The 72,089-nt window shown below is 42.1% G+C and overlaps 1 protein-coding gene across 1 annotated transcript; it reads right to left on the bottom strand.

Annotated features, from left to right (window-relative positions):
- Positions 1-2,132: 2,132 nt before the first annotated feature.
- On the bottom strand, positions 2,133-30,941 carry ETF1 (eukaryotic translation termination factor 1). Its single transcript, XM_075209787.1, has 11 exons — positions 30,785-30,941; positions 30,557-30,673; positions 18,348-18,523; positions 15,802-15,941; positions 14,534-14,672; positions 12,264-12,454; positions 8,874-9,003; positions 7,788-7,943; positions 7,624-7,688; positions 5,421-5,568; positions 2,133-3,949 (listed from the first exon to the last, which is right to left on the bottom strand). Exons 2-11 carry the CDS (start codon positions 30,640-30,642, stop codon positions 3,867-3,869), a joined length of 1,314 nt encoding a protein of 437 aa, XP_075065888.1. The 5' UTR covers positions 30,643-30,673; positions 30,785-30,941; the 3' UTR covers positions 2,133-3,866.
- Between the last annotated feature and the right edge of the window lie 41,148 nt (positions 30,942-72,089).

Here is a 72,089-nt window from a genome sequence, read left to right on the forward strand (position 1 = left end):
CCATTATTTGATAATCCTCTTTTCCCCCCAGGCGTACAAACTGGCCCCTTTAAGACATGGGTGCGTGCTGGGATTACACGTGTCGGCCAGCTGATAAATTCCACCGGTGTGTCCTCCCTTCTTGAGATCCAGTCCAAGTGGGAGCTTCCGGGATTGGAGATTTGGAGATACCTCCAGATCAAGCACTTCCTGACCTCAGGATTACCTCGTAATGATATAACTAGAACCCTCACAGCGTTTGAAACATGGTGTCTAGCAGATGGCTGTCTTACCCACCTGCTCTCCAAAATCTACAAACTACTTATAGAAAACCTTTTTAGCTCCTTACCCAAATTCACCACTGCTTGGCAGCAAGATCTGGGACAGCAGGTCCGTGAAGCAGACTGGTTAGCCATTTTTGAGACCACACATGCTTGTTCTGCTAGTGTCTCTATAATAGAAACTAATTACAAGGTTCTAACAAGATGGTATAGGTGCCCAGCCCAACTAGCAAACTTTTGCCAGGGTGTTTATGACTCCTGTTGGAGATGCCAGAATGCCCGGGGCACTACTATGCATATCTGGTGGGATTGTGAGATACTCAGACCTTTCTGGTCCAAGGTCATGGAGGTCTCTGCTGAAATATTAGGAGATGATGTGCCTGATAGTCCCACCTTCTGGCTTCTCAACAAGATAGACGTTCCAATTTCCAGGTTTAAAAAAACCATTTTACGTTATGATTTCGGCTGCGAAAGCAGTGATTCCAACCCATTGGAGATCTCCTAACTCCCCAACCATCCGGGAGTGGTTCCAGAGATTGGAGTTTTATAGAGTTATGGATGAGCTTTTACATTCATCTGCTGATAAAGTTACTGAATATTACTCCATTTGGAGCCCATGGCTCGAATTCCAGGACTCCAATAAATTTAATCATTTAAACAAACCAGTTCTCTCACCTACTCTCCTTGCTAGGACTTGAATTGTTTATTTACATAATCTGTACTAGGAAACATTGCGCCCCCCCCCCCCCCCTTACCTATCCCCGTCTCTGTCTTTTCCTTTTTCTCTCTTCCTTCTTCTATTATAACATTTATTTGAATGTGTTATTATGACATTTTGTATTAATGAGGTGGTTTTGTTACCCACTTATCTGTTCTTGTGAATCTCTGTTGAAACTGCCTTAAAAACTTCAATAAAGATAATTATAAAAAATAAAAAGGTTCTTGTCATGCATTTGGGCCGTAGCCCAGGCCTCAACCACTCCCCACTGTCACCCCCGGCAACCACCAACCACTCCCAACTGTCACTTCTCCTTCAAGAAATATATATATTTTTTTTTAAATCTTTATAAACACTTTCAACAATTAACAAATTAAAAACATCTTAGTATACCAAATTTCAGCCCTTTCTGATTTTTTTTTTCCCCACACACACTAAGAATTTAGTAGGTCAGTGTATAACTCCGCCCAGCAGGTGGCGCTGCAGCTTGGTTTTATTTTTTCCACACACAGACAGACAGACAGACTAACACACGCCACTAGACATTTATATTATAGATATATATATCTATCTAATATATGTAAGCCTAGCGGCGTGTGTGTGGAAAAAACTATTTTCTCAGAAAGGGCTGATCCAATTGACCTGAAGTTTGGTATACTGACATTATTTGACAAAAAAAAATTATAACAGTGAAGTCAGTTAACTTCGCATCACCAAAATCTAGAAACTGTAGCTAGTGTGTTGATCTTCTCTATTGTTTTGTCTTCTTTGGTAAGGTTAATTACTTGTAGCCCACTCATGCTTTGTTCTTTGATTTTCAATCATTCAGTAATACCTGATGCAAATAGGTTATTCAATTAATTTGAGGTGACAAAACAAACAAAAAACAACAACTTTCAAATATACAGAGTGCAAACGAAATAAAATTTTCCAATATTTAACAGCACTCATAAAAACGTATGTTTTGTAACGTTAATGTAATCTCATTTTGCCTAAGATTTAAACACATCCTTACACAAGCACATGTCTGTGTTGCTTGGGGAATGGAGGGTTTTCCAAAAATCAGTGTTCAGTTTATTTCTATTCAATAACATCTCTAAAGACAATTTTGTAAAGTTAGGGGAAGGCAATAAAAACAAAAGCTCAGAAGTAACTATTCTTAAATATGGTTTAATACTTTTCTCCATTTCTGTACATCACAACACCAAGTTGTTACTGCTTGGGAACACTCATTTGAGGAAATATAAGGTTAAGAATTGTACTCCGTTTTATTTGTACATATATGTATATGATGTGCCACTGAAAAGAACACATTAAAGAAATACAAAAATTTGGCATCATTTCCAAATAAAGCAAACAAAAAAACCTACTATGCTGAATATTCTAAACAGTACTGTATGGAATAAGTAGAGCTTTCAAAGTCAATGCAAATTTACATCCAATAGATTTTCTATTAGAAGCTTCTATAATAGACCCATGTATTTAAATGATCAATTCCGAGGATTAGGACACTGCAAAACACTTATTTTGGAAGCCATTAGTACTACAAAATAAGTACAACAGGACTGTCTTTAAAAAGGGACAGTAAGATCCAATCTACATTTACCATAAGTCTATGCAGCATAAAAAACCAAATCAATGTTACAGTGTATTGAGTGAAATTAGAAATACAGTTAACAGTTAAACCAGTAAATAAATGGATTTGGATTTACTTACATTTAAATAGGGCTAAATAGGAAATTAGACAGTGTCTAAAAATAATTGCAAGAGAATTTGCACACTGTATATTCAAAGCTTCCGTGTCAGATGATTATAGAAGCACAAAATTAAGTTGAAATTGAACAAGTGAGATGGTTACTGACCTATGATATATGTAAATATTCATACTAGGTAAAGGAAAAATAAGTCACAAAAGTGACCATAATAAAATAGATGAATAAAATTAAACTGAGAAACCAGTTCAAAGACTTGAAGGTCAGAAATTTAAGTGAACCTTTTGGTAATTCTTCACTATTGGAAAATTGTGTGGCTGTGAATGAAGGCTACTACACACACGCATTTCATGCTTTGCATTAGACATTAGATGATTAAGACCACTCAGATTTTCAGGAAGGTAGATTAGGGAAAGCAGTGCAATCTGCATGCTGTTTTTTAAGATATTGGTCATTATTCACAGTATCATTAAAAGATATATATTTATAGTTGACCTTGTAATAAGGCGATAGTATATCCTTTCATGGTAATGCAAACTTTGTACTTAAAACTACACTTGTGTTTTCTTCCACAAAAGGTTCGTCAATGTGCAATATATTTTAGAACAGTGAATGCTCACTACTTTAAATAGCACAGATAAATTACAATATGCATTTTAAATGTCTGCTATACATCTTAAAGTTAAATTGTGTACTAGTCCATTGTTTATTTTGAAAATTCAAACATAATATAAATGGATTACTTAACAAAGTAGTTTTTCTTCCCATGACATAAAAAAGTAAGCATAATGGTGTATTAAGCTTGCATGGATATTTAAAGCAAGCCATCTGCCCGATAAAACAAAGAAAAGAAAAAAATCCACAACATTTCTTTTTCTTAAAATACAAGACCAACTGATCTCCTCGTACGTAAAAACTGAATAAGGTCAAACTTGTCAAAAAGTGGCATCAAGAGGGAATCTTGTGGTTGCAATTTGCTTCATGACAAAACAAAAAGAAAAAAAAAGAAAAAAAAAAAAAAAGACCAACATGTTTCATTTCTCATATCCAATATGTATAGAGAAAGTACTGGAAATGTTCAAATTCTAAGGCAAGGCCCTGTTTTCCATCATGAAATTTCTGCTTGGGTTGGATGCCAGAGGGTTAGACACATTCTGCCAAACCCATGTCGACTACCTAGTAGTCATCCAGGTCAAAAAATTCATCATCGCCTCCTTGGTATTCCATTCCTTGAAAATCGACTCTGTACCTCAAGATACCTGTAGCAAAAAGTAAACATTTTTGTAGCAAGTAAAACACCAAATACAAGAAGGAAAAGGTTGGTTTGTGAGAGAATGCACACACTCAACAAGGAAGATAGGGGCAGTGCACCTTGCCCAAAACTTATATATAAAATAAGCAAATGGGTGGACACTTTAGTCTGGGAGTTACATTATTGAAAGTGCCTAAAAAGTCCATATACACACACAAACCAAATTCTGGCCAAGGTACACTATCGGCATTTTCTTTCCACCCTGCGGAATGTAGGATTCAAGTAGTGATAACAGACTTTATGACGGATCAAAAATACACATACATTTTATGCCAACTGTTTAATAAGAGTACACAGAGCATAGGTGGTCATTTATCAAGTGCAAAACTACAATGCAGTGTGAAAATTCAGCTTTAAACCTCCATGCACATCGATCTGCACACATGCATCTAGATTTTTGCTAATCAGCATGGGTTTTACCAGCAAGATGGCATTTAAGCAGCAGCGGAAGCATGTAAAAGCCGAGCTTGGTGGAGAGAGAAAAGCAAAGTAGAGAATAGGTGTACCAATGCAGAAACTAGATTTTCTTTTCAGAGAAAGAAGCCACGACCATTAAATGTCTTTGGAACCATTATTTCCAATATTATTTATATATGATGCAAAAGTGTACCACTGCAATATTAAGTTTTTTTTTTTTTTTTAAAGAGGTTAGTCATATTAATATTGAATTATTTAAAAACATCTCATGCAGTTGCACAAAGTTATTTAGGTTGTGAGCATAACAAAAATCAAACCCATTTAAGCCTATGCATGAACTAAGCGAAATGACAAACAATCTCTGCAAATAAAATTTACAATAATTAACTCATGCTGAACTCTGGCAATATGTATTTAATTATAAATGTTAACTAATAAATTAAAAATGTACTTGAAAGTAACCTACAATTAGCATTGCTTGTTACACAAATGAAATTTGTAGGCATTTGACAGTCTGGGAAAAAAGGTAGCATGTATCTGACAGTTTTACATTAAGTTGGAATTTACACGGTTAAATGAGCAAATTAGAACCAACAGGGTCTATTGTGTAAAACTCTTATCCTGTGTACAAGTATTTGCTACATACATAGAGTGCACTTATCATTTACCTCTACCGTAGAGTGTCCATCTTTGGAGCACCGAGCGTATGCAGTCTTCTGTCCATGGCCGCTCCCACAAGCACATCACAAATCAGGTTTGAACAGAATAGCACAACTCCATAATGCAGCAGACTTAGGATGTTTGAATGAAGCGCTGGGAGCTGGCCATAGAAAGACATCTGCACAAGCAAGGCCCACCAAAATGTAGATGCTTGGTTTATTAGCTTAATGTAAAATAAATACATTTTTGTAAATTTATTATTCTGCAATTTGGGAATACAGTTGTAATTGTTCAAGAGTTAATATGAAAGTGCTTTCACACTGAATATATAGAGCATTTACCTCCAATTCCACCAAATCCTTTCACAAATTGAGAGCCCTCTTGCGACTTGTCTGTAACAATCTCCAGTGTTGCGCCAAATTTTTTGTAGTTATTAGCAAACCATTCTAATAGAGGCATACTGTCTATCAGCTCATGTTCTTGTCCAGTCTGAAAAGAAAAAAGGAAGTCAATTCTAGTCTCCCCAACACTCAAGTGTACCCACTGGCAAAACATTTTGCCAAACTGAACTATAGGGATTATGTTTACCATGTTACTGGTTTGCTGTTCCTATTCTAAAATCATTGCAACCATTGTAGGTTGTATTAGTTGTGACCGGGTAAAGCAGATTCCACCTCAAACAAGACATTAAGGGGCAGATTAAATTCTTAGCGATTCGAGGAGTTGTGCCTCCGGAGGTGGTCAAGGGGGCACTCCGCAACGATGTAACATCTCTGATTTTGCCTCGTACCCAATAGAGGTGTGCAGAAGGTTTGTTTACCTTAGTACACAAACTGTGGGCAGCCCAACATTGCAATGAATATTTGGGCTCACATCGCCGAGAATTCCATTGGCTGCAATGTCTCAACAGAAGAATCCACATAGGCACATCACAGTGGAGATTTTACCACGACCTCGCCTCATTTTCCCTTGCTTTTCATAGACATTTGAGGGAACACATATTTTCAAGGGCATTGTCCGGCGGCACCATGCGGCTAATTAAATCTGCCCCTAAATGAGCATTTGCTATGAACATTTTTTTGCTTAGTCTGAACAATTAAAGGGGTTGTAACATCAAAAATGTTCTTTGTTTAGTTTTGCCCAATATCTGGATATTTCTATGCTTTTATACAAATCTCTTTATGCAGGGTTAGGGCAAACTTATGGGTTTGTGTCAATTTTTTTTTTCCCTTTAATATTGAACAATATTTTTATGCATGTATCCTTTAGCCATATGTAGTTTTATTTCAATTTGTCACATGTAAATAGTAGAGATCAAATAAATTGTTAGTGAATCTGTTCATCACTGGTGTAGAAGAAATGGATTAATTTTCTAATAGAGTTAAGTTGTACCCTCCACTTACTGGGGGGAAAAAATAAATAAAATAAAAAAACGACAACTTCTGCCTACACTAACTCCAATCCTGCAGCAAAGGGCCAGCATACATACAGCAACAAGGCATGAAAACTAATGAACATGAGTAGAACAGTGTGAGTATTAACAAAAACATCTGAGGAAGGATATTAATGAATGAATGATATACAGGTAATGAATTACCCACCAATGTCCAAAATGAAATGACATCTACAACTGAAGTCAGAATTTATCAGGAAGAAAATACAGTGGCTAGTCTGTAACCATATAAAAAAAACATGTACTACCCTTAACAGGACAACTGCATATGGCTAAAGATTGTATCTAGTACAAAATCGAGAATATACAGAAAACCCATATACAATAGGACCCCTCACATAACCATGCTACCTGGAAAACTCCAGGTGGCAGTTTTAAGTGTAACCTCACACACATGCAAAAGTCAAGACCACCTTTTAACTGGTAGGGAGCTTTAAACTACACCACGCAATAAGTTTGGTAGGTAATCTAAAGAAGTAGCCTGATAAAATTGTAGACACTGTAAAACTCATTTTCTGGGTGCAGACTGTAGTAAGCAGAGCGCATCACTTCTCTAGTCGCAGCAGGTAAGTGGATCCCATAGTCTCAGAAAAGTAATAAGTCATAGAAATTGTAAACAATAGGAAACAGAAGGACAGATAACTGCTCTGCCTCCCGAGGGTGGGCCTTCACACCATTAGTGAATCAGTATATTGATGGAAAGTTCATTTCCTCCAGGGTTTTACTGCATAATAGTTCCTAAACAACTGTAAACCTCGACCCAGGTTTGCGTTTGCTGGCATCACTTGCCAGAAGGGGACATAGCAGGCACTGGGACAAAAATGGGTAGTGCTCTGCAAAAGAGTGCTGAGCCCTGCATGCAGAGCACCCAGGGCACACACCGGAACGACATACCAATACCACAGATCTCCAGCAGTCTTAATAGTATGAAGAGGCCTATGAAGAAGGACATCACTATCCACAAGCCACATACGAAGACTCAGGAAGAGGAATTGCGAGTGAGAGAAGGGAGAAGATGCATACAAACAGTACATATATCTTTGTGTCTAAGTAAGGAGGCGTTACACAAAAATAGCATATTAATGTCATACCTCTTTGTCAGTGAAGTGTGATTTGTCTTTTTCTTGCTCTGGTGTTAGATAAAGAACTTTCTCCTCTAAGGGGGAAATATATAACTAGTAAATTTGATGCATTTTGGAAAAAAATAAAAAATATATATATTTTATTTTTTTTAAAGAAAAAAAAAATGTTTTACCTTCAGAACCATTACATCGTAGGACATATCTCATGATATCAAGATTCTCATACACTATCAGAATTTCAACAGCTCCCATTTCCAATGCTTTTAGTGTATCCTCAACACCAAAACAATACTTTCCTGTGTCCTGACTAATTTCATCAAAATATCTTCCTGTAAAAAAACAAAGAAAAAAACACAAAGCGCAAAAATATTTAAATACAAATGTAAATACAAATGTTTAAAAATAGATGCATTACATAAGCAATAATTCAACTCAGAAAAGTTAAGCATAGTAAAAAAAAAATAAACAAAAATAAGAAACTTGTAGCTAGCATTGTCAGACAGTAATAAAATGTGGTCATTAGGGTAAAGATTGCAAATATGGGCTCCATGAAGAATAATGATTTCCTAGTACCCTAGTTGGTCAAAGTCAAGAGAACTCTTCCAATACTTTTTATTTAGTGTCTTCCTCAGCAACAAAAGTAATCAATTGAGAATGGTTTGGTTTAGCGCCAAATTGCAGATATGTTTTAAAAGCACTTTAGCAACCATTTAACAGGGCAACAGAACCCTGCACAAGGATTCTATCCTGTAAAAAAATTAATCTGAAAGCAGAGTATGGAAGTTCCATTTCAGATGGCACACCTCAAAAACCTGGCTGCTATTTAACCCTTTAAATGCCGTGACACTTCATGGTAATGCCTGTCCTGTACTTGCAACCGGACATTATTCCCAGTGAAACTGATGCAGCATGAAAAGGCAAATCATAGGGCCTCCTGAAACACAGTTCTAGCAAGTTTCTATCTGTTAAAAATACAGTATATAAAGGGATATAGAATTTGCAACATTTGTAGGTTTTTTCCTGCACTATTTATACCAGGAGACAAATCTACAGTTCGATATTAAGTAGGGTGTAGGTGAGAACCTAAACAAAATAAATAGGTTTCAACATAGTACTTATTTCGCCTGACTACAGGGAAAGTTTTATAAAGAAACTCCCAACTCCATGTTTTCCCCCCAAAACAAAGCAACAAATTTAAAGATTTAAAAAATAAATAAAAATAAATAAAGAAAGAATAAAGACCAGATCAGAATTCACACCTATTAGCTTCTTCTCTTGGATAAATTTCACATTTGAAAGGACCTCCGTTGATAATTCAATTGCCTGGTTGAAGCCGTTTTCTCCACCATAAGATATATCTACTAGCTTCAATACTTTTGATTGCAACCGCTAAAAATAAATAAAAAACAACATGTCAAAAACAATCAAAAGGAGCCCTTGTACTTTAAAAGAATACATTCAAAATATCATGTATGGAAGTTTAACAAGATTAATGAGCTAATCCACTAATATGTGTAAATTTACAAGAAATAATATCTTTAAAGGGGACAAAAATAAACCACCCATAAAAGATATTTTGGGTTCAGCTTGGAGTCTAAGCACTCTTCCTCTGGAGACTTATCCCGGTCTTAAAGCCAGAATCCGGTGATCTTGATTCAGATGGAACCTGGAAATGACTTTAGGTTGAAAGGCAGGTTTGGTCTTGAGCACAGCCTCATGGAAGATGTAAAATGGAGAACTGTAAGACAGAGCCCCAGCTCAGGAATTCTCAAACCTGTGGAGATAGTTACTTACCTGAAAGACTTTCTTGTTGGCTATCTCCACCAATTTGTTTGAAAGGAGGATGTAAAATCTTTGAAGCCTATTTTGTCCAGGAATTACCACCGTGTTTCGGAGCATGGTCTAGACCGCCCTGAAAAACCCCCTTCATTCTAACATAGTGGCTGTTGAAGGCATGATTCTTAAAGTCAGACAAGGTAATCTCTGGTGCAGAAAGGGACCCTGACCAAATAGGTCTGGTCTTAGTGACAAGCAACTCTCTCCTAAAAGCACAAACGCATTGTTAGTTACCAATGTCAAGTCCAAAATGGGAAATGGGCAATTCCTGTTGAGGATGTCACTCAGCAACCAGCAGAGCAATAAACGCACATTTTGAGGATTGTTCCAATCTGTAACTAGTTAGATGGAATTGTGCAAAATGCACCACCTCGAACATGGAATCCATTGTCCCTGCGATCTTGTTTTGCACCTGTAGATAGGATTGTGCCCTCTTGTAAAGAACATTTACTGATGGCTGCCCCAAAAAAAAAAAAAAAAATCAAAGAATGTGTCTGGTTAGAGTTCTCATAATTTATCATCCAACTTTGAGCTGTTACAATCTGGGCTGTCTCACAAAAATGAGCCTGAAGCAAGGGCAAGGAGTTCACATTGCTCAACAGATCACCCATGTAAGGATAACTATTACTCCTATGGATCCGAAAAAGGCCGCCATCACTATGTTTGTGAAAACCCTTCTCGCTGTCACCAGAACAAAAGCCAGGGCCCGAAACTTGTAGTAATGGGAGTGAACTATGAATCTGAAAAGACACCAGAGTCCCTCCCAGATTGGAACTTGCAAGTACGTGGTCCACATTGACTATGGACATCATGATCTAATCCCAGTTCCAAGCTGTTGATGACCAACCTCAAGGACTATCTTGAACCCGTCTACCAGCAACTAAATGTTCAAAAAAATAGTTTGAAAGGAACCATTCGGTTTGAGGACCATGAAGAGATTTGCATAAAAACCAAATCCTTTCTGCTATCCAGGAACGGGAATAACCACTCCAGCAGAAACAAAAAGGACTAGGTGGCTTTGCTTAAGACAAGATGTTTTGCCCTGTGTCTGGGAAGACCCATGGTGAAAAAGCACATGGGTGAAAATGTCAGGAGATTAAGTATGCCCAATTTACTAAGCCTCACATCTGGAAGTCTGTGGGAGAATTGAACTACTGGTACAGGAAGAAAAGCAGACCACAGGAGTACCCAGATGGGAGGCATGTCAGTCATGCTGATTGCATGTGCAAGGGCTTGGGAGCTGGACATCTATCGAAGCATGTCCAACTCTGCAAACCACCTTGGGGATTTTGTCCTCCTATAGGAATTTCAGGACACTGGCTGTCTGCCTCCTAGCCCTAATGTTTTGCTATGCTGTAAAATAGTAGTGTTCTGAGTAGTGGTGGTTTTGTATACGCAAGCTATTGGAGTATTCACAAATCCTTGCTAGGGACTGTAATTTGTGCAAGACCTGAAATATAGGTCTGGCCTACGCTTCATTAAACAGGTCCTCCAAGTGGAGGATGTAAACAAAACGGTTTAATTCATCTTGAATAGCAAACCTTCCAGAACCACAAATCCCTCGCTGTCCTAGCAGCACAAACCTAATCATCAACTCCATGCTTACTGTAGGAATCCTTGTCTGGATTAAGGTAAGAGCCTTCAGCCACTTCTCCTTCCACTTGGGAATAAAACTCACGATGAGCCCAGGTCAGCTCAACAGAATCTGAATGATTCTGGGACAGCTGTGGGGAGAAAATTAGGCTTCCAGAGGCTACCATGGGAGGGACAGAAGAGGGTGCATCCCTGCTCTGCACCCTAGGGCATGCAGCGAGTGGTGTCAGCTTTGAAAAATAGCCTGGGTCACTTGCTTCACCATCTCAAGGGGTACTCTGACAGACAAATGCAGCTGCTGGTCCTCTGCTTTATATTACAAGCACAGGGCTGGGTGCAATGCAATCTGGAGTGACATCTGACTTCATGTACTCCCCTTCCCGGACATAGCAAAAAAATGAGGAAAGAAAAAGAGGAAGAAGCAGTTGCACAATCTAGGAGGATGTGGAGCTACAAAAGACACAGGCTAAAGGAAAACCCACAGAAAACCAGTACTCAAACACCTTACCACTATACTTTATAACAGCTGAGAGTAAAAGTAGCTGCCGCTTCAGGTAGCTCCTACAATGGACACTGTCACTTCTGGTGGGATTACCTAACTGGGAATTCACACAAAAGGGCCTAGCACCTAGGAATTACAGTCTTCCAAAGGCCCCCTTAACCCGATGGTACAGGAGGCATGGAGATCCCGGTCACTACCGAGGCTATGCCACTTTGCTGCTGCTGACAATTCCCCCCCCTCAAAAAAAAACAACAACAAACAAAACCTAAACTCAGAAGCCGTCATAGAAAACTCGCCCAGGTCTTGTGGCAAATGAAATAGACTGGAGCCGCCCTAAGCAGCCAATGAGGCTATAGAGTGGAAATTAAAAAAAAAAAAAAAAAAAAAGTTTCCAAGCTCCTGTCACAAGAATCTACAACAAAGTGTTCCCCATGGATGAATATGAAAAAGTATATGTGTAATCTGTGTATCCTTATGGCATTTGATCTATATACTGGTCCCAGTGATACAATGTATATAGATCATACAACCAGCCAATAAGTAAACGCAAATTTGCTAAATCTTTAGCCTTTTTGCTACATTGTGCAGCAACGGCTTAGTGAGCTGGGGAACTTTCTTAGCATTATAGTTTTCGATTTTCAAATGTATACAAGTTTCAGATGTTAATGTAATATTTTAAACATTTTCTAATAATGTTAAAACAGACAGAACACTATACCTGGTCAAACATATCCGACTGACTGAGCTCTGTTTTGAAGTCAGCCGACCCAGCCAACACAAGACCAGCTACATTCACTTTATCACCAGAAATAAACAGCTGCACAGCTGTTTCCGCTACTTTCCTGACATAGTTGTGTCGTTTCTCCATTCTGAGACGTGCAAAACGCAATGCAGACTGCCCTCCTCTGCCTTTGGGAAATAAGAACTAGTTAGAAATAATCTAGTAAACAAAGCAAACAATTATAGACATAGAGGATATGTTATCTTCTTTAATAAAGTTATTGTAGTTGAAGTGATTATGCCTCATGACTTTCTGTCAAAAATCCACATCAGGTTTCTTCATATAGTCATAATATGGTAAAGTTGCTAACAGATGGAGCATAGCTACCCCTAGATGCCTAGTGCTTGTTGCCAAAGGTTATGGCTTCTGAAGTAAAACAGGGCAGGCAATATTTAACAGTTGCAGCTTAGATTTACCTTTATGAAGCAAACCAAATGCAGTTGGAAATTTTAAAAGAAACGTCATTTACAGACATAAGCAACTTTACTGTAAGAAATGTATTAACATCTTACCATACCAATTCAGATAATACACAAAGGAAAATGTGCAATATTAGATGTGTGTGTGTGTAAGTGAACAGGCTGAAGCTGAAAGTTATAAAGTACATACAGTTGCATGCAAAAGTTTGTGTACCCTTTGTCAAACTGCATGTTTCTTCGCAAAATGTAGTTAACCACCTCTGCAGTGTACAAAATTTAAAACATAACATATCTGCACAACTGCTATTTGCCAACTTCAACATATTTAATGCCAACAGTGAAAAAGGGCATGTACAAAAAAGGTATGGGCACCTTGTCAGTCAGACCTTACTAACACCTCCTGGCAGAGAGCAGCTTCCAAACCTTTTTAGTGAAGTCTTTCTAAACTTATTTTAGGAATCTTTTTCAGAGACACCGACAGTTTCAGAAACCCCATCAAACCTCTGACTGTGCAGTTTTCATGCCAAAATAGAATTTCTGAAATGCGCTCAAAACATTCTTCCCTAAATTTCTACATATGAAGTTAAGCGAGCATCTGATGCGCCAGAAGAGTGACCAATATTACGGCCCGTACACTACAGAAATGACGGCTGCACAGGCATTTGGTTGAGTTTTTAATTAATGCTTAAGTCATATATATATTTAACAAACTTATCATAGAAGACTTGAGGAAACGCAAAGCTGTGGCTTCAACAGATTAAGATTGCTAAACTTTCAGATGGTACTAGGCAACATTTCAAGCTCTTTAACTATAGTGATGATACATAAAGAAATACTATCACTTTCCTTGATATTCCTGTTAAATGGCATTCCTTTGCCACCTCACATGTTAAAGGGCAGTTGATGACATGAGTACATCTTGAAGTGTATGATGCACAACAAAATCAATTCCACGTCAACAGGAATTTGAAGGGCTTCTTAATGAGTGTGGTTTAACCAAGTGCTCAACTCACCAGTGTTTTATATTGACTATTAATTTAAATATTTAATATTATGGAATGTATTTTTTCTTTTCTTTCTATAACACTGAAAACAACGTTTGAATAAATGAATTTAAATTAGATAGAAAAAAATAAGCAGTTTCAGGCCGACTTTTCAGATGTGACCTATTATTTTCACTACCACGTGAAAGGTGCAATTAATATTTTTTCTAAAACTGCATGTTTTCAGCATTTTCAACATCTAATACATGCCACGGAACTGAAATATTATTAAGTGCCTCTCAATTCAAAGAACGAGATCAATTTATTTTACATTTAATATCAGTGTCTAATGCATGGTAGTATGTGACCATAAAAATTATGATATTTATCAAGTGTTAATATTAACACAAAATAATTAAAACGTATTGATCATAGAACATCCTTATGCGACACCTTGGTTTATATTTTTCTTTAATCTTTGCAAGATTTCCAAAGCTAATAAATATCCATATTAGTCCATGACTCTAAACTTGCATCACTTTCAACATACTATTTTATCACTTGTATGTTGCCATAAGGTATTTTGCTGTATAAGACAGTTGATGATACGCTAGGCATAGGTGGACACTTCTTCCCTAGGAGGTAGTTTATAAGTAGGTTGGGTTGGGTGTGACTGCTTCACTACCATTGCACTCTGTCACCGAAATGTGAGTTTTTCAACTATGGTGCTAAAAAAGATCTAGAATGGATTCATGTAGCAAAGTAAAACATGAATACACCCACACATTCCCAAAACAATGTTTACCATGTTTCTTTGGAAGATCCACCGTGAATTTGTGTAGCACTTCTCTTGTATTTCCTTGAAGAGTTCCAAAAAGGGCTCCACTGCCATCTATTACAATGAATCCAAACTTGCTATCATCAGAAAGGAGAGCTGTAAGAGCCTGCAAATAACACATTTCCATAACTATGTGCACCTAGTATTACTGTTATTTTACTTATGTCACTTCTGTAAAGGTATGGCAAATTGTTACATTATGAGGGTGCCCTTACACCATAAATACCTGCCCGTAAACCAAAATCAGCCATGACTAGCCACTTCTATTTAACAAAAATTCTATACACTTACACTACAGATCATATAATCTTCATACATAGATATCATACATCAATGTCAAAATCTACAAGCAAAACAGCAGGATAACAAAGTAATACATGGTTTGCAGTAACGTTGTTCACGCTTCTGAACTAATCAGGTTTCTTTAAACATATATTACATATTTTAGGAAGATGCCAAAGCTAAAAAGCATTGTTTTATACAGGCAGTTGCCCAACGAATATACCTGAATATATCTCCTCTGAGACCCACCTCCATTCTCAGCCTAGCACTTGAAGTATGTTAAAACAAAACAACCCAAAACAATATCAAGCTAACAGCCATTATATTTCACTGGCTGGAGACCCATTTTAGATAAATCTTCCAGGTGATGCAGCCTTAATAGTGTAAGCGGGATTCTGCCATGGGGTAAGCAAACAAACTTTAAAAAAAAATAAAAAAAATACAAATAAATAAATACGATTTTTGAAATTTGTGCACCTGCGTTCTGGTGGTTTCATAGCAAGGCAATCATCGCATAGCAAAATTTCTCCAGTTTTAATGAATGAGACTTTATGAAACAAACACTAGCACATCTTTAATGCTGGCCAAACAATGCTTTACACCAAGTTTATAATTTGGCCATATGTGTAACAGTTTAGAATAGCTGGATAAAGTTGGCCTGTTAGGGCTTTTGACAGATGACTGCAGAAAGATAACCGGAATATTTAGACAGGACTGTCAATCATTTTCAGGCAACCACATCAGAGTCCACACATGGCTAAACTGATGTTAATGTACCAAGATATAACCCTGCTACATTAAACTGTAAAGGCAATGTGCAACCCAACCCCAATGGCTCTTATGCTTTCACATTAAATTATCAACTTGGTCTTGTATGTTGTTCGTGAGCCATGTTTTGGCATACACACTACAAATTTTCTGATATTACAATACACATACACCCTATGCCATACCTCAGTATGAAATTTGTTGTCGCACAAGTACAAAGATGTGTTGATTGGTTTAAAAGGTTCAAAGTCAATGTTTACTTTCTTTTCCTTTCCTTCTTCAGTTACAATTGTTCCACAATAAACAACTAAACCATTTGGAGGTACTGGAAAAAACCAAAGACAAACACACCATTTAAAATGCACATCATTAAAACACCAATTCCAGAACACACTTACTAAAAACTTACAGGATATGTGTCAAATTAATCATAGTTATAATTTTAAAAAATTGGCATGTTCCTTGATGGTTAATATAACTTTTTGGATCTATACCATTTTGTTATCAATTTAGTTGTAAACCACTGTGCACATCAGTTGTGGCTTAAAAACTATTTAAACTAATAATGAGTTTTAATTTCCAAAGACTGACTGTTTAGGTTTTGTCTATTGTACATTAAGATTCTCCTCTATACCTTCGGAGTTATTCGTTAGCAACATGTCAGGTCTCAAAAGTGATAATTAAATTCTACAGAGCTGTGATTATTTTTATCAAAAAGGAAGTTGTGCTTATTATTGCTATTCCGCAATATCTTAGATTCTCAAATTTATATTAAGGCTTATCATTGCGCACACACACACTTTGTAATTGTTTTTATTTTATGCGTTGAGTTCAACCGACTATGAACATGCAAAACTGTTTCTATCAGCCTTGGTTACCAGTTAAAACAGATAGTGATTAACAAATGTCCTATAACAATTGGTCATTGGACCTTTAAATAACTGTCTGAAAGAAAGCAGTTGCAATATTCCTTCTGAAGAAAGCCAAGTCAGTGGAGAAACATGTAAAGGGTTATACTGGAGTACAAGATTGCTTTTCTACACTTAGGACAGATCCATTCTGTGTGACGATCTACATTCGAATGTTGGAAAATGCACCAACAGCTTGCCCAAAACAAATTTCGTTACTCCAATTGTGTTTGGAACTAGGAGCTAGAGATACCTAATTACATACATCTGAATCAGGATTGAAATCTTGAGTTCCTGCACTATGTGCAACTGCTATTATATTGGAAATCAGAGTTTTCAGACTTTCCTGCTGCTTTAGCCATCTATGGAGAGGCAAACACAGAAAAAAAATCCCCCAGCACACTGCTAGTGCCAGCAAAGGAGCTGCCATTTTTACTTGTACATAAAAATGCAAGTCTCAGCTGCACACATTTGCAAATGTTTGAAAAGCCACTAGCCACTCCACAGCACTTTGATAATAGGGTGATCCTAACTCTAAACAGTGAGAGTCCCATATATATGGCCCATGCATATATGTTTTTAAATTGAGAGCCAACTTACAAAAAGGTACCCCAGAAGCCTCCAAATGGCAATACAGCACCATCACTAACCCCCCCCCTCCCCGCTACCGACACCAACATGCCTCTTCTCAAACAAAATACAGAACTGGAAGTTGCTCAATCAATGTATAGGTTCATAGCAGGTGCTTGAAAAGGTGGGGCTATCTATGTAGAGGCATTCAGTCATCTTGCCTGCTTATCTGCAGAAACAACTGGAGTCAACAGAGTAAATACAGCTTGGGCTTTTACAGACAGCGAACAGGATTCCAGAGTATGGGAGTCTCTGGCCAACTCCTATCGGAATTTATATAACATTTAAGCTGGATTCTGTACATTGACTTTTGCTCTGGCTCTGTGCCAATATTGCATTTTATTATAATATATCTTCCAGGATAAATTTATGTTTGTGGACATATGACAATAAATTACAGATACTACCGATTCAGACCCTGAAGATTACTGTTTTAGGATGTGTTTACCAAGTGGTTTATATGGTATTTATAGTGTTTTATTTCTCTGCTTTGTTTACAGTGGCATTTCTGTAAACCATATAAATGAGCAGTGATTTACTTTTGTAAATAACCAATCCTTGTTTTTCAACATTTAATAAATTATTTTGTCAAAATATGCTCTCATCTGCATTTACTGCATTTTATTAATGGGTCTAGCAAGCCATTTAGCATGGCCATTTTTTTCCTTTCATACAGAACAGTCCCCGACCCACTGGAGCTTCCAATGTAAATTCTAGATCTCATACTGTTTTTGGACTTTGGGAGATAATTTGTCCTCTACCCTGTTCGAGCGCAAAAACTGATTGGGCAAGATGTTAGGGTGAGATTTGTGCCCAGGGCAAACAAAGGAAGGCCGTCTATGCTGCATAGGGGATCAATACAACCTTTCAATAGTCATTATAAATGGACATAACATTAATTTTGTGTGAAACAATAATACTCAATACATCAAACGTCTTACATGTCCTGCAAATTTTATCAGACTGTGGCCACCTTTTGGTCCTTTGTACCAGCCTGCAGACCCTACACTTCCTCTAGCAAACCCCACACATGCATGGAAGCAATACAATTGGTCCACAATGATTAAAACTTGTAGGCGCAGCGTTATATGTATAATATTGCAGCAATCACAGCTACACTATTGTATAGCAAAACCCATGTCGTCACCAAAGTTTCAGAAAACAAAGGACCGCAGGTGTCAAGATATTCTTACCTTTATTATATAGTTTAAGCCTCTGTTGTACAGATGTTATTGCTCCCAGTACAGACAGGCGGTTCACACGCGACTTGATGTTTGATGCTGTACCAAACTCATCTGCCAACATCTTGGCTACTCGAGAAATTTGATCTTTGGGAGGAATGATCAAAGAGATCATACTGGTGCCATTTCTGTAGTGATGAAAATTTTAAATTGTTTGATTTATATTACAAAAGAATCTGTCATAAAAACATAAAAAAAACTGACCCCCCCCCCCAACATGAAACACAATCAAGTTACTAGATATCAGTAGCAAAATATTGTTCCGGAAAAAGTATGCTAGAACATACTAGACGACACTGGATATATGAAAAAGGAGTGCAGACAGGTGGATGTGCTGAGGAAACTGAGCATAAAAAAAGCAATAAGAATAATGTCAGGAAGAATCAAGCTAAATGGGGAAACTTCAAACTGTGGGGAAACAGAATTGACTTTCAAATACAGGGCTAACAGACCTTGTAAGGTTTATTATTGCTTTACATGAGGGTGGGGGGCTTATTAACCAATTTCAGTCATTGGTCAAGAAACCATGTTCTGGGTGAAAGCTTCATGACAACAGCCTTTCTAACAAATACCTGCCTCTCAAATATGAACAGATCTTTTATGAAAAGGAGACATTGACTAAACAAGGAGAACTGCAGAGGAACAGGGCACCTATTTTCCAAAATATCCATCTGTTGACAGGAAAGAAAAACACTTAGCATATTGCCAAATTAGGTCTCAAACCAACAGTGCTTAAAAGTATAAACTTATTAGATGGTGGCAATTACATCAGTGCAGTTTCTGGATTTCGGGAAGTCCAACCCTCAAATTCCATTACAAGGAAAACACTCACCAATGAGTTGGACCCAAATTGCTATGCGGACTTAGACTCTAAAGGCTAAACCTTAATTGAACAGCACATTCATTTGATACAGTCATATAAATGTAAAATTGCTACCCCCAGGCGCAGCTCTGCAAATATGCTCAATGGTGTCTTCAACAGCCAAGATGAAGAAATGAGCCTGAGACTGCACTCACAGACTTCCTTCAAAGTTGTGTAGGCTTCCAGAATATCTTTGTGAACCTAACTGTTTATGAAGGCTTTAGAAGTTGGAAAAAGGCATCCTTTATGCATACAATACAGAATAAATGGATAGTGAGGGTCTGGTTCTTCTGAATCAAAAGGATAAAACATCCTTTAAAGCCCATGAACCCATCTCAGCTTTATCAAGGCTTTTATTCGCTTGTCTTAGAAAAACGTTTCTACCTTTTCCTGCAGTTCTCTAAATATCTAAATTAAATCTAAATATTGATTTAACTTCTCAACCTCAATTTGCATTGTAGATCTTATGACTTTCAACAATACTACTGTCTTCAGCTGCAGAAAATGAACCTCCCCATCGATCTAAATTAAAAGCTCTCCTATTCATGCACTCTGTACACTTCCAAGTAGAAGAGATGGGGAACGAACAGCTGATGGCTTAACACACACATGCATAGCAAAAGTATGGTACCTGCTTTCCAATGACTTAGGGTACATCTAAAATGATGTCTTCTGAACTTAAAAATGATCTCCCTAGCACAAGTGGGCAGAAATTCTTTAAACAATCACCCTCCATACATCACAACTAAGATGTCAGCTGTTCCCATCAGTCATGAGGGGGTGTGGAACAGTGTGGCTGTAGTCATGGATTTTACTGCTCTCTATAGAAATGGAGAGACTCAGAAAACTGGGTGGAAACACTAAGGTTTTTAAATTACGCTAGTCCTAGTCAAAAGAAAGTATGTTTTTGAAACAAACAAGCTGAAGCCTTTTAAACAGGATTGTCAAATAGCAAGATAAGAAAACCAGGAGAAACAAAGTTATCTTAAGACATCACTAATCTCTCCTCCATTACATATGAGTGCACAGGTATACAAGGCAGAAACCTCATGCTACCATCTTCTACAAGATGGGACTATCACTATTAGTTGGCGCTGCACAACTTCAAAACTCCTTTTGAACTATATGAAACTGCTGGAGTTTTGAAATCATTGACTTCAAAACACATCAGTCAAACTGTGCTGGTGGTTATTGATGCTGAAGAATCTGTCAAACTTTAGTTTTTCAGTTTTTATTTATTTATTAGGTCTGCTTAGTATGTTATGGAAGATTTGTGACCTTCCTCTTTCACAGCTCTACTACCATTGAATCAGTATCAGTGATTATGACTTCTTGATAAAAACTTGTTTTTTTGCAATTATACTTCACCAATCTAATTTTGCTAATGTTATTTAGACTCTAAATGTATTCCAATAAATGTTTGCCAGAATTATTTCCTACTAATAAATTACTGGTACAAGGTTGAAATACTTTTAATTCCCTTCGAAGGCATCATATTGCCTTTATTATTTCTATATAAGAAACCCTGGGCCAAGTTGATGCCTTTCTATTGAGTTTAGTCCAAACACGCTCCTATAGACCTGACTTTATAACTTGGCACCTGATTACCTTTAATTCATAGGTGCTTGCAGATGCGCATTGTGATGCCTCTGCGTTTTGATACTTTAATTTTCTTTCTTTTCTTCCTTCTTTCTTGTGGGCACCGCCTGGACACCACTGGTAAATCCAATCTATAGCTAACGATAGGATATCTCAGTCACAGATTTAACAACGCAAGGGTTTTATTGTATCTAAACGATTACCCACAATGTCAAAAGGTATTAACAGTCTGAAAAAAAAGGAGAACAGCATGCACTAAGTACCTCTGTATGCATGCAGAGGTTTTCTTTTTTCAGAAAACCAATCACTCCAAACCCAAATTCTGGCATGCCAAATTTGTATGGTATTCCAGGCATTAGTGCCTAACAAAACTACAGATGCTGTGCCTCTGAATAAATCTGTTTAATTTTAATTAGATTCTGTTAATAAGTATAAATATGGTCGTTTACGTGACTTTATGTTTATGTCTACAAAGAAAACTGAAAGACAAAACCGTAATAAATGTTTGGGGGAATGTGTAAACCAATGATTTGAGGCTATCTGACCAAAGGCCTGCAACACACCGAAAAAACAGAAACTTTGGTGCAGATTTTGCAGGTTAGATATTGAGTTTCTCAAAGAAAATTTACAAACATTCACCTCAGAACCTAGTTTTAAGAAACCCTCATCTGCTCTGAATGATGGTAGATAATCTATTAGAATCAATAGTACATGACAAAATTAACAAACTTTACACCCAGCTGGCATGCAAGTTATACTCCAAGCAAAACGCTGGCACAAACCAGAAGCAGTCTTAGAATTATTTGCTTCCTATTATAAATCCCTTTATGGGGGTACTATGACTAACCCTGAACACTTCACTACTTCAGCTATTAATATTTTTCTTGAGGAATATAACATCCCACAGCAGTTATTTAGGAGATTTGATCAAGTTCTCTCTTCTATGAAGTCCTACAAAGCTCCTGGTCCTCTGACCATGTCACCACAAACCACTATAAAACAGTTTTGAAATAATTTTACTCCCTCATCATCATCATTCTGAAGTAACCCATCAAACAAGGAAAAAAGCCTCTATACCATCAGACTTGCTGAGGGTAAACATTACAGAAATTCCAAAACCAGGCAAAAATTCAAAGTTTGTAGCAATTACAAATCCATACTTTTAGACAACATATAAAATCAAAACACATTAGGAAAGTTTGGCCTTAAAAGAATAGTCTTAGAACACCACGCTTAACACAACCAAATCTGCTTTGACACCTTGGCTACATCATGAAAGACTGAATTTGGACAGTCACAGTTAGTCTGATTTGTACCCTTTTTAGTCTCCCAAGTACTTCGTGGGCTCAGGTATTCTCATACCCAAATACCTCTTATTTTTCTTCACTATAAAGTGCTTCTATAAAAGGATTATTGAATGAATAAATAAAAAAACAGTATCACAATGCTCTGCTTGCTTTTGCATTATAAACACTACAATAAAATAAATGGGAGACCTCTAAAGCTTAGTTATTTTAATTGTAAGAAGGTAGACATGATTAGCGCCTTCATTCTAAGATATTCCAGACATGATTCTACAACCTTACTCTTGATAATGTGATATATGTCAGTTACGAAGGCTTTGCTCTCTTCTATACACTGTAGCTTTAATGTCTTGTTTGCAGATATTGGGTCTGTTATAAAGATGTAATATTTTGTTGTTTTATGCAACGTTTCCCATATCTACATATATCCTGCTCAGATACTCTTCTCACTTTTGTTTCCCTGCATTCCCCCTCCTCAAAATATGTAGTTATCCATCTATATATTAAATGAACCAAAGCCTGTCAAAATGACACTTATTAGTAACCTGTATTCTCTACAACTGAATGAGAGCATTATCAGTTTTACCTCTTGAGCATGTGTCCTTGTGGAGAATCAGTATTCTAGAACACTAATAATTCTACATCATTCACAGGACTGTTTCAGACAATAGGCTCCAATTATCAGAACACAGGGCAGGCAGTTTTAAAATCCACCTGTTTCTTGGCCTCACTTGACAAGTTAAAGCAGGACATTTGAGAGCCCTGGCAAAGTTCATTTAGTAGTGTTTTGACCTCAGGCTTAATAGGCTGCTGATTGGGAAGGACTACCTGCTGCACTTGGGCTAGATGGGGGCACTTGGAAAGGGAGAATAACTTGCTTGTTGAGAGTGTGTCCTGCCAACGACAAAGATGGCTGGCCCTGATGAGGCCTGTACAGTAGCATAACAAGAGTTTAAAGGCAAAACCCAACAAATTTTGGCTCTAAATAAAATTGTTTTAAATATGACCGTCAAAATATCAGCAAATGGGAGATTTGACAAGTTCGCAGGTTAATAAAAAAAGAAAAAAAATATACTGATCTTTGTAGTACCCCAGTAAAAGAATCATATTCAAGTTTTATAAGGAGGGAAATTCTGAATATACTTCATGGTGAAGACGAATTACTGTTCTTATAAAATTTGTATATAATCTTTTTACTAGGGCACTACAGATATCGGTATTTTTTAATGATTTTGTAAACAGCCTAGCAATAAAGTGTTCATGTGGCCATCTTGAGAGAAAAAAAAAAAAAAGCGCTGTTAAAAAGGACAGCAAGTGAGGTTCTGTTTTCTATAAGCATAATATTATATACAGGAGATTGTGTACCAAAAATGTTTGTTAGCGCTAATATGATTACAAACATGGAAGGGTCTAATTTTGTATTTGAAGCAGTAGCATATTTTCCCATTTAACATAGGTACATGTTCAAATTTTTGAGCGGTTTAACGATGTGAGAATTGTCTACTAAACATAATATCAAACATAGCCATTCTATCAAAAGTAGTTAATCTGGGGCATTTGTCAGGTAAAGTGCTTTAACTTCTACCATTAGTTTCAAATATCCCATTTTGTTGATAACACAAGTACATTTATTCTTGTCAAATATTTTCCTCTATTGGTGTTTTAAATTGCAACTAGCCGATCACCCCGTTACATATATTTGCACAGAAAGATTTGTCCATATCAAATTTAACCATACATGTTACAGCCAGGAAGTCTGTTATTGGGTGTAAAATCACCCCAAACCCTGAATCTCAACTACGTCTCAAATGTGTAGTTTTGTCCTACAGCTTCTGAATACATACTGCGGTCATCATAAGCAGTTCTGTAAGCCAAAAAACAACTTGGAGTCCCAGAAAAAGTCACAAAATCCAACTTCCCCAAACAAAGACACAATTTAAGCACCACAAACGCTATGATAGAGATAGTCTCTATATTGAATTTCAATAAAGTTAATTTAAAAAGATTGGCAAAGCCAAAAATTAAATTCACTGTTTAGCATGAACCTGACATTTCACTGCAGCTCTTAAAAATTATTACTTGCCTATAACCTTACAAACAGCTGAAGCTACTCACACATCTTTATAATATAGTCTAATAGGATCAGATATAGGTCAACACCTTAGGGCCAATGATATCTGCAAATCCAATGATTTTGTTCTGACCCTGTGTATGAATCAATACAGTTTTTGTAGACTGTGGGCCTTATTTAGGGTTAGGAGCAACCCAGCTAAAGGGTGCAAATTTACATATGGATAAACCATGTTGTAATGGGGTGGAGATGCAGGAGGAAAGATTACCCAGGACAGCATGTAGCACACAAATACTGGGCATGTTTCATTTCACCATGAGATTTAAAGTGAAGCTTGGATGCTCCACTCTAAATCTGTGCCCCCACCCTCCTCCTTTGTACTGGAACATTGTTTTAGCAATTAGCAAAGCATTGTCAGTGTCTGCCTGTTTAGAGAAGCACCCACCTTCTAACATGGCAACTTGCTACAGAGGAGATAACCCTCAGTTGTTAAGTACAGTATTCATCTCCTAAATACAGTCATATACAGTGGAGAACTATTGGTAAATCCAAATCTCTAAGACAAAAACTGGTCTGGTCATAAAGAGGCAAACACTCTGGTCAATACCTTTGAATGCTATGCTTAATTTGCTTTGCTCATCAGCAGAGGACAGAACACTACTCACTTTGAGAGAGTTCATGAGGGAGAATTTTTTTTTTGGATACTTTAGAATAATTAAAATGCACAGTATGCTTGGGATGGGGTTACAATAGCACAATCTGTTCTGCGTTTCATTAGAAATGGTTGTTTTATGGCTGGCCACATAAGATAACAAATCATGCAGGAATAATCACTTGCATAGTGACTAACAACATCCCTTAGGATGTAAGCTCGTATGAGCAGGGCCCTTCTCCCTCCTGTCTTTTTACCTTCTCTTCTGCTCCAACCTCCATATATTTGCCTTGCCTGGAGCCTCTGAAGTCTTGGTACTACTCGTTTATTGTTTTGTACCGTTATTCCCTGTACTGTCCATTGTTTGTATTGTGTACGGCGCTGCGGAAACCTTGTGGCGCCTTATAAATAAATGATAATAATAATAATAATAATAATAACAACAGACCAAACTATATATTTAAAAACTGATGCCTACTTAAAACTAAAAATTCAGTTTTGACTGGAATTTCAGAAGTTATACCCCTTACCAAAAGGGTCATTATATGGGGGTGCAGCAGGTCCTGACATCTTGTGCATACCCAGTGCTGCACTGCTAGCAGCATTTTGTCAATGAAACACACTATACTTGATCAGGGAGGTGGGAAGGAACAGCATGAGGAGAGTGAAGCAGACACTCACTCAAGCCAAATTATAATTTCTGCAGACAGTTTGTTGTCCACAGGAAACACACTGCTAGCAGCAGTAACAAGGAACCAGAAGATGCATCAGGCACGTGCAAGATGACCTAGTTAACACCTGATGCCAGGTAGTAAACTGTTGGTTTGGGGTATTACTTCAAACACATGCACAGGCAGACAAATGGGATTTAGTCAACAGGTATTGCCACTGAAATTTCAGGTACATCTGCAATTAAAAGCCCATACAGCATCATAACATCTATAGGACCTAGACACAATATGAAGTTTTGTGCTACACATTAGTGTTGTAAAGCACAGAATGAGAGCTCTTTCTCCAGCTCCCAGTGAATCCCATTAGCTAGAGACACTAATACCCCATTCATACTGCACCAAAAACCCGGGTTTTTGCAGAGGCACGCTGAAAAACCCGGGTCTTGGTGCAGTATGAATAGTCCAACCACAAAATCCCGGGTCTAAAATCCCGGGACTTAGACCCGGGATTTTGCGAGGGGTAATTCCCGTGTTGGACCCCGCTAGCCTGCAGTATGAATGGTGCAACCCGTGTAATTCCCGGGCCTCACCATTCATACTGTAAAAAAAAAAAAAAAAAAAAAGTGGAAATTAAAAAAAAAAAAGATTTTAATTAATAAAAAATACATAAGAAATGTTTACTTAACTTATTTTCGGCCAGCGGTGTCTCCGGTGCGTTGCAGGCTGTCAGGGGGACCTCTGGGTACTAAAATGACGTAATTTCTAATGGACTAGAAATTACGTCATTTTAGTACCCAGAGGTCCCCCTGACAGCCTGCAACGCACCGGAGACACCGCTGGCTGAAAATAAGTTAAGTAAACATTTCTTATGTATTTTTTTTTTTTAATTAAAATCTTTTTTAACACTTTTTTTTTTTTCTAAAACCCGGATCGGGCAGGTGCAGTATGAACCCGCCCGACCCGGGAATCTTGTTATCTTTACTGCCCTGTGTCCCGGCAATATCCCGGGTTAACTACCCGGGATATTGCCGGGGCGGCAGTATGAGAGTGGTATAAACGTATGAGTCTTATAAGAAAAGATGTCACTGCGTAATATCACAAGGGATGGCGTCACCAGCATCATTAAATTCCTTAACCCATCTTTATAGGATTCCCCTGCTTAAATGTCATTGCCTCCATTCAATACACATTTACCCTTCCACACAAGTATAAGAATAATTCTATGGTCCACTCAGCCTTCATGCCTACAGAATACTAAAGTAACATAAGGCTCCCCAGCTGTTTTGGTGCTACACATCCAGCAAGCCTGGTTGCATAAATGTGCTCTAGATGTGTTTGAAGGTTTTACAAAGTCTATACTTGAAGGTAGGCACCCATGGTAATGTTTAGCACAGTTATAAAGGGCTTGGAAAGAAGGGTATGGTTTATTCTGGCCTCTCACACTACCAGCATAAAGACTGTGTAAACTGATTTTAACGACTGATGTGCCAAGTTACAGAGGCTCCAACAATCCACAGAAAAGAGCCAATATAGGTCTTCCACTTCACTGCTCCGAACCCCTTCAGGCATGGAAAACCCAATTACCATACTTGGCAATTTGCTTGTAATCAGCTGCATCTTTGTAAGTGCACTATTCCATGCTACAACACTAACGCTGGGTACACACTTGAGCATTTCCGTCCAATAATCGGGCAAATTAGCTGACATACAACCGTTCGGTCGGAAGTCGGGTTAGTTTGTGTAGTGACACGATGGTCGAAAGTCGTTCCAAAGTGTCGATTGTTGGCTCATTTGGTTGGTTATACCGTTTAATATTTTTCAACCAATCCACCCAACGATCATGTAGTGTGTATAAGTTTCCGATCAATCCACGAGCAACTGCCGATAGTTCCTCGAGCTGCGGCTCCTCTGGGGGCATGTGTATGTTAATTTCTCATACCTGTACCAATCCCACGTGGCGCGGTGTCCGCACGTCAGTCATTTGGTAGTTAAGTGCTTCTAGCTGTAAAGCAATAGCAGGTGTCTATTGCATTAATGCGTACAGCATATGCCTACCATTTTAATTAGAAACCTTTGTTAGTGTAGTGTTACAAATGAAATGTGTTTTTTTTTTTTAACAGGTGTATTGCTTATGTCTCCCTCCTTAATTATAGCTATGTGCCACTTTAGTGTACACTCAATACACATTAATAAAAATGCAAAATATGTATATTACATTTATCTGTGAACAAACGTACACTGTACACATGCTAACAAATGTATGAAGAAAACATGTTACCTTATCTTTTTTATGAGGTTTGGGGTGGGTACTAATGAGCATGCTCATTAGTACCCACCCCAAACCTCAGTGCCCTTTACTTAAATTTCTTGGGGATATCGTTACATGGACCTCATAAGTCGTTTCAGTGTGTACAAATTTCTAATCTTTGCTCACGACAATATGGCTGTGAAAAGTCGCTGCCCGGACGGTCGATCTTTCATGAATTGTCTAAAACGTAACTTGTGTGTACACATTAGTCATTAATTTTTATTTATAGGACGCCACTAGGTGTCCTGAGCGCCATACAGGGACAAACGAATTACAACACAGGGCGAGACAGCACAGTAAACAGTAAGCTCAATATACAGCTAGAGAGGGCGGGGGAAGGGAGAGGGAAGATCCGCATACGACGGAGCCCAAGAGGGAGGGCGCGGAAGACAGGGAGACCATCAGAGGGGAGGTGGGAGCGAGACGGGACGGGAGGTGGAGGGTCCTCGAGGAGAAGGAGGGCTAAGTAGCTGGAGAGCAGAGCTAGAAGTGGTGGAAACAGGAGGAGAGATGGCCCTGCTCAGAAGAGCATACAATGAGGGCTAAGTAGCTGGAGAGCAGAGCTAGAAGTGGTGAAACAACAGGAGGAGAGATGGCCCTGCTCAGAAGAGCGTACAATGAGGGCTAAGTAGCTGGAGAGCAGAGCTAGAAGTGGTGAAACAACAGGAGGAGAGATGGCCCTGCTCAGAAGAGCGTACAATGAGGGCTAAGTAGCTGGAGAGCAGAGCTAGAAGTGGTGAAACAGGAGGAAAGATGGCCCTTCTCAGAAGAGCGTACAATCTAAGCAGTGGGGTGGACAGACAGAGAGACGCAGTGGAGAGAGGAAGAGTAGGGGGAACGGAGGCAGGGAAGGGGAATGAAGGGGGAGAGGTAGAATCATCCGAGTGATCGGACCTTTGGTCGAAAGTAAAGTCATAGATAACACATCGGTCGGAAAATTCTTCAGTGTGTACCTAGCCTAAGCCACCTAACTCGTCCGCATAAAAAAGTATATAAACAAATTGTATTTTGTGCTTCGTTTTTGTTATTCTCCTTAACATATCTTGAATGCTGCAAATAACCACTTGTGTATGTAAAAAACAAACCTGCATTCAAAATATAAAACTTACATGCGCTGGACTTCTGACCCTGACAGGAAGAATTAGGATGCATGCACTAGGAAGAGGCATTGACCACCCATTTTGCCTGCCAAAATTCTGTAGCTCTGTATACTGTCCATGCAGCCAAATTTCTATCTAGATCGGGCTTCTCTGACCACCAAAGATGAATATGAATCTTTCAGGACTTAAAAATCATTCAGGCGGAAAGCACTATTTGTATGGGAGGTCATTGACAAACAGCTAGACCAAACAACTCTGCACCAATTGACCCGAATAATAAGACCACGGTTTACAAATACTTTTCAGTTCTGATAGATGGTTGCAGTCTGCTTTGAAAAGTTTAACATGCTGACTAAGCATTGAGAGGAAAGTGGTAGATTGTAAACGATGAATTAAAGCTTATTCATGAGAATGCAGCCAAGCCACGCCATGCTTTTTTTGTGTCAGCAGAATTTGAGGATGAATAGGTTTAAAAAAATAAAAACTGATAAGTTATTCTTAACATAGTTTGCAGTCCTATTCATCAGCTTTTCAGCTACCTCCTTCAGGTGTCTCTCCATAACGATAAACACACATTGGGGGTTGTGCATGGCAATCTGGCAAATTAGAAGGAGAGATATGGGACACCTCCACTCTATATGTAAAAGCCTATTACGTTCCGCCCTGCATTTACTTTGCATGCCCGAAGATAGGACTTCTTTACACAGAGAGCAGATGTGTTCCAGAACTAACTTTCTCACATGCATACATGGAAAACTCTGGGGGTGTCAGCACCAAAACAGAAGGTAGACAGTTTAAAAAAAAGCTGTTGAACAGGATCACTAACAGCAGAAGGGAAATAGTGACTTAGCAATAATTGTCATTAAGGAACGTAATTATATCTGGGATTCCTGGTGAAAGGGTTAGCTACATTCTCAAGGAGGGTTAACCAACATATTGCCTGGACTTCTGAATAGGCAAACATTTCCCTCCAACAAACACAAAATAGGTCTTATTCTAATCTTTTGATATCATGTTATATGAAAATCTCCCTTGCAGATAAAAGTGTGGTTGGGAAAAGGAAACACAATTTCATTGCAAAACAATCACATCATTATATGAGAAGACCTGTATAGTTATCTATATAAATATATTAATCTTATTATGAACTTTCATTTATAAGGCACAACAGAAGGTCTGCAGCGCCTTTAGAGAACCGTACATATAGATGTGTATGTGAAACACACGTTTTATCCTATGGATTAAAAATGTTAAATGCATTTCAAATTAAAGTCGAAGCTCACAACACAATTGCTGACCTACTCAGAAAACTGCAAAGGATAATCTACGATAATATATTAAGAAACTAAAACCCTTAAACACCAGGCATGGAAAAATGCTCACACTTTAAAAAAAATCTACTAAAGCAATGCTTATTAGGGAATATATATTTTGTTTTACTTCATTTAAAAAGGTTGCTTCACAGCTGAAAACACAGGTGGACACTGACCCAGGGGTAAGGAGCAGCGTGGTCGCCGGCTTGCGGCCTCTGCCAGTGTAACATTAACTCCCGGCTATGTACGTGTCCGCACCCGTACCAACACCTCACACTCACCCTCTGGCCGCCTCCAAGCTCTTGATCAGCTTCTTGATCTTCCATATCTCCACGTTCCTGTCTGCCGCACTCGGATCGTCCGCCATCTTCTCTCCTCCTGTAGTGTGGAGCCGAGAGCTGCTCAACAGAAACCCAACGGTTGGTCACAGCACGCAGTCATTACATCCTACTTCTAGTCAGGCGCTCTCGTACGATACTTCTCATCAGCGACATGTGTGCTAGGCTTACCTGTACCCTTATTCCTGGCTTTCAGTGGCGACCACGAAGTCTGATCTCAATGGAGGCAGCCCCAGCTCCCAGATGTGACGTAGAAACCGGCTTCTCGCTTCGCCGCTGCTGCATGTGTTGCAATCCCAGCCTGCTCACATGGGGCACGTGACGTCACTTCCCACCGCCAGCACTTTCCTTTTCCATTGGCTGGAGTTGTGGAAATAAGGCACCATTCCATTGGTTGTAGACTCGGATGTGCAGATGACACATCCTGCAGGTTGTCTTGGGTTATCATGTAGTTTTCCCGGTGTAACGCTGCGCCTTTCTTTTCCATTGTACAGCCCTACAATGCATTGCTGTTATAGATTGACTTCGTTGAGTTGCACTGATTCTAGTATTTTTTTTTAAAACGTTGTAGATCTTAGCCAGTGCAAATAATATATATAATATTTTAAATGTGAACCAGAATTTATGTGTTAGCATTGCACCTCGGAGGCCATCATTTTTTGTATGACCGGGAATAAACTTTCTCATTTTTTTACTGTAGCCATTTTTTTCCCCATTGTAGACAGGGCTATCTTTTGGTGCTATAGTTGGTCAAATTAATTTCTTGTTGTTTTACTGACGGTTTTTTTAAAGTGCTGTTTTTCACTATTCTTCCCTTAGCTACTTTCACAAAATTAATACAATTTACAAACTATATGCTTTTTTTTTTTATAGTTGCCTACTGTCCCAGAATATCGAGGAGAATAGTGTCATCCTGGCCCAGCTCCCACTGTAGTAGGCTGAAAATAGCGATGTTGAGACGAGGGGGCATGGCTTGACACGATATGTGTGGCCACAACCTCACCTTCCCCCCGTACTTGATTGAAGATCAATTCTCTATACCCAAATGTTGGTCCTGATAACCGATTTGTGTAGAGTGGTCACCCCGATAAGCGTGGCGCACTCTTACCAAGCTTGCCGTGCTCCCCTGGCCCTGGGGATACCAAATATATATACTTTACGGGAGGTTTTATGTTTTGTTTTATCTACAGTCTGGTGGTAATGCGGAGGGGGATCTGCAATTACTTATTGTCAAGATGTGGTATTTTGCCACTCAGGGAATGAAAGAACGGGAGGGGAACTCCAACCACCCAAGTGGTTCAATTTAAGAACAAAGGTTCCAGGGCACAAAGTGTAAAGTATTGTTGTGGCAATGAGGATGCACTATGGGGTTGTTAAATCCAAAGCAAAATAATACATATGTAGATTGTGTTGTAATAAACATAAATAAACAGAATGTTCTGCCCAGAACTAGAATACTAGTAAAGACATACATATGCAAATCAATGAATCAGAACCAACAAAAATCAAAATACAACCAAAAACAAATGAGAGCACTTATAATCTCTCTAAATACTGGATGAAGAGAGTTTCTCATGGGTCTTTTTCTGATTGTTGTAGAAAAGTCAAAGACAATTTCCCAGGACAATGTAAATGATGATGGAGTAAAGTTCCAGGGAGGTCTATATTGAAATAATCCATTGTATCATATAGCTAATATAGTTGATGCATGGTCTGATGATAAAAGAGTAACTTACAGTTAGAAGCTTGTCCTATCAGTTTGGAGTACTTAAACCCTGTTATCTGGGCTGAGTCAGAAGGAATTAAGTTTATTCATCCTTGAGGTGATTCCTTAAGGGGCCTTTTTGTTTCGGGGATGGTGAGGAATGGGACTTTTTCCCTTTATGGAAGGGTCCAAAGGCCCAAGCCCCCAGCACTGTTTTTTTGCACTGCAACTCTATCTTCAATTAAAAACAAATAGCATAGTTATTTTTATTGCATGTCTAACTGGTGGGAAATGTTAAGGTCAAAATGTGCAGTCTCTTTCAGCCTAAAGGCAGACAACTGGCGTGTGAGAGTGGAAAAGAAACTTGTACCGTATATATTGTAATGTATGTCTTGTAATGTACTAAAAAGTATGTTTGATTATTCTTTTCAGTGTATTGTGCTTACAGCCGCACTGCGGTGCAGTACACTTGAATGTAATTTATCGTATGTTTTTTGTACCTTTATACAAAATAAAGATACTTTTTAAATCAAAAATAGCATGGTTCCATGTAGGTAAAACAGCCATGGCCGCTCCACTGGTGCTTGAGGAGCTGTACTCTGCTGCTAAATCTTTTAGGCCAGGTAAGACCCTGGGTATTGATGGTCTCCCAGCAGTGCTATATGTAGTTCTCTGGGACCTCATTGGGCCGTACCTGCTAGAGATGTACGAATAGAAGGTGGTGGAGGGCAGAATGCCTTTGTCATTGAGGGAGGTAATGATCACAATATTTTAAAAGTGGAAGGAGGAGAAATGTGATCTTACAAATTGGCATACCATCTCTTTTTTGAATGTGAGTTACAAGATCCTCTCCAAGGTACTAGCCAACCAGCTAAAGACTGTTATTTGACAAATGCTTCATCCGGACCAGACCTGAATCTGCGGCTGCGTGATTTCAGATAGACTTGCCCTAAATAGAGACTCAGTCCACTACATCAAGGATCGCTTTCTATGCATTCAGTCCTAATCAGCTTTGATCAGGAGAAGGCCTTTTGAGTGTGTTACACACGAGTTAATGCATAGGATACTGCAGAGATTTGGTTTGGGGGAAAATGTTTTGTTTGTGTGTAAACCTGATGTTCCGTGACATTTATAGCTCGATGCTGGTGATTTGTTGTAAGACCCTTTTCCAGTTCTGTCTGGGGTCAGACATGTCTGCCTTCACTCTTATTTTTGTTTGTTGTGTAGAGCTCTTTGCTGTGTGTAATAGACAGAATCCAGAGATCAGTTGGATCATTGCACCAGGACCATATCACTGTCTTTTGCGCTTTAGGTGACTGTACTTGTCCAGACCTGCGAAAACTTCTGTGTTTTCATGGGCAAAGGTCAACTGCAGTAGTTCAGAGGCAATTCTCTTCAGGCATCTGTCATAATCTGGTGGATACCCTGTTACTATCAAACCAGACTTTATCAAGATTTTGGAGTCTAGACAAAAGATTGGGCTATTATCTATAAGAGACATTACCATCGAAGGGAAAGCACTGGTGCTGTAAGGCCATGACAAGGACAGTATTTCACTTCGCTTATGGCTAAAGAATGGACAAAGTAAAATAGGTAGTTATGTACAAGGAACGCCTCAAAGGAGGAAAGGGATAACTGATATTCCCACCATGCTGCAAGCCTTATTCGTAGTTATCCGAAGGTTTCTTTGTAAGAAGAACAATAGTTCTGCGTGCAACTTCATGTCTTGATTTTTCTTCCTGTCTCTTTGGAGAGGCCTTGGCTGGGACAAGTGGGACAGCACCTTCTCCTACAACTGGGACACTGCCTGGTTATTGTCAGGTTAGCTCACAAATAATTGAGTGAGATCCTGCTGTCTCAATGAGTATTGACTAAACATCCCTGGAGGCGCGGAGTCTAACAAAATGGAAGGTGTTCACCAGGGATTCCGGCAAGGGAATATGGGCTTCTGTGGCTTCCACCTTGCAGGTCACGGCCCTCCGGGAAAACTCCCAATGCGACAGCTAGAGAACAAGTTACATAGCAGAAGAATGATCCAATTCAGACATCAAATGGTGATAATAAAATTACGACTTTATTATAAAACATAAATACAAGAGTTTAATAAAGACTTGAATAAATTGCAAATGATCACGAAGATATGTAAAAAGTAGTAACCGTCAGCAACGTTCAATAGTACAGACTGCATACGTAATGATCAAAGTCACAGCAAGTACCACTAGGTAGTGAAACAACACAAGTTCAGTGAAGTATACTGGAGATGAACAGTTAGTGAAATGCAGATACGCAGCAACGACAACCCTCAGCTTACCACAGGGATATGGAACGGAACAGCAGTAGTCAGTGGTGCAGACAGAGTAGATAGCGGGCGTTGCTCATAGCGATTACCACAGGTAAGTGGAACTGGTTCATGGAGATCCGCAAAGTCCAGATATATAGAGCAACGATGAGCCACAGCTTACCATAGAGATATGGAACAGAACAGCAGTAGTCAGCAGTGCAGGCAGAGTAGATAGCAGGCATTGCTCATAGCGATTACCACAGGCAGGGGACCAGGTATGCAGAGATCAAGGGAGTCCAAACACAGCAGCGATGAAGCACAGCCTACCAAGGATTGTGGAACAGGATAGCAATAGTCAGCAGTGCAGGCCGAGTAGGTAATAGGTGTTCATCATAGCGTTTACCACAGGCAGTGGAACAGGTATGCAGAGATCGATGGAGTCCAAACACACAGCAGCAATGAAACACAGCTTACCAAGGATTGTGGAACAGGATATGCACCACAGACAAGGCATAGAATCAGGTCAGGTATGACTTGAAGAACCAGCAAGGAAAAGGTGAAAGGAGGGGCCTTCTAAAGGGAGGCTGATCAATGGCAGAACTGACAAACACACAGATGAAGTAATCACAGGTGCAACTGTGGCTGACTAAGAAGAGAGATTTAAAGTTATAGTCGTTGTTTGAGGCTCAGGTGGAGATACCCGGGGAGCGGAGTGTGACAGTTATACCTGGATGTGGCCAAATTTATGAGGAAGCACCATCTGGAGGCTAGTGGAAAGCAAAGAGTATTCATAAGCTCAATAGAGTAAAGGACACAAAAGAGTCTATTCCATTGCCCCCTGCTGCTACTGCAAACTTTGAGAGAACATGGCCTCTAAGGGGCTCACTAACAGACGCAAAGACTTTCATGCTCTCTCGGAACCTGTGCAGATATAGAAACTGTACTTGGTGCCTCATCAATGAAGAAACATCTAAGCACATGTTTTGCCACTCTGCATAGGCTATGCATAGAGATACATATTCGAGAGAGAGGAGTCTATATATCGAGGCACTCCGGGATGTTCTTGCAGCATTAAAATTACAAGTTCTATTGCTATACATTACAATATATTATTGTGGACAACTAAAAAACAAATAAACCCCTAGTTGGCGCCAATGTGGTTAAATAATATAATAAAAAGCATGTACAGAAGGTCAAGCTGCTGCAAATATACAGGTGGCTGCACCCACCTGAAAAACACAGGGCATGTACAAAACAAGGATTGCAGCGCTACAGACCTAGCTTTCTCAATAGAAAAATGTGGTCTGGGTCACGAATAATGAAATAGGATTTTATTATGTTAAAACATCATAAAAAGTAAAACCTATAATGCTAAATGACATGTATTATAAACATCTCGTACTCCACAATAGATATATCACAGTGCACTGTGATGTATATTAATACATAGAGCTCGTGTGTAGTTAATAAGTAGCGCTACTATATCCTAATTGAATAGGACAGCTGTCTCAATAGTAACTGTATTAACTATATACATGTGAGCATCCAGGTGGTCATATGAGAGAAGAATAAATATAACACAATTATCCGTGATAAATGATGAGCCGTAATCAAATGATCAATAAAATCCAAATATCTGAGTAGGTTGTTACGGTTCTGCAGTCCGCGGATGGATGGTGTATGATCAATATGAAAACTAGTTAATCGGTACATATACATATGAGCAAGCAGCGTGTATATTGGTATAATGCACTATAGTAATCTATATTGCACAGCTCCCACACCAGCACCAATGTAACATATATTCGCTGTCTTTGACAGTGTTGAATAGAGAAAGAAACGAACCAGTTTCATGCACTGCAGTCTGTTACAGATATCATCATCATCAACATTTATTTATATAGCGCCAGCAAATTCCGTAGCGCTTTACAATTGGGAGATATACTCCTATCCCGTTAATAACCAATATGGCAATAAAGTACTTATTGGCTGATGAATGCAGCTACAACAATATCCAAATTTTCCATGAAAAACGAGATACAGACTTTTCTGTATATGAGCGGGAGGCTTGAATCCGTGGAGCCGGCGTTTTTCTGCGGCTCACAACTGTGTGTGAGACCGACCTGGTGTGCAGCTTTATCAAGTTCCGAGTCTGGTAAGTGATATGCAATCAAATGGAAATGAGGAAAAATGTACCGTATAATGTCCGGAATCCTCACAGCTCAGGCGGTGAACTGAATCAAGTGAAGCGGCTCATATATAATTTCAAGGATATAGAGTTGGTGTTATTGGAAAATGTCTGAATGATCAATTTAGCAGATATGATATAAAATAAAATTTGACAAGGTCGTAGTACCTCTAACGCGTTTCATTACAGGTTGTAACTTCATCAGAGGGAATGTTCAGATCCTTTGTAAGCGCCTAGGAGCCTTATATGTGTTTCACCTTCAATCAACTAATCAATGGTAATATCAAACATCCTTGATTATTTGTGACCACATAAAATATAATATACTAAGAAACAAATTCCTCCTTGAAGAAATCTCCGGCTACAATTATCTTTTATATTGCATATTACATAATATTGCTCTTATAGATTCAACAGGAACCTCATGCAATAAACTGATTATTATAACAGTTTCATAATAGAAGAGATTAAAAACTAAAAATCTAGCATATTGTCATGGATCCTGCCCTAAGTACCATGATATAGCAGGGATATGTAAGCGGATAGAAGAAAATAATTCGAAATAATAAATATAGGTCAAGTATGTGGGTATATGTAAATGAAAATACAAATAAAAAATTAGGATAAGAGTAATAATAATAATAATGATAATAATATGGCAAAAATAAAAAATAGATAAAAATAAAAATAACAATAAATATAAAAATGAAAATAATATTAAAAATACGAGATGTTTATAATACATGTCATTTAGCATTATAGGTTTTACTTTTTATGATGTTTTAACATAATATAATCCTATTTCATTATTCGTGACCCAGACCACATTTTTCTATTGAGACAGCTAGGTCTGTAGCGCTGCAATCATTGTTTTGTACAATATATTATTGTGGTTTCAAACAGTAGCAAAATATTGGTTAAAAACAAAAGCAAGTGTGAAATGTAAGTGATTAACTTAATAGTGTGTGGTGGTTAAAAATTGCAGTATGATAGCTTCCTCCCATATCCTTAACACATCCAATGTAGTTCATCATCAACATTTATTTATATGGCACCAGCAAATTCCATAGCGCTTTACAATTGGGAACAAACATTAATAAAACAATACTGGGTAATACAGACAGAGAGGTAAGAGAACCCTGCTTGCAAGCTTACAATCTATGGGACAATGGGAGTTTGAAACACAAGGGGCAGCATGGTGCCTCAGTGGTTAGCAGTTCTGCCTCACAGCACTGTGGTCATGAATTCAATTCCCGACCATGGCCTTATCTGTGTGGAGTTTGTATGTTCTCCCCGTATTTGCGTGGGTTTCCTCCAGGTGCTCCGGTTTCCTCCCACACTCCAAAAACATACTAGTAGGTTAATTGGCTGCTATAAAATTAAAAATTGACCCTAGTCTCTCTCTCTCTCTGTCTGTCTGTGTGTGTATGTTAGGGAATTTAGACTGTAAGCTCCAATGGGACAGGGACTGATGTGAATGAGTTCTCTGTACAGTGCTGCGGAATCAGTGGCACTATATAAATAAATGGTGATGATGATGATGAAGGGCACATGCTATATCATATTGCACACTGGACCAGCTAGAATGCAAAGGTAAAAGTATTGAGTGGGCTGTGTGATCAGTCACACAGCAATGTTGGTCAGAGGGTTGTTGTCTTGTGTTAGCTGTGTAGAAGGTGGTAATAGGGTAACCTAGGGAGATTAACATGGTAGTTGAGGAATATCATAAGCTTGCCTGAAGATTTGAGTTTTCAGAGAACTAGACTAGAGGAAAGTCTTACTGTGCGAGGGAGGGACTTCCACAAAGTGGGTGCAGCCTGAAAAAAGTCCTGTAACCAGGAATGGGAGGATGTGATGAGAGTGGAAGAGAGATGCAGATTTTGTGCAGACCCGAGGTGTCAAGACGGGAGATATTTTGAGACAAATGAGGAGATGTATCTCGGTGCAATTTTGTTGACGGCCTTGTATGTTAGAAGAATTTTATATTGGATTTGTTGAAATACAGTTAACCAATGTAGAGACTGACAGAGTGGCTCAGCAGAGGATGAACGGTTTGCAAGGAAAATCAATCTAGCTGCTTCGTGCAAAATAGATTGTATGGGTTAAAGTCTCACTTTGGGAAGACCAGTAAGGAGGGAATTGCAATAGTCGATGCGGGAGATGAGTGCATGAATTAAGGTTTTTGCAGTGTCTTGTGTGAGATATGTGCGTATTCTGGAAATGTTCTTTAGATGTATGTTACATGATTTAGATATAGATTCGATGTGGGGAATAAATGATAGTTGTGAGTCAAGGATTACACCTAGACAGCAAGTTTGAGGGGTGGGATTTATGGTCATCTTATAAACAGAAATAGAAATGTAAGGCAGGAAGCTTCTGTTTTTGGGTGGGAATATTATTAATCCAGTTTTTAGAAAGATTGAGTTTGAGTTGGCGAGAAGACATCCAAGATGAAATGGCAGAAAGACAGTCAGTAACGCGAGACAGCACAGATGGTGAATCTCAGGAGTGGATAGATTGATTTGTGTATCATCCGCATAGAGATGATACTGAAATCCAAAGGAGCTTATTAGTTTTCCAAGAGAAGTGGTGTAGATAGAGAATAGCAGAGGACCTAGGACTGAGCCTTGTGTTCCTCCAACTGATAAAGAAAGCGGAGCAGAGGTGGATCCAGAGAAATTAACACTGAAAGAGCGATTAGATAGGTAGGATGAGAACCAGGATAGGACAGTGCCTTCAATACCTAGGGATTGTAACGTTTGTATGAGGAGAGACTGGTCAACAGTGTCAAATGCAGCAGAGATATCCAGGAGAATTAGAAGAGAGTAATGGCTTTTACTTTTTGCTGTGATCAAATCATTGACAACCTTGGTCAGCACAGTCTCTGTGGAGTGTTGAGAGCGAAAGCCTGACTGAAGAGAATCCAGTATGTTGTTTGCTGTAAGAAATTGTGTGAGGCGAATGTAGGCAATTCTCTCGAGAAGCTTGGAGGTGCATGGGAGCTGAGAGATGGGGCGGTAATTTGAGAGAGAGTGTGGGTCAGAATTTTGTTTTTTTAAATGACAGTAATCACTGCATGCTTGAATAGTGATTGAAAAATACCAGTCGAAAGAGATAGATTACAGATTTTAGTTAGAGGGGGAATGAGCACAGGAGACAAGGACCTACTAATTTGTGAGGGAATGGGATCAGGAGGTAGAATAAGAAGAGAGTAGAAACTTCCTCTTCATTTGTGGGATGAAATGAAGAGAGAGTGTCAGAGGGTGCTACAAAGGAATTGAGTTGATTGCTTGTCGAGGGTGATGATACCATTTCAAGTCTGATCTTATCTATTTTGTCCATGAAATATGAAGCAAGATCCTGAGCACTGATGGTAGTTGGAGGATTTTGGGTGGGAGGGTTGAGAAGAGATTTAAATGTGTTAAAAATGCATTTGGGGTTAGAAACCTGAGCATAGATGAGAGATTGGAAGTATGTTTGTTTAGCAGTGTCCAGAGAATTTCTATAGGAATGGTAGATACCAGTATATGTGATGAAATCATTAGAGGTACAAGATTTACGCTGGAAAGTTTTTGTAGAGTCTGTGTTACGCGGAGTATGTTGTGTCGCTGGAGCCACTTGATCAAGGGCGGTTTCTAGGGTTCGGGGAAAATTGGATACTGTCCGATCAGGGGAGGAGAATGTAGAAATTGGGGAGAAAAGGTGTTGGAGAGAGGTGGAAAACTGTTGAAGATCAATAGAGTTGATATTTCTGCGGTTGTGAGGAAGCCTAGAGGAGTTTGACACTGGGGAGGGTAAAGAACTGGGGGTGATCAAGTAGCTAATAAGGTGATGATCCGAGAGGGGGAAAGGAGTGTAAAGGAAATCAGAAACAGCATAGTCTAGAGGAAACAAGATCAAGACAGTGGCCACCCTGATGAGTAGCAGATTCAATCCATTGGGAAAAATCAAGTGAGGATGTTAGAGAAAGTAGTTCGGATGCAGCGTTGGAACATGGATTAGAAATAAGGATGTTGAAATCACCCATGATGATGGTGGGGATGTCAGAGCATAAGAAGTGAGGGAGCCATGCAGATAAATGTTCAAGAAATTGTTGGTATGGTTCAGGGGGGCGATAGATGACAGCAACATGCATAGAGAACAGGTTAAAATTCCTAACAGCATGCACTTCAAAAGACGTGAGTGATAGGACATTTGGGAGAACTGTGAACGTGCCCTCTGGGGAGAGAAGTAGTCCAACCCCACCTCAAGTCTGCCTCCTGGTCTGGGGATGTGGGTGAAATGGAGACCACCATGTGAAAGGGCTGCAGGTGAGGCAGTGTTTGACTGCGTGAGCCATGTTTCTGTTATTGCTAGATGGTTTAGGTTGTTTGAGAGGAAGAGATCGTGCACGGAGGTAAGTTTGTTACAGAGCTTGCATTCCAAAGTGCACATTTAAAGGACTTTGGAAGAGAGGGGAGACAGGTGATGCGTGTGGAGTTTGCTGGATTTCTGTAGCGTTCAGATATATGCGTGTGGGAGAAGTGAGGGGGACCTGGATTAGGTGATATATCACCAGCTAATAGAAGCAGGGAGGAAGGTAGGAAAGATGATTGTAAGATGTGTATCCTTTTAATTTCTGGCGACAGGGTGAGGCTGTTAAAGTTATTGAATTTAAATAGGAAAAGAGTTTATGAGTGTTAACTAGAGGTGAGTGAAGTAATGAAGGGGCAATGTGGACAGAAGTGTGTGTTGCAGGATGGGTGAGGGATGATATAGTCCTAAAGATAATGTCATGAAAAGAGAGAAAGAAAAATATTTTGCAAACATTGGGATTTACGAGTAAAATAGGAAAAAATTAGGGAATTAAAAGAATTACCTAATTGCAATGTCCTGTGTAATCAGAGAATTAGTGCAGAGTGAGGCTGCAGTAGATGTAGTTTATTCCTGGATGTCTGGATAGTATAGAGTAATGATGTGGGTGAGTGGGTGGAAGTGTTGAATGGAGAGCAATAAAGAACAGGTGATGGAGTAGCTGAGTTCCTTCAGAGTCATGAGCAGGGGCACACCCAGGGGGGGTTTCCTAGTCCCCCGAAACCCCTGTCCTACCTGGGATGCTGTATGCTTACAGTGGCTGACCCCTCTCCCGGGACCAGCCACTACTGCTTGCAGCTTGTGATCCTCTCCCAGTAAGTCCCCTGCTGTGTGAGCACAGCTCTCTGCCAGAAGATTGGCCCCGCCCCTTCCTCCCACATGGCCAGCATGGGTGTTATGCAGGTTGCAGCAGAAGAAGAAGGTAACAATGTGTGTATGTGTGTGAGTCTGTGTTTGTCTGTGCATATGACAGCTTACATGTCTGTGTGTTTGTGTATGTGTGAGTCTGTGTTTGTCTGTGCATATGACAGCTTACATGTCTGTGTGTTTGTGTATGTGTGAGTCTGTGCTTATCTGTGTGACAGCTTACATGTCTGTGTGTTTGATCCTGTGTGTTTGTGTATGTCTGTGCTTATCTGTGTATATGGCAGTTTACATGTCTGTGTGTTTGATCCTGTGTGTATGTGTATGTGTGAGTCTGTGCTTATTTGTGTATATGGCAGTTTACATGTCTGTGTGTTTGATCCTGTGTGTTTGTGTATGTGTGTGTCTGTGCTTATCTGTGTATATGGCAGTTTACATGTCTGTGTGTTTGTGTATGTGTGTGTCTGTGCTTATCTGTGTATGTGGCAGTTTACATGTCTGTGTGTATGTGTGTGTCTGTGCTTATCTGTGTATGTGGCAGTTTACATGTCTGTGTGTTTGATCCGGTGTGTGTTTGTAGCCACCACCCTACACATGCTGGACACGCCCACTGGTATCGTGACGTGGAAACCCCCCTCCTTGAATCCTGCGTTTGCCCCTGATGAGAGAGGAGAGTGGTTCAAAATCAGTATAATTTCTTCATACTTGTGATGGCAGACAAAGCCTTGAGTAGAATTGTAAGTACAATTATGAGATAGGGGACCTAAATAGCTGTAGCATGGGTAGGGAGTGGCTGAGCAAGTAGTACAGCAGGCTGATTAAGCAGAGAGGATTTTGCAGGTATAATAAACTGACAGATAAAACAAACTTTCATGAGCTGAGTAGAAAAAGAGATCCAAAACAGTCTTCCTGTGGTGTGAAGCTTTTTATGCCCACAAGGCATTTGATACGGTGTTTACTGTGTTGATCAATTATTTTTATGACACCCCATCAACTTTGCTAATAATTAACACACTAATAGGAGACCCTTTGGTGATGACAAGGGACACTCGACATGGGTATCCGATATCCCCCTTGCTATTCAACCTACCATTAGATCCTATGCAAAGAGCCATTCATCAGTGGCCTCAGCTGAAGGGTATACATATTGCCACGGAGTGCACCAAAATCACAGCATTAACAGATGATATTCTGCCCCATATTTCGAACCTGGAAGTGTGTCTAGGCCCCCTAATGAAATAAATTGAGAAATTTGGCTCAGTGTAAGGCTTTGAGGTGAATCTTGACATATCAACAGCTATCTTTTTGGGACGGGGTTCAGTAAAACCTAGGTGGGCTCAAGCCCTTTCGTTGCAATGGGCTAGACACTGAATACCATACCTGGGGGTCTGGCTCCCGAAGAACGTTGCCACTCTCTACAGTCTGAATATTGGAAAAGTCTGACATGCAAAAGGAATTGTCAGGATGGGAGCGACTTAACCTCTTTTATCTGGGTAGGGCTAACCTCTTGAAATTGATAATATCAATTACTTATTCCGATCATTTATATAAAAAAAGAAGCATCCCTGAATAAGTCTTATTATACTCCAGCAACCCAAAACAAACTGAGGTATATATTTTCTTCAGATAGTAAACTATAGCTATGCAGCACAATTGCATTACCTAAGAGACTGGCTAATGGATCAGAGTACTTACACCAATCTAGAGGTAGAGAAACAATTTCTCCCGGAGGTTCATATCAAGGCTTTTCTTCACCTCCATGATCAAGAATTACATTCCTATGTCCTCTAAAATCCCTTTGTCAACTCAGTCAGGAAAAATCTGGCATATCCTAAGAAATAAACTGCATCTTAATCCCTATAAACCCATTCACTTATCTTTTCTTAAGAACCCTGAATTTCAAAATGGCATGGCGGCCCACCCCTTCTCTGGATGGGGGAGGGAAGGACTGCAGACAGTGGGCCAATTACTAGACAAGACTAACAAAAAACCATACTGCTGTAATAAAACAGAGGAATTATTCCTCTTTTTACGCCCATGCGACCCTTCTTTTATTCAAGCCCAACATTACACCTGTGAAGTAATCTCCCTCTATATCGCGGTTGACTGGGACAACCCTCTTGACAATCTGTTATTAGCTACTCCACGCAAACGAGAAGCTATATTCTCTAATAATACCTTCTTGAGGACTATCCTAGACCATACTAAAGTCAAATCAGGTTTGAGTAGGTGACTGATCTAGTTTCCCCTATTGGATGAGAAGTATTTGTTGAAGGCATTAGCTACCTCGATTAAAATTTTCCCGGCCTCCACATACACTGAAATGTTCCTAAATATATTCCATAGAGGATACCTATCACCATAACACAGGCACACAATTGGTCTCTCTGTTAATTCTAGATGCCCTAAATGTGACGAATCCCAAGCTGACCGATACCTGTTTATGGGCCTGCCCCGTGATTAAAGCCTTCTGGACTCGCATATGGAGATTCACAACAATAGAGTTGGTAAACTACCTTTTGCTCACCCCTGAGTGGGCAATGTTGGGCGTACTCCCACCTGGCACGCGAATTGCTGCATGGGGGAAAAAATTGCTGATGGTAATCTCTACTGCAGCCAGGAAAACCATTCTTCATATGTGGGTACAGAACTCCCCTCCTACGCTAAATATGTTCAAGGAAAAAATGTTTTTTCTCCTGCGAATGGATTGGCTGGAGGTGTCATTACATAAGGGCACACTAATCCGTAAGTTCTTTGAAATTTGGGAGAGTTATATCAACATACTGCCTATTCCACTGCGGGTACAGCTTAGAGAATGTTTTTACCAAACACTTTGGTATGAAACCAGAGTGTTTCTTCAAGACCCTCCAATTGAGATATATGTGTGGATTCTCATTCCCTCTTTGGCCTCTCTGCGTCTCAGGTCTTCCATTAGATTACCTTTATGTGTGTGAAATATAGACAGTGGAGTTTTTCATGTATCCTTTGCTATGATGATTTTATAATTCTTGACTTGATCAGAGTTTTATAATGCAAAAGTTTAATTGCTGGAATATGACAGGACCTCTCATTTCTAGGAACTGGGACTGTTGCTTCTTTGACTGGGGGGGGGGGGGGGGGAACCCAAAGGGGACTAAACATAACCATGTTTCTCCTGCCGCGCCTATAAAGCATGTAATATATGTACATGTATGTTTATTGAATCTGGAAATGGCTGACAAAACTTGAAATATTGTTGTCAATTGCACATCTCCGAACTTCTTCAGTAAAATCATTGAAATTAAAAAAAATTGCAGTATGACTGCAATTGGCTTTGCTATTTCCTCAATTCATTATTAAATAAACGCTTTCATTTGTGTTCAAATAAATGCACCTTCTGTTCCAGTAGTTAGCTAAATATCAATCTTGTTCGTATAAGTATAATAAAAAATTGACTAAGCATGCTATTATGATTAACCCTGTAGGTATATATCATAGAATTATCCACACAAAGTATTACAGGGTAAGGTCACATTCATATATAGTAATTTCTAGACCATATATTGTAGGCCACTCACTATTAGAACATGCAGTGTTTAGTTAGCAGTGTCTTTTAGTATATAGACACTTAGGGCTAGATTTACTAAGCTGCGGGTTCGAAAAAGTGGGGATGTTGCCTATAGCAACCAATCAGATTCTAGCTGTCATTTTCTAGAAGGTACTAAAAAAATGAAAGCTAGAACCTGATTGGTTGCTATAGGCAACATCAACACTTTTTCAAACCCACAGTTTAGTAAATCTAGCCCTTAGCTTCTTTTCCATAATTTAGCAACATATAATCTGCCTTATTATCCAAAGTAATAGGATTGGCTACCAACGATATAATGATGCTGGAAAGTTGGTTGCTAGCTGCCTGAAGTGAGGCTAACTGGTGGCTATAGATATAGCTAGTACATTAGCACATTAAATAGCTTGGATAGTATTCCATTGGATAGCTAGCTGCCTGCAATTGTTAGGGCTGATGGCAAGTGTCATAAACTTGTAGAACAGGTCACAGAGTTCTTCGCCTATAGCATCCGCCTTTCTCGTAAAACTGAACGTGCTCACATGTACTTGGATGCCCTCAGGTCTTAGGCTCAAAGTAGTACAAGTTTGTAACCCTACCGCAGCGCAGGCGAGGGCCAGGTGGAAGAATAGCAAAGGCCAAACGGGCCAAGGTCAAGGGGTACAGTGGGCAGCGGTGGTGTCCAGGCAAAATGTCAGGGCTGGCGGCAAACAACGAATCCAGGTAACAGGCAGAGATCAAGGCCACAGGCAATATAGCAGAGTCCAGTACACGGTCCAAAGTCATACACGGCAAGATCAATCCAAAGCCAGAGAAGAGGAACAGAGCAGGGAGCAGGTAAGTATGCACAGAGCAGGAACTATAACCAGCAGTGAAGCTCAGTCCCAGTCCCCACTGGCCTTAAATACTATGATGGACAAATCAGAAAGGAGGAGGACAGGGCTGACAATCAGCCTCAGGAGGCTGCTAGTTAATTACTAGCTAGAACTAGCATAGGTCATATCACAAACCAGGAACATGTATAAATGACAAATAGAATCATGTGAGAGCTCCCCCCTGGAGTTGGAGGATGTCCCTACACCCTCCTACTCTATGCCACAAAGATAACAGTGTATAGTAACTAAGGCACGTGCTCGGCTGCTACTTCACGCCAGGATGCGGCGTACCAGAGCGGCTCGTAACAGCAATAAGATATCTAGTGGCTTAGGTGTCAACAAAAGCATACTCCTTCAAGTGAATTGCTAACTACCTATTGCATTACTGGCTAATGGCAGTTAAAAATAAAGCAGATGTCAGAAGAGAAGATAGGAAAAGCGAACGCCGATGCACGTTTCGCTTCTTATGCATTCTTAGGACAAGTCAAAAAAAGACAGACTGCTTTCAGGGCCAAGCCCATAAGTTGACATCATAGATTGTAACCAAATAGGTTCTGTTTACTAGAGATTGATTGGCAGATCTATCTGCCAATCGTACAGGGAGTTACATTAAGATCCGCCGATCATTGTATTCAATTGGCAATGAGGAAGGCTGGCTTGACAATTACTATGAATAACTCCATTGGTTATCTTATGACAGGGAGCTGTATATAATTGATCTGATGATAGGGTTATGGACAGTGTACATGTCACTCACCGGACTGTGAGTGCTACTTCTATAGTAGCTAGGAACCGTGTCCGTCCATTATTATGAGGTACTGCGCATGTGCAGTCCCTTTTAACCTTCAGTTCTGTTCCTTTAACTTAATTGGCTGATCATGCAACACTCCCTATATTAAGCACCTGTGGTCAATACCACGTTGCCTGATCTTGGAGTCTCATTCCTCATGAGTCTCTGAAGGTGTTCCAGTGCCTCCTCGTGTGTTCAGCTTATGCTGATTCCTGTTTGCCGTTTGTGGTTTCCAGACCACTTCTATTCCTCGTGTTCCTAGTGACTTCAGCAGCTGATTCCTATCCGCTGCCTCCGTGTATCTACTGCTACAGATTACTGCAAACTCTCCTGTGTTTCTTCGTGACTCCAGCAGCTGATTACTATCCGCTGCCTCCGTGTATCTACAGCTACAGATTACTGCAAACTCTCCTGTGTTTCTTCGTGACTCCAGCAGCTGATTCCTATCCGCTGCCTCCGTGTATCTACAGCTACAGATTACTGCAAACTCTCCTGTGTTTCATCGTGACTCCAGCAGCTGATTCCTATCCGCTGCCTCCGTGTATCTACGATTACAGATTACTGCAAACTCTCCTGAGTTACATCGCTACTGTTCCAGCTGATTCCTGTTCGCTACTTCAGCGTGTCTACAGAGTCTGCTCGTCTCAGCGCTCCAGTCTGCATTCTACCTGCCGTCAGCTGACCCGCTGCCTACTGCTTCTACAGTGTGTCCATTTGTGTCAACTCGCCTGTTGCTTCGAGTCTACGCTCCTCGGCTTCCAGCTTTGCTACATCGCTTCAACTCTCCCGTGGTCTCCTGCTGTTCTATTCAATATACTACTGCTTCCTGAGTATTTGTCATCTTTGCTGTCCTACCTACAGTGCGCTGCACCTACCTGCCGCTTCCATTCTGCAAGGACTTCGCATCTCGTCTGTTCCCGGCCGCTCAGGTATCCCTGCAGCTATCCCTAACAGCCTGCTCATCTGAACCACGGTATGCATACTTCTCATTGACTGTGCTGGTGTATTGCATATCCATCTGGACTGAGTTGTCCTCCTCTGGAGTTTCCATCCTCTGAGACTATTGCTATAATTGACTGTGTTTCCTTTTGCTGGACTATTTGAGTGACTTTGTTTATCTGTGCAGTGCTGTTCATTCATTATTTTCATTGTGTGCAGTTCAACGTGGGATCAAGTTCAGTGTACCCGTGTAGACTCTGCATAGCATTTATCTCCTCGTGTCCTTCCTCACATATATATTCAGTGGTACAACTTGCTAGAGGCAGACCACTGATTCCTGTTTCCCTGTGTCACCAGTTGCATATATCCTCTCACATAAGCAGTGGTACAACTTGCTACTCGCAGACCACTGACTTCCCCGTGACCTTCACCTGGATTCCATTCCTTCACTACAGACAGCGGTACAACTTGCTTTACGCAGACCGCTGACTTCCACCTCCTTATTACTCCTGGACATTCTTCTCAGTATAGCAGTGGTACAACTTGCCGTGCGCAGACCACTGACTACCCTCACGTGCCTTGTCCATCCAGATCCTCGTGTTCAGTTACCCATTGTTTACCAGTGCTGCTAGTCATAGACTTTCTGAGCATTCTCTAACCATCTGCTGTTTCCAGTTCCATTATCACCCTGCCATCAGAGTATCATATACCAACTCTACTGCTCTGATAAGACCATCAGCGGGTGATACTGGGTAAAGCCTCCTAGTGCCCGTGACAGTAAGATCAGGCCATGACAGACCCAGATTCGGAACCCACAGCTAAAGAGATGCTGCAGCATCTGGTCACCCGTGTGGAACAACAGGATGTTCATCAACAACTATTACTACAATGTTACCAGATGTTAGTCTCCCAAAGAACGTCTGGGCAGAATATTACACCTTCTGTTGATGCTCCTGTGCTTTCCTCCGTTTCCCCAGTGCCATCCCAGGTGTCTACGGCTTCCACGCTTCACCTGCCAACTCCGTCAAAGTATGATGGAGATCCCAAAACATGTAGAGGTTTCCTCAACCAATGCTCAGTACATTTTGAGCTCCAACCTCAAAACTTTTCGACTCATCGTTCCAGAGTGGCCTATCTCATCTCATTATTCTCCGGACAAGCTCTCGCATGGGCTTCCCCTCTGTGGGAAAGAAATGATCCGTTATTACAGGATAGTGCCAAATTTATTTCCATGTTTCGTAATGTATTTTATGAACCAGGTCGTGTTATTTCCGCTGCCTCCAGCATTCTACGTTTACGACAGGGTTCACGTACAGTAGGACAGTACGTCATTCAATTTAGGATCTTAGCCTCTGAGCTTCAGTGGAACACTGAGGCGTTAATTGCCGCCTTCTGGCAGGGGCTCTCGGACAAAATTAAAGACGCACTGACTACTCAAGAACTCCCTACGTCTTTAGAAGATTTGATTTCTCTTTGTCATCGTGTGGATCTCAGATTTCGTGAGAGGGACTCTGAAAGAACTACTTCAGCTAAAACATCTCTTCGTCCCACTTTTCAAATTCGTCCTGCTTCACCTCCGGTAATACCGATGGAGATTGGACGTTCCAAACTAACCTCTGCAGAGAGGAATCGAAGAATTAAGAATAGACTTTGTATCTATTGTGCTGATGCCACACATATGCTCCAGGCATGCCCCAAAAAATCGGGAAATGCCAGGCCCTAACTAGTTCTGGAGAGGTGAAGTTAGGGTCCCTGGAGTCCTCTCCATCTTCTACGAAATCAAAAATCTGTGCCTTTGACGTTACCATTTCATTTGCTACTAAGTCTTTTGAGTCCCAAGCTCTAATTGATTCAGGAGCTGCGGGAAATTTCATTTCAGAATCCCTTGTAAATCAATGGTCCCTACCAGTGATTACCCTGAAGACTCCTGTTACGGTGACTGCTATCGATGGATCACGTATTATCAACGGTCTCATCACCCAAAGTACGTCTTCAGTGACCCTTCAGATTGGTGTTCTACACCGAGAAGAAATTTCGTTTTTAATCCTTCCTGTTACTACAAGTCCGATTGTTTTAGGCCTTCCATGGCTTCAATGTCATTCCCCCCAGATTGACTGGCGCACTCCTCAAGTTACGTCTTGGGGACCTGAATGTCACCAACATTGTCTTTCTCGTGTTGTTCCTCGTAGAATACAGCAAACCTCCATTTCACCTTCCTCACCGGGACTTCCTCCTCAGTATGCTTCATTTGCCGACGTCTTTGATAAAGCTCAGTCTGAACGTCTTCCCCCTCATCGTTCATGGGATTGTCCGATTGACCTGTTACCTGGCAAGATTCCACCTAGGGGTCGTGTTTATCCACTTTCATTACCTGAGACTCAGGCTACTGCTGAATACATCCAAGAGAATCTCCAGCGAGGATTTATTCGACCTTCTACTTCTCCCGCTGGAGCTGGGTTCTTTTTCGTGAAGAAGAAAGATGGAACATTACGCCCCTGCATAGATTTTCGTGGACTTAATGCTATCACTATCAAAAATCGGTACCCCATTCCTCTGATTACTGAGTTGTTCGATCGGATCAAGGGAGCCCGGATTTTTACTAAGTTGGATCTTCGTGGTGCCTACAATTTGATTAGAATCAGGTCCGGTGATGAATGGAAAACAGCTTTTAACACCAGAGATGGGCATTATGAATACTTAGTAATGCCCTTCGGGTTATGTAATGCCCCTGCTGTTTTCCAGGGCTTCATTAATGAGATCTTTCGGGACTTGTTATATGTATGTGTCGTAGTATATCTGGACGACATACTCATCTTTTCCCAAGACCTGCCTTCACATCACCAACACGTGGCCGAAGTTCTTTCCAGACTCCGGAAAAATTCATTATTCTGTAAACTAGAAAAATGTTCATTTGAGTTGCCCCAGATTCCATTTTTGGGTTATATTGTTTCCGGAGTTGGTCTACAAATGGATCCAGAAAAGGTTAATGCTGTGTTACTGTCACGGGCACTAGGAGTCTTTACCCAGGGATCACCAGATGGTAGGCTTACCAGAGCAATGTAGATGGTAATAGGGTACTCTGGTAGCTGGGTGATCACGGAACATGAAATGATGGCCGATGAGATGCTCAGGAAAGTCTATGACTAGCAACACTGGTAATAATGAGGTAATGATACACAAGGAACTGTATGGACAAGGACACGTGAAGGTAGTCAGTGGTCTGCGATAGCAAGTTGTACCACTGCTATAGTGAGGAGGAATGTCCAACAGAAACAAGGAGGTGATGAGAGTCAGCGGTCTGCGGGTAGCAAGTTGTACCGCTGTCTGAGTGAAGGAATGGAATCCAAGTGGAGGTATCCAGGTAGTCAGTGGTCTGCGGTAGCAAGTTGTACCACTGCTATGCGAGAGGATAATGGAACAGGTGATACCGGAAACAGGGATCAGTGGTCTGACATCAGCAAGTTGTACCACTGAATATATATGTGAGAAGGTGCACGGGGGAAGACTGCAACACAGGATATACACAGGCACCTTATACACGATCCACAGTAATATGCACAATATAGATATATATATATAAATGACTGATCAGGTCTGCAATCTAGAAAGTCTCTTGAAGTAGTCCAGCACAATGATAACACAGTCAATGATGGCAATAGACTCAGCGGAAAGCAGACTCCAGAGAGAACCAAACACAGTCCAGCAAGATATGCAATACACAGCACAGTCAATGAGCAGTATGCATACCGTGGTTCAGCAGTAGCAGTCAGATGGGATTGCAGCGGTACCTGAGCGGCTGGAGGCCGACTGGATAGGAAGTCCCTGGATAGGTGAAGCAGCGGTCTAGCAGGTGCAGCGCACAGGTGAGTAGACCAACAGGGACACGAATCCACAGGAGTCAGCAACACGTGGAACTGGACTCATAGGGGACCCAGGAGAATGGAGATGATCCAGCAGAGGGTAGTAGATGAGATACAAATCCAATGCTGACAGGAGGGTAGAGACCAGTGGAACACGTGAAGGCGTGGAGAGTGGATCAGCAGGAGATGGACGATAGCGTTGACCACCGCAGCAGGGCTCAGCGGCACACGGAGGTAACCAGTAGCAACCACAGGAACCAACAGCGATGGGAAACAGGAGTGCAGCGCAGGGCAGGAGCTGTTGATCACGAAGTGTAGCAGATGGTAATGAAAGCGGCAGTCTCGAGGAAGTCACAGCAAAGATGAGATGAGACTATAGTGCACGGAGGCAGCGGATAGTAATCAGCTGGCAGTCACGATGTTGAACACAGGCGAGTTGCAAGCAGGAGACTGTAGTGCACAGAGGCAGCGGATAGTAGCCAGCTGGCAGTCACGATGTTGAACACAGGCGAGTTGCAAGCAGGAGACTGTAGTGCACAGAGGCAGCGGATAGTAATCAGCTGGCAGTCACGATGTTGAACACAGGCGAGTTGCAAGCAGGAGACTGTAGTGCACAGAGGCAGCGGATAGTAGTCAGCTGGCAGTCACGATGTTGAACACAGGCGAGTTGCAAGCAGGAGACTGTAGTGCACGGAGGCAGCGGATAGGAATCAGCAAGCAGACTTGATGAGAAGCAGGTGAGTGAGGTAAAAGCTGGAGTGCACGGAGGCAGCGGATAGCAATGAGCAAACAGTCACAATGATATAAAATAACGTTGAAGTGGTTTAGAAGACTGTAGTGCACGGAGGCAGCGGATAGGAATCAGCAAACAGTCATGATGATACAGTTGATGGTAGAAGTGGTATGGAACCACAGTAGTAGAAGTGGTTTGGAAACCACAGGAATCAGCAGCGCTGAATACACGAGTAATACAGGAACACCTTCAGAGACTCATGAGGAATGAGACTCCAAGATCAGGCAACGTGGTGGTGACCACAGGTGCTTAATATAGGGAGGTTGCCTGATCTGCCAATTAAGTTAAAGGGGTATACACTGAAGTATAGAAAAGGGCTGCGCATGCGCAGACCCTCAGGATGGTGGACGGCCACGGTTCCTAAATGTCCGGGAAGAGGCACTCACGGTCCGGTGAGTGACAGTACCCCCCCTTTTAAAGGTGGGCACAGAACGCCTGGAACCGGGCTTGTCCGGATTTTTGGAGTAAAACTTCTTCAAAAGGGCAGGAGCATTAAGATCTTCAGCTTTGATCCAAGAGCGCTCCTCAGGACCAAAGCCCTTCCAATGAACGAGGAAGTGGAGGACTCCTCGCGAAATTTTTGCATCTAGTACCTCGGTAATCTCAAAATCCTCCTCCTGATGAACTTGAACTGGCTGCGGAGCTGAGGGAGGAGTTGAAAAACGGTTGATAATAAGAGGTTTGAGCAAAGATACATGGAAGGCATTAGAAATCCGAAGACTCTTAGGAAGAAGGAGTTTCACACATACTGGATTGATAACTTGAATGATCCTATATGGACCAATAAAACGAGGGGCGAATTTCATGGATGGAACCTTCAAACGAATATTTTTTGTGGATAACCAGACACGATCTCCAATTTTTAGTGGTGGAATAGCCCGCCTCTTCTTATCAGCGAAAGATTTATATTTGACAGATGTCTTCTTTAAACAGGTTCTGACCTGAGACCAGATATTTTTAAAGGTCTGACAAACAGTTTCCACCGCAGGAACTTGGGTGGGCGGGAGGGCAGGAAATTCCGGAAAAGACGGATGGTGACCGTAGACCACAAAGAATGGAGTTTTGGATGATGACTCATGGTACATGTTGTTATGGGCGAACTCAGCCCAAGGGAGTAACTCTACCCAGTTGTCTTGATTGGCTGATGAAAATATCCTTATAAAAGTCTCAAGATCTTGATTGACACGTTCGGTTTGACCATTGGATTGTGGATGGTAAGAAGATGAGAGTGCTAATCGTATGCCCAAGGTTTTACAAAGGGCTCGCCAGAATCTGGACACGAATTGTACTCCTCTATCAGACACAATCTCAGATGGACATCCATGGATACGGAAGATCTCTTTAATGAAATGTTCAGCCAGGATAGACGAGGAAGGCAAACCAGACAGAGGGATGAAATGAGCCATCTTCGAAAATCTGTCCACTACCACCCAAATAGTGTTATGGTTCTTACTAGGTGGTAAGTCAGTAACGAAATCCATACTAATATGGGTCCATGGTTTGGACGGAATGGGTAGTGGTCGCAGCAACCCTGCTGGGGTTCTGCGGGAGGATTTGAATTGCGAACATAATTCACAGGAAGCAATGAACTCTTTGACGTCTCTCCTCATTGAAGGCCACCAGTAACTTCGAGAGAGGATCTCAAAAGTCTTGTGTTCACCGGCGTGTCCAGAAAAACGAGAGGCATGGAACCACGAAAGGATTTTCCTCCTTAGAGTAGGAGGCACGAGGGTCTTCCCAAATGGTAGCGTTTTGGTGGATGAAGCAGCCAGTGAGATACATTTGGGGTCTAGAATGGTATGGTTGGAAACCTCTTCTATATCAGAGGACGTAACAAAGGCTCTAGATAAGGCATCAGCTTTTTTGTTCTTGGCAGCTGGTTTGAAGGTAATTATTAATTCAAAACGGGAAAAGAAAAGAGACCATCTTGCTTGACGAGGGTTCAAGCATTGGGCAGACTGGAGATATGACAAGTTCTTATGATCCGTGAAGATCGTCACCGGATGGCGAGCTACCTCCAACAAGTATCTCCATTCCTCTAATGCGGCTTTGATAGCCAGTAATTCCTTGTCTCCGATGGTATAATTCTTCTCTGCGGGTAGGAGACCCCGAGAATAGAAGGCACAAGGGTGGAATTTTTGCTGTTCCGAGCGTTGGGAAAGAATAGCTCCTAAGCCCACATTAGAGGCATCTACTTCTAGGAAAAAGGGGAGTGTCACATCAGGCTGACGAAGGATTGGAGCCGAAGAGAAGGACTCTTTTAATGTTTGAAAGGCTTGAATAGCCTCAGTAGACCATTGCTTAGGATTAGCCCCTTTTCGAGTCAGGGCCACAATAGGAGATGCAATGGAAGAAAAGTCTTGAATGAAGCGTCTATAGTAATTGGCAAAACCTAAAAAACGCTGGATGGCACGAAGAGTAGTTGGCTGGGGCCAATGTAGTACAGCATTTACTTTGTCAGGATCCATCTTCAGACCAACTCCGGAAACAATATACCCCAAGAATGGAATCTGGGATAATTCGAATGAACATTTTTCTAATTTACAGAACAATGAATTTTTCCGTAGCCTGGAGAGGACTTCTGCCACATGTTGGTGGTGAGAAGGCAGGTCCTGTGAAAAAATCAATATGTCGTCCAGGTAGACGACGACACATACATATAATAAGTCCCGAAAAATCTTATTGATGAAGCCCTGAAAAACAGCGGGGGCATTACATAGCCCGAAAGGCATTACCAAATATTCGTAATGCCCGTCTCTGGTGTTAAACGCCGTCTTCCATTCGTCACCGGAACGGATTCTGATTAAATTGTAGGCACCACGAAGATCCAACTTAGTAAAAATACGGGCTCCCTTGATGCGGTCAAATAGCTCAGTGATCAACGGAATGGGATACCGATTCTTGATAGTAATGGCATTGAGTCCACGAAAATCTATACAAGGGCGTAATGATCCATCCTTCTTTTTGACAAAGAAGAACCCAGCTCCAGCGGGCGAGGTGGAAGGTCGAATGAACCCACGCTGGAGGTTCTCCCGTATATATTCAGATGTAGCTTGAGTTTCAGGTAACGAGAGTGGATAGACCCGGCCCCTGGGAGGAGTCTTGCCAGGAAGAAGATCAATCGGACAATCCCAAGAACGATGAGGAGGAAGACGTTCAGACTGAGCTTTATCAAAAACATCGGTAAATGAAGCATATTGAGGAGGGAGTCCCGGTGAAATAGCTGAGATGGAAGCTTGCTGTACCTTGAGAGGAATGACTTGGGAAAGGCAATGATGGTGACATTCAGGCCCCCAAGACGTGACTTGAGGGGTGCGCCAGTCAATCTGGGGAGAGTGACACTGAAGCCATGGAAGGCCTAGGACAATCGGACTTGTCGTAACAGGAAGAATTAAAAACGATATCTCTTCATGATGCAGAGCACCAATCTGAAGGGTTACTGGAGACGTACTCTGGGTGATGAGACCGTTGATGAGACGTGATCCATCGATAGCCGTCACAGTAATGGGAGTTTTTAAGGTAATCATTGGTAGAGACCATTGATTAACTAACGATTTGGAAATAAAATTTCCTGCTGCTCCGGAATCAATCAATGCCTGTGACTCAAAGGTTTTGGTAGCAAAGGAAATAGTCACATCAAAAGCGCAGACTTTAGATTTCATAGACGATGGAGAGGACTCCAGGGACCCTAACTTCACCTCTCCAGAACTAGTTAGGGCCTGGCATTTCCCGATCTCTTAGGGCAGGAGCTGAGGACATGAGTGGAATCAGCACAATAGATACAGAGTCTATTCTTGACTCTTCGTTTCCTCTCCTCAGAAGATAACTTAGAACGTCCTATCTCCATGGGAATCACAGCGGGTGACACTGGACGAAATTGAGGGTTAGAGCGAAAAGGTGCTTTAGCAGAAGTCGTTTTCTCAGCCTCTCTTTCACGAAATCTCATATCAACACGATGGCATAGAGAGATCAAATCTTCAAGTGACGAAGGAAGCTCTTGGGTAGTCAGTGCATCTTTAATTTTATCGGAAAGCCCCTGCCAGAAGGCGGCAACTAGGGCTTCAGTGTTCCACTGAAGTTCAGAGGCTAAGATCCTAAATTGAATGACGTACTGGCCTACAGTATGAGATCCTTGTCGCAGACGGAGGATGCTGGAAGCAGCGGAGGTCACACGACCTGGTTCATCGAACACACTTCGGAATGTAGAAATGAATTTGGCACTATCTTGTAATATTGGATCGTTCCTCTCCCACAGAGGGGAGGCCCAAGCCAGGGCTTGTCCTGAAAACAAAGAGATAAGATAGGCCACTCTGGAACGATGGGTAGAAAAATTTTGAGGTTGGAGCTCAAAATGGACTGAACATTGGTTAAGGAAACCCCTACAAGTTTTGGGGTCTCCATCGTACTTTGACGGAGTAGGCAGGTGAAGCGTGGAAGCTATAGACACCTGGGATGGCAATGGGGAAACGGAGGAAAGCACAGGAGCTTCAGTAGTAGCTGTCACAGTCTGTCCAGATGTTCCTTGGGAGGTTAATGACTGATAACACTGAAGTAACAGCTGTTGGCGGGCATCCTGTTGCTCCACACGGCTAACCAGATGTTGCAGCATCTCTTTGGCGGTAGGTTCCACATCTGGGTCTGTCATGGCCTGATCTTACTGTCACGGGCACTAGGAGTCTTTACCCAGGGATCACCAGATGGTAGGCTTACCAGAGCAATGTAGATGGTAATAGGGTACTCTGGTAGCTGGGTGATCACGGAACATGAAATGATGGCCGATGAGATGCTCAGGAAAGTCTATGACTAGCAACACTGGTAATAATGAGGTAATGATACACAAGGAACTGTATGGACAAGGACACGTGAAGGTAGTCAGTGGTCTGCGATAGCAAGTTGTACCACTGCTATAGTGAGGAGGAATGTCCAACAGAAACAAGGAGGTGATGAGAGTCAGCGGTCTGCGGGTAGCAAGTTGTACCGCTGTCTGAGTGAAGGAATGGAATCCAAGTGGAGGTATCCAGGTAGTCAGTGGTCTGCGGTAGCAAGTTGTACCACTGCTATGCGAGAGGATAATGGAACAGGTGATACCGGAAACAGGGATCAGTGGTCTGACATCAGCAAGTTGTACCACTGAATATATATGTGAGAAGGTGCACGGGGGAAGACTGCAACACAGGATATACACAGGCACCTTATACACGATCCACAGTAATATGCACAATATAGATATATATATATAAATGACTGATCAGGTCTGCAATCTAGAAAGTCTCTTGAAGTAGTCCAGCACAATGATAACACAGTCAATGATGGCAATAGACTCAGCGGAAAGCAGACTCCAGAGAGAACCAAACACAGTCCAGCAAGATATGCAATACACAGCACAGTCAATGAGCAGTATGCATACCGTGGTTCAGCAGTAGCAGTCAGATGGGATTGCAGCGGTACCTGAGCGGCTGGAGGCCGACTGGATAGGAAGTCCCTGGATAGGTGAAGCAGCGGTCTAGCAGGTGCAGCGCACAGGTGAGTAGACCAACAGGGACACGAATCCACAGGAGTCAGCAACACGTGGAACTGGACTCATAGGGGACCCAGGAGAATGGAGATGATCCAGCAGAGGGTAGTAGATGAGATACAAATCCAATGCTGACAGGAGGGTAGAGACCAGTGGAACACGTGAAGGCGTGGAGAGTGGATCAGCAGGAGATGGACGATAGCGTTGACCACCGCAGCAGGGCTCAGCGGCACACGGAGGTAACCAGTAGCAACCACAGGAACCAACAGCGATGGGAAACAGGAGTGCAGCGCAGGGCAGGAGCTGTTGATCACGAAGTGTAGCAGATGGTAATGAAAGCGGCAGTCTCGAGGAAGTCACAGCAAAGATGAGATGAGACTATAGTGCACGGAGGCAGCGGATAGTAATCAGCTGGCAGTCACGATGTTGAACACAGGCGAGTTGCAAGCAGGAGACTGTAGTGCACAGAGGCAGCGGATAGTAGCCAGCTGGCAGTCACGATGTTGAACACAGGCGAGTTGCAAGCAGGAGACTGTAGTGCACAGAGGCAGCGGATAGTAATCAGCTGGCAGTCACGATGTTGAACACAGGCGAGTTGCAAGCAGGAGACTGTAGTGCACAGAGGCAGCGGATAGTAGTCAGCTGGCAGTCACGATGTTGAACACAGGCGAGTTGCAAGCAGGAGACTGTAGTGCACGGAGGCAGCGGATAGGAATCAGCAAGCAGACTTGATGAGAAGCAGGTGAGTGAGGTAAAAGCTGGAGTGCACGGAGGCAGCGGATAGCAATGAGCAAACAGTCACAATGATATAAAATAACGTTGAAGTGGTTTAGAAGACTGTAGTGCACGGAGGCAGCGGATAGGAATCAGCAAACAGTCATGATGATACAGTTGATGGTAGAAGTGGTATGGAACCACAGTAGTAGAAGTGGTTTGGAAACCACAGGAATCAGCAGCGCTGAATACACGAGTAATACAGGAACACCTTCAGAGACTCATGAGGAATGAGACTCCAAGATCAGGCAACGTGGTGGTGACCACAGGTGCTTAATATAGGGAGGTTGCCTGATCTGCCAATTAAGTTAAAGGGGTATACACTGAAGTATAGAAAAGGGCTGCGCATGCGCAGACCCTCAGGATGGTGGACGGCCACGGTTCCTAAATGTCCGGGAAGAGGCACTCACGGTCCGGTGAGTGACAGTTACTTTGGCCTCAGCCAACCACTCTTCGGGCCATTCAGCGTTTTTTAGGTTTCGCCAACTACTATAGACGCTTCATTCAAGACTTCTCTTCAATTGCATCTCCCATTGTGGCTCTTACTCGCAAAGGGGCCAATACTAAGCAATGGTCATCTGAGGCTCTCCAAGCCTTTCAATTTCTTAAAGAGTCCTTCTCCTCTGCTCCCATCCTTCAACAGCCTGATGTGATGCTTCCCTTCTTCCTAGAAGTAGACGCCTCTAATGTTGGTTTAGGAGCCATTCTCTCCCAGAAATCGAAGCAACAAAAGTTCCATCCTTGTGCCTTTTACTCTCGGGGTCTTCTGCCTGCGGAGAAGAATTACACCATCGGGGACAAGGAGTTGCTGGCTATTAAAGTAGCATTGGAGGAGTGGAGATATTTGTTAGAGGGAGCTCGTCATCCAGTGACAATTTTTACGGATCATAAAAATTTGTCATACCTACAGTCTGCTCAATGTTTAAATCCTCGTCAGGCAAGATGGTCTCTTTTCTTTTCCTGTTTTGATCTTATCATAACCTTCAAACCAGCTGCAAAGAATAAAAAAGCAGACGCTCTATCTCGAACCTTCGTGGCATCCTCAGACGTTGAAGAGAATCCCAACCACTTTCTATTAGACCCCAAATGTGTTTCTCTGGCTGCTTCTTCCACGAAAGTGCTACCATTTGGGAAGACCCTCGTGCCTCCTGCTCTTAGGAAAAAAATCCTTTCATGGTTTCACTCTTCTCGTTTCTCTGGACACGCTGGTGAACGCAAGACCTTTGAAATCCTCTCTCGAAGTTATTGGTGGCCTTCTATGAGGAGAGATGTCAAAGAGTTTATAGCAGCATGCGATTTATGCTAGAACTCCAGCGGGGTTGCTGCAGCCACTACCCATTCCATCTAAGCCTTGGACCCATATTAGTATGGACTTTGTCACTGAGCTTCCTCCTAGTAAGAATTGCAACACCATTTGGGTAGTGGTGGATAGATTTTCGAAGATGGCGCATTTCGTTCCCTTGTCTGGTTTACCTTCTTCTACCCTGGCTGAACATTTCATTAGAGAAATTTTCCGTATCCATGGATGTCCGTCCGAAATCGTGTCAGATAGAGCAGTACAATTCGTTTCCAGATTCTGGCGGGCCCTTTGCAGGACCTTGGGCATACGATTGGCACTCTCATCTTCCTACCATCCCCAATCGAACGGACAAACTGAAAGAGTCAACCAAGATCTTGAGACTTTTTTAAGGATGTTCTCGTCAGCCAATCAAGACAACTGGGTAGAATTACTTCCTTGGGCTGAATTTGCTCATAACAACATGTACCATGAGTCATCATCTAAAACTCCATTCTTTGTGGTTTACGGTCACCATCCGTCTTTCCCGGAATTTCCTGCCCTCCCGCCCACCCAAGTTCCTGCTGTTGAGACTTTGTGTCAAACCTTCAAAAATATTTGGGCTCAGGTAAAAACCTGTTTAAAGAAGACATCTGCCAGATATAAGTCTTTTGCGGACAAAAAGAGACGGGCTATTCCACCATTGAAAGTCGGAGACCGGGTGTGGCTATCTACTAAGAATATTCGTTTGAAGGTTCCATCCATGAAATTTGCTCCCCGTTTTATTGGTCCATATAGGATCATTCAAGTTATTAATACAGTTTGCTTCAAACTTTTATTTTCCAAGAGTCTTCGTATTTCCAATGCCTTCCATGTTTCCTTGCTCAAACCTCTCATCATCAACCGTTGCTCGGTCCCTCCTTCAGCACCGCGGCCACTTCAAGTTCATCAGGAGGAAGACTTTGAGATTACTCAGGTTTTGGATGCTAAAATTTCGCGAGGAGTTCTTCGTTTCCTCGTGCATTGGAAAGGCTTTGGTCCTGAGGAGCGTTCATGGATCAAAGCTGAAGATCTCAACGCTCCAGCTCTCTGGAAGAAGTTCTATACCAAATTCCCGGACAAACCCGGTTCCAGGTGTTCTGTGCCCACCTTTAAAAGGGGGGGTACTGTCACTCACCGGACCGTGAGTGCCTTTTCCCGGACATTTAGGAACCGTGGCCGTCCGCCATCCTGAGGGTCTGCGCATGCGCAGCCCTTTTCTATACTTCAGTGTATACCCCTTTAACTTAATTGGCAGATCAGGCAACCTCCCTATATTAAGCACCTGTGGTCAACACCACGTTGCCTGATCTTGGAGTCTCATTCCTCATGAGTCTCTGAAGGTGTTCCTGTATTACTCGTGTATTCAGCGCTGCTGATTCCTGTGGTTCCCTAACCACTTCTACTACTGTGGTTCCTTACCACTTCCACCATCAACTGTATCATCATGACTGTTTGCTGATTCCTATCCGCTGCCTCTGCGCATTACAGTCTTCTACACCACTTCATCGTTATTTTACAGCTAAGTGACTGTTTACTCATTGCTACCCGCTGCCTCCGTGCACTCCAGCTTTTACCTCACTCACCTGCTTCTCATCAAGTCTGTTTGCTGGTTACTATCCGCTGCCTCTGTGCACTACAGTCTCCTGCTTGCAACTCGCCTGTGTTCAACATCGTGACTGCCAGCTGACTGCCATCCGCTGCCTCTGTGCACTTCAGTCTCCTGCTTGCAACTCGCCTGTGTTCAACATCGTGACTGCCAGCTGACTGCCATCCGCTGCCTCTGTGCACTTCAGTCTCCTGCTTGCAACTCGCCTGTGTTCAACATCGTGACTACCAGCTGACTGCCATCCGCTGCCTCTGTGCACTTCAGTCTCCTGCTTGCAACTCGCCTGGGTTCAACATCGTGACTGCCAGCTCATTACTATCCGCTGCCTCCGTGCACTACACTCTCATCTCATCTTTGTTGTGTCCTCCTCGAGACTGCCGCTTTTCATTACCATCTGCTACACTTCGTGATCTCCAGCTCCTGCCCTGCGCTGCACTCCTGTTTCCCATCGCTGTTGGTTCCTGTGGTTGCTACTGGTTACCTCCATCTGCCGCTGAGTCCTGCCGCTGTGGTCAGCGCTATCGTCCATCTCCTGCTGATCCTTTCTCCACGCCTTCACGTGTTCCTCTGGCCTCTACCCCCCTGTCAGCATTGGATTTGTATCACTTCCACTACCCTCTGCTGGATCATCTCCATTCTCCTGGGTTTCCTATGAGTCCAGTTCCACGTGTTGCTGACTCCTGTGGATTCGTGTCCCTGTCGGTCTACTCACCTGTGCGCTGCACCTGCTAGACCGCTGCTTCTCCTATCCAGGGACTTCCTATCCAGTCGGTCCCCAGCCGCTCAGGTACCGCTGCTATCCCATCTGACTGCTACTGCTGAACCACGGTATGCATACTTCTCATTGACTGTGCTGTGTATTGCATATCTTGCTGGACTGTGTTTGGTTCTCTCTGGAGTCTGCTATCCGCTGAGTCTATTGTCATCATTGACTGTGTTATCATTGTGCTGGACTTCTTCAAGAGACTTTCTAGATTGCAGACCTGATCAGTCATTTACATATATATATACCTATATTGTGCATATTACTGTGGATCGTGTATAAGGTGCCTGTATATATCCTGTGTTGCAGTCTTCCCCCGTGCACCTCCTCACATATATATGCAGTGGTACAACTTGCTGATGTCAGACCACTGATCCCTGTTTCCGGTACCACCTGTTCCATTATCCTCTCACATAGCAGTGGTACAACTTGCTACCGCAGACCACTGACTACCTGGATACCTCCACTTGGATTCCATTCCTTCACTCAGACAGCGGTACAACTTGCTACCCGCAGACCGCTGACTCTCATCACCTCCTTGTCTCTGTTGGACATTCCTTCTCACTATAGCGGTGGTACAACTTGCTATCGCAGACCACTGACTACCTTCACGTGTCCTTGTCCATACAGTTCCCTGTGTATCATTACCTCATTATTACCAGTGTTGCTAGTCATAGACTTTTCTGAGCATCTCATCGGTCATCATTTCATGTTCCGTGATCACCCAGCTACCAGAGTACCCTATTACCATCTACATTGCTCTGGTAAGCCTACCATCTGGTGATCCCTGGGTAAAGACTCCTAGTGCCCGTGACAGTAAGATCAGGCCATGACAGACCCAGATGTGGAACCTACCGCCAAAGAGATGCTGCAACATCTGGTTAGCCGTGTGGAGCAACAGGATGCCCGCCAACAGCTGCTACTTCAGTGTTATCAGTCATTAACCTCCCAAGGAACATCTGGACAGACTGTGACAGCTACTACTGAAGCTCCTGTGCTTTCCTCCGTTTCCCCATTGCCATCCCAGGTGTCTATAGCTTCCACGCTTCACCTGCCTACTCCGTCAAAGTACGATGGAGACCCCAAAACTTGTAGGGGTTTCCTTAACCAATGTTCAGTCCATTTTGAGCTCCAACCTCAAAATTTTTCTACCCATCGTTCCAGAGTGGCCTATCTTATCTCTTTGTTTTCAGGACAAGCCCTGGCTTGGGCCTCCCCTCTGTGGGAGAGGAACGATCCGATATTACAAGATAGTGCCAAATTCATTTCTTCATTCCGAAGTGTGTTCGATGAACCAGGTCGTGTGACCTCCGCTGCTTCCAGCATCCTCCGTCTGCGACAAGGATCTCATACTGTAGGCCAGTACGTCATTCAATTTAGGATCTTAGCCTCTGAACTTCAGTGGAACACTGAAGCCCTAGTTGCCGCCTTCTGGCAGGGGCTTTCCGATAAAATTAAAGATGCACTGACTACCCAAGAGCTTCCTTCGTCACTTGAAGATTTGATCTCTCTATGCCATCGTGTTGATATGAGATTTCGTGAAAGAGAGGCTGAGGAAAACGACTTCTGCTAAAGCACCTTTTCGCTCTAACCCTCAATTTCGTCCAGTGTCACCCGCTGTGATTCCCATGGAGATTGGACGTTCCAAGTTATCTTCTGAGGAGAGGAAACGAAGAGTCAAGAATAGACTCTGTATCTATTGTGCTGAATTCCACTCATGTCCTCAGCTCCTGCCCTAAGAGATCGGGAAATGCCAGGCCCTAACTAGTTCTGGAGAGGTGAAGTTAGGGTCCCTGGAGTCCTCTCCATCGTCTATGAGATCTAAAGTCTGCGCTTTTGATGTGACTATTTCCTTTGCTACCAAGACCTTTGAGTCACAGGCATTGATTGATTCCGGAGCAGCAGGAAATTTTATTTCCAAATCGTTAGTTAATCAATGGTCTCTACCAATGATTACCTTAAAAACTCCCATTACTGTGACGGCTATTGATGGATCCGTCTCATCAACGGTCTCATCACCCAGAGTACGTTTCCAGTAACCCTTCAGATTGGTGCCCTGCATCATGAAGAGATATCGTTTTTAATTCTTCCTGTTACGACAAGTCCGATTGTCCTAGGCCTTCCATGGCTTCAGTGTCACTCTCCCCAGATTGACTGCGCACCCCTCAAGTCACGTCTTGGGCCCTGAATGTCATCATCATTGCCTTTCCCAAGTCATTCCTCTCAAGGTACAGCAAGCTTCCATTTCAGCTATTTCACCGGGACTTCCTCCATCAATATGCTTCATTTACCGATGTTTTTGATAAAGCTCAGTCTGAACATCTTCCTCCTCATCGTTCTTGGGATTGTCCGATTGATCTTCTTCCTGGCAAGACTCCTCCTAGAGGCGGGTCTATCCACTCTCGTTACCTGAGACTCAGCTACATTCTGAATATATACGGGAGAACCTCCAGCGTGGGTTTCATTCGACTTCCCCACCTCGCCCGCTGGAGCTGGGGTTCTTCTTTGTCAAAAAGAAGGATGGATCATTACGCCCTTGTATAGATTTTCGTGGACTCAATGCCATTACTATCAAGAACCGGTATCCCATTCCGTTGATCACTGAGACTATTTGACCGCATCAAGGGAGCCCGTATTTTTACTCAAGTTGGTGATCTTCGTGGTGCTTACAATTTAATCAGAATCGTTCCGGTGACGAATGGAAGACGGCGTTTAACACCAGAGACGGGCATTACGAATATCTGGTAATGCCTTTCGGGCTATGTAATGCCCCCCGCTGTTTTTCAGGGCTTCATTAATGAGATTTTTTCGGGACTTATTATATGTATGTGTCGTCGTCTACCTGGACGACATATTGATTTTTTCACAGGACCTGCCTTCTCACCACCCAACATGTGGCAGAAGTCCTCTCCAGGCTACGGAAAAATTCATTGTTCTGTAAATTAGAAAATGTTCATTCGAATTACCCCAGATTCCATTCTTGGGGTATATTGTTTCCGGAGTTGGTCTGAAGATGGATCCTGACAAAGTAAATGCTGTACTACATTGGCCCCAGCCAACTACTCTTCGTGCCATCCAGCGTTTTATTAGGTTTTTCCAATTACTATAGACGCTTCATTCAAGATTTTTCTTCCATTGCATCCCCTATTGTGGCCCTGACTCGAAAAAGGGGCTCTAATCCTAAAGCAATGGTCTACTCGAGGCTATTCAAGCCTTTCAAACATTGAAAGAGTCCTTCTCTTCGGCTCCAATCCTTCGTCAGCCTGATGTGACACTCCCTTTTTTCCTAGAAATAGTGCCTCTAATGTGGGCTTAGGAGCTATTCTCTCCCAACGCTCGGAACAGCAAAAATTCCACCCTTGTGCCTTCTATTCTCGGGGTCTCCTCCCTGCAGAGAAGAATTATACCATCGGAGACAAGGAATTACTGGCTATCAAAGCCGACATTAGAGGAATGGAGATACTTGTTGGAGGGAGCTCGCCATCCGGTGACGATCTTCACGGATCATAAGAACTTGTCATATCTCCAGTCTGCCCAATGCTTGAACCCTCGTCAAGCAAGATGGTCTCTTTTCATTTTCCCGTTTTGAATTAATAATTACCTTCAAAACAGCTGCCAAGAACAAAAAAGCTGATGCCTTATCTAGAGCCTTTACTACGTCCTCTGATATAGAAGAGGTTCCCAACCATACCATTCTAGACCCCAAATGTATCTCACTGGCTGCTTCATCCACCAAAACGCTACCATTTGGGAAGACCCTCGTGCCTTCTACTCTAAGGAGGAAAATCCTTTCGTGGGTTCCATGCCTCTCGTTTTTCTGGACACGCCGGTGAACACAAGACTTTTGAGATCCTCTCTCGAAAGTTACTGGTGGCCTTCAATGAGGAGAGACGTCAAAGAATTCATTGCTTCCTGTGAATTATGTTCGCCAATTCAAATCCTCCCGCAGAACCCCAAACCCCAGCAGGGTTGCTGCGACCACTACCCATTCCGTCCAAACCATGGACCCATATTAGTATGGATTTCGTTACTGACTTACCACCTAGTAAGAACCATAACACTATTTGGGTGGTAGTGGACAGATTTTCGAAGATGGCTCATTTCATCCCTCTGTCTGGTTTGCCTTCCTCGTCTATCCTGGCTGAACATTTCATTAAAGAGATCTTCCGTATCCATGGATGTCCATCTGAGATTGTGTCTGATAGAGGAGTACAATTCGTGTCCAGATTCTGGCGAGCCCTTTGTAAAACCTTGGGCATACGATTAGCACTCTCATCTTCTTACCATCCACAATCCAATGGACAAACCGAACGTGTCAATCAAGATCTTGAGACTTTTATAAGGATATTTTCATCAGCCAACCAAGACAACTGGGTAGAGTTACTCCCTTGGGCTGAGTTCGCCCATAACAACATGTACCATGAGTCATCATCCAAAACTCCATTCTTTGTGGTTTACGGTCACCATCCGTCTTTTCCGGAATTTCCTGCCCTCCCGCCCACCCAAGTTCCTGCGGTGGAGACTGTTTGTCAGACCTTTAAAAAAATCTGGTCTCAGGTTAGAACCTGTTTAAAGAAGACATCTGTCAAATATAAATCTTTCGCTGATAAGAAGAGGCGGGCTATTCCACCACTAAAAATTGGAGATCGTGTCTGGTTATCCACAAAAAATATTCGTTTGAAGGTTCCATCCATGAAATTTGCCCCTCGTTTTATTGGTCCATATAGGATCATTCAAGTTATCAATCCAGTATGTGTGAAACTCCTTCTTCCTAAGAGTCTTCGGATTTCTAATGCCTTCCATGTATCTTTGCTCAAACCTCTTATTATCAACCGTTTTTCAACTCCTCCCTCAGCTCCGCAGCCAGTTCAAGTCCATCAGGAGGAGGATTTTGAGATTACCGAGGTACTAGATGCAAAAATTTCGCGAGGAGTCCTCCACTTCCTCGTTCATTGGAAGGGCTTTGGTCCTGAGGAGCGCTCTTGGATCAAAGCTGAAGATCTTAATGCTCCTGCCCTTTTGAAGAAGTTTTACTCCAAAAATCCGGACAAGCCCGGTTCCAGGCGTTCTGTGCCCACCTTTAAAAGGAGGAGGTACTGTCACTCACCGGACCGTGAGTGCCTTTTCCCGGACATTTAGGAACCGTGGCCGTCCGCCATCCTGAGGGTCTGCGCATGCGCAGCCCTTTTCTATACTTCAGTGTATACCCCTTTAACTTAATTGGCAGATCAGGCAACCTCCCTATATTAAGCACCTGTGGTCAACACCACGTTGCCTGATCTTGGAGTCTCATTCCTCATGAGTCTCTGAAGGTGTTCCTGTATTACTCGTGTATTCAGCGCTGCTGATTCCTGTGGTTCCCTAACCACTTCTACTACTGTGGTTCCTTACCACTTCCACCATCAACTGTATCATCATGACTGTTTGCTGATTCCTATCCGCTGCCTCTGCGCATTACAGTCTTCTACACCACTTCATCGTTATTTTACAGCTAAGTGACTGTTTACTCATTGCTACCCGCTGCCTCCGTGCACTCCAGCTTTTACCTCACTCACCTGCTTCTCATCAAGTCTGTTTGCTGAGTTACTATCCGCTGCCTCTGTGCACTACAGTCTCCTGCTTGCAACTCGCCTGTGTTCAACATCGTGACTGCCAGCTGACTGCCATCCGCTGCCTCTGTGCACTTCAGTCTCCTGCTTGCAACTCGCCTGTGTTCAACATCGTGACTGCCAGCTGACTGCCATCCGCTGCCTCTGTGCACTTCAGTCTCCTGCTTGCAACTCGCCTGTGTTCAACATCAGTGACTACCAGCTGACTGCCAATCCGCTGCCTCTGTGCACTTCAGTCTCCTGCTTGCAACTCGCCTGGGTTCAACATCGTGACTGCCAGCTCATTACTATCCGCTGCCTCCGTGCACTACACTCTCATCTCATCTTTGTTGTGTCCTCCTCGAGACTGCCGCTTTTCATTACCATCTGCTACACTTCGTGATCTCCAGCTCCTGCCCTGCGCTGCACTCCTGTTTCCCATCGCTGTTGGTTCCTGTGGTTGCTACTGGTTACCTCCATCTGCCGCTGAGTCCTGCCGCTGTGGTCAGCGCTATCGTCCATCTCCTGCTGATCCTTTCTCCACGCCTTCACGTGTTCCTCTGGCCTCTACCCCCCTGTCAGCATTGGATTTGTATCACTTCCACTACCCTCTGCTGGATCATCTCCATTCTCCTGGGTTTCCTATGAGTCCAGTTCCACGTGTTGCTGACTCCTGTGGATTCGTGTCCCTGTCGGTCTACTCACCTGTGCGCTGCACCTGCTAGACCGCTGCTTCTCCTATCCAGGGACTTCCTATCCAGTCGGTCCCCAGCCGCTCAGGTACCGCTGCTATCCCATCTGACTGCTACTGCTGAACCACGGTATGCATACTTCTCATTGACTGTGCTGTGTATTGCATATCTTGCTGGACTGTGTTTGGTTCTCTCTGGAGTCTGCTATCCGCTGAGTCTATTGTCATCATTGACTGTGTTATCATTGTGCTGGACTTCTTCAAGAGACTTTCTAGATTGCAGACCTGATCAGTCATTTACATATATATATACCTATATTGTGCATATTACTGTGGATCGTGTATAAGGTGCCTGTATATATCCTGTGTTGCAGTCTTCCCCCGTGCACCTCCTCACATATATATGCAGTGGTACAACTTGCTGATGTCAGACCACTGATCCCTGTTTCCGGTACCACCTGTTCCATTATCCTCTCACATAGCAGTGGTACAACTTGCTACCGCAGACCACTGACTACCTGGATACCTCCACTTGGATTCCATTCCTTCACTCAGACAGCGGTACAACTTGCTACCCGCAGACCGCTGACTCTCATCACCTCCTTGTCTCTGTTGGACATTCCTTCTCACTATAGCGGTGGTACAACTTGCTATCGCAGACCACTGACTACCTTCACGTGTCCTTGTCCATACAGTTCCCTGTGTATCATTACCTCATTATTACCAGTGTTGCTAGTCATAGACTTTTCTGAGCATCTCATCGGTCATCATTTCATGTTCCGTGATCACCCAGCTACCAGAGTACCCTATTACCATCTACATTGCTCTGGTAAGCCTACCATCTGGTGATCCCTGGGTAAAGACTCCTAGTGCCCGTGACAGCCTTCCATGTTTCCTTGCTCAAACCTCTCATCATCAACCGTTGCTCGGTCCCTCCTTCAGCACCGCGGCCACTTCAAGTTCATCAGGAGGAAGACTTTGAGATTACTCAGGTTTTGGATGCTAAAATTTCGCGAGGAGTTCTTCGTTTCCTCGTGCATTGGAAAGGCTTTGGTCCTGAGGAGCGTTCATGGATCAAAGCTGAAGATCTCAACGCTCCAGCTCTCTTGAAGAAGTTCTATACCAAATTCCCGGACAAACCCGGTTCCAGGTGTTCTGTGCCCACCTTTAAAAGGGGGGGTACTGTCACTCACCGGACTGTGAGTGCTACTTCTATAGTAGCTAGGAACCGTGTCCGTCCATTATTATGAGGTACTGCGCATGTGCAGTCCCTTTTAACCTTCAGTTCTGTTCCTTTAACTTAATTGGCTTATCAGGCAACACTCCCTATATTAAGCACCTGTGGTCAATACCACGTTGCCTGATCTTGGAGTCTCATGGAGTCTCATTCCTCATGAGTCTCTGAAGGTGTTCCAGTGCCTCCTCGTGTGTTCAGCTTATGCTGATTCCTGTTTGCCATTTGTGGTTTCCAGACCACTTCTATTCCTCGTGTTCCTAGTGACTTCAGCAGCTGATTCCTATCCGCTGCCTCCGTGTATCTACTGCTACAGATTACTGCAAACTCTCCTGTGTTTCTTCGTGACTCCAGCAGCTGATTCCTATCCGCTGCCTCCGTGTATCTACAGCTACAGATTACTGCAAACTCTCCTGTGTTTCTTCGTGACTCCAGCAGCTGATTCCTATCCGCTGCCTCCGTGTATCTACAGCTACAGATTACTGCAAACTCTCCTGTGTTTCATCGTGACTCCAGCAGCTGATTCCTATCCGCTGTCTCCGTGTATCTACAATTACAGATTACTGCAAACTCTCCTGAGTTACATCGCTACTGTTCCAGCTGATTCCTGTTCGCTACTTCAGCGTGTCTACAGAGTCTGCTCGTCTCAGCGCTCCAGTCTGCATTCTACCTGCCGTCAGCTGACCCGCTGCCTACTGCTTCTACAGTGTGTCCATTTGTGTCAACTCGCCTGTTGCTTCGAGTCTACGCTCCTCGGCTTCCAGCTTTGCTACATCGCTTCAACTCTCCCGTGGTCTCCTGCTGTTCTATTCAATATACTACTGCTTCCTGAGTATTTGTCATCTTTGCTGTCCTACCTACAGTGCGCTGCACCTACCTGCCGCTTCCATTCTGCAAGGACTTCGCATCTCGTCTGTTCCCGGCCGCTCAGGTATCCCTGCAGCTATCCCTAACAGCCTGCTCATCTGAACCACGGTATGCATACTTCTCATTGACTGTGCTGGTGTATTGCATTTCCATCTGGACTGAGTTGTCCTCCTCTGGAGTTTCCATCCTCTGAGACTATTGCTATAATTGACTGTGTTTCCTTTTGCTGGACTATTTGAGTGACTTTGTTTATCTGTGCAGTGCTGTTCATTCATTATTTTCATTGTGTGCAGTTCAACGTGGGATCAAGTTCAGTGTACCCGTGTAGACTCGGCATAGCATTTATCTCCTCGTGTCCTTCCTCACATATATATTCAGTGGTACAACTTGCTAGAGGCAGACCACTGATTCCTGTTTCCCTGTGTCACCAGTTGCATATATCCTCTCACATAAGCAGTGGTACAACTTGCTACTCGCAGACCACTGACTTCCCCGTGACCTTCACCTGGATTCCATTCCTTCACTACAGACAGCGGTACAACTTGCTTTACGCAGACCGCTGACTTCCACCTCCTTATTACTCCTGGACATTCTTCTCACTATAGCAGTGGTACAACTTGCCGTGCGCAGACCACTGACTACCCTCACGTGCCTTGTCCATCCAGATCCTCGTGTTCAGTTACCCATTGTTTACCAGTGCTGCTAGTCATAGACTTTCTGAGCATTCTCTAACCATCTGCTGTTTCCAGTTCCATTATCACCCTGCCATCAGAATATCATATACCAACTCTACTGCTCTGATAAGACCATCAGCAGGTGATACTGGGTAAAGCCTCCTAGTGCCCGTGACAGTAAGATCAGGCCATGACAGACCCAGATTCGGAACCCACAGCTAAAGAGATGCTGCAGCATCTGGTCACCCGTGTGG

The sequence above is a fragment of the Mixophyes fleayi genome, chromosome 4 (genome assembly GCF_038048845.1).
Source record: "Mixophyes fleayi isolate aMixFle1 chromosome 4, aMixFle1.hap1, whole genome shotgun sequence".
NCBI lineage: Eukaryota > Metazoa > Chordata > Amphibia > Anura > Limnodynastidae > Mixophyes > Mixophyes fleayi.

Bases quoted from the DNA above. Each gene is read 5' to 3' on its own strand.
- ETF1 (XM_075209787.1), bottom strand. From the start codon at position 30,642: ATGGCGGACGATCCGAGTGCGGCAGACAGGAACGTGGAGATATGGAAG. The intron at 15,942-18,347 runs GTAAGAATATCT...GGTTTTTTCCAG, and splicing joins GCTTAAACTATATAATAAAG to TACCTCCAAATGGTTTAGTT. The intron at 5,569-7,623 runs GTATGACATTAA...TTTTCTTTTCAG, and splicing joins CACACTTCACTGACAAAGAG to ACTGGACAAGAACATGAGCT.